Raw genomic sequence first — 64,245 nt, 5'->3', positions numbered from 1 at the left:
AAAGGGAAACAAAAAAATCGAGAACAAGTAAACAAGAAATTCAATGACGCCCAACTCTTATTATACCCTATTTGTCTTCCCTCACAATCTTTTCTAATTCTTCCAGTAACACATTTGAACTCATTTCCTCATAGCCCGGATCTGATTTCAGTTTAGAAAGGTAATCGGCCGCTTGATTTATTTTGCGATACACGTGTATAATTGTGCAATCATCCATACTATTCCATATGGTCCGTATCTCTCTAACTAATCTTGTAATCATAGACATATACTATGATTAGAAACTAATTACAACAACAATATAGTAACCCTAGACCATTATAGTTATATTAATGGAGTATATACATACCCGGACAACAACCTAGGTTATTTAGGTTATATAAATATAGTATAAATACACCTGGACAGCAACCTAGATGCTAAGGATTATTTGTGTTTATGTGTTTGATGTTGATAATTGATGTTTGTGATCAGTTAGATGTAGTATTTTGCATCTCTAGACATATGTATAAAAGTAAACTCATCGTAATAGGTTATAGTGATATTATAACCAATACTTATCATGTTTGACTCGTTTGATTGTATGAGATTATATGTATAATATTGGAGCATAAGTGTTATCTATAGTTGTGCGTGATATATTGCTTTAGGTTGTTAACCTAGAAAGCATAGGCTAGTCGGAACCAAGAATGGTTGGCTCGACATGCGGGTCGATTGCAAACACTAGTTACTGATGTGATATCAGATAACTTGGTGGACCATGATCTTGAGTTCTGTTAATGGATTGAACTAAGACTGGTTGGCTCGACATGTGGGTCGATGCAAACACAGGTTTGTCAATGTAATATTAGACAACCTAGTGGACCAGGGGCTTGAGTTCTAACATGGATTGACGGTTGTAATCCATAAGTAATCGGTGGTTGGCTCGACAGGTGAAGTGCTTGTGTTGCACTGTGCTCGTGTTGCACGGATCCCCTTTTTGGGAGGTGTCCATGGTTTATTGAGAGGTTTTGATGAGCCTAGAAAGTTTCCTAAATAGGTCTACACCCGCAAGTGCACGGGTGTCAAGTTGTAAAATTCCGGTAAGACCGGTTCGTTCCTCAGAGACTAAGTCAAATTTCAATTCTAATCTTAAAACTATTAGGTCTTCAAAAAGTGGTTTGATTGATAATATTTTTTTTTCAAATAATAAAAAGATAAATAGCAATTCAAAATTAAATAATACTAAAGCTGATATTCAGATAAAGGGAACCTAGGGTTTTCGAATCCGTCCTTCTAATAATTCTAACGATGATTCATTATGATTTAATAGCAAATTCTTTATATAAGTCAGATTTTTGGTCCATGAATGGTCTAAAAATCCGGAAGATTTTATCATGAAAAACAAGAAAAAATTATTAACAAATCATATCGATAAAATTATTTATGAAGGAGTTCATCTAAGACCCTAGATAAAAGATTAGTTAATTATGATGAAAGATTTAAAGGTTAACTATATAAATATGGGAGAAAAATAGAAAAAATTTAATTTCTTACTGATTTTCCAGCCAAACAGAGCCTTAGGAAAGTGATTTCCTTCTGATTTTCCACTGTTCTGCCAAACGCACCCTCTGGGAAAACAATTTTCTCGTCTTCCCGGAAATATTTTCCCTAGGAGAAAATTATTTTCTCTCCTATTTTCTCATCTTCTTCAACCTTCTTTCTTTCTGTTTCTTTCTCACTCTTTCTGTAATCTCTCTCTCTCTCCTTCTCTGTAATCTCCCTCTCTCTCACTAAGAAGTAGAAAACAACAAGAGAAATCAAAAATCAAGAAAAATCAAATTAATCTCTTGAAACCGAATTTCTGTTTCTCTCTTTCTCTACAATAACTCTCTTCTTAATCTCTCTGTCTCTCTCTCTAATTCTTTCTCTTCCTTTGTAATCTCTCTCTCTTTCTCACTAAGAAACTAAGATTATAAACAAAAGAAACAAAAATCAGAAAAATAAGCTCTCGGTTCTCTCTCTCTCTTTACTGTTCTCCCTCTCTGTTTTCTCTTTCCCTCACTACAAATCTCTCTTTCTCTCACTGTTAATCTTTTCTTTCTCTCACAAAAAGGATAAATTACAGGAGAAGAAGAAGAAGAAGAAGGATAGATGATGATGATGAATGATGTTTTCTGTTTCTGTTTTCGTTTCAACTGTGTGGAGATGTCTTTGATGGCTCTCTTGGTTTTCTTTTTGTATTGTCTAACCCCTCTCTCTCTCTACAGTTCTTCCAGCCGAGAAGATGCAAGTTTCCCGTAATCCAAGATATCTCCAGCTCACTTTGTTTCCACTTCTCTTTCTTTCCTTCACTCTGTATTATTTTCTTTCCTAATCTCCATCTCGGTTTCTCTCTTTCCTTCTCTGTCTCTTATCTCCTTCCATGTTTCGGTTATAAGAGGACTGTTGAGAGAGTGAGAAGAAAGGAAAGATTCTTCCCAAGATTTTGGGTAACTCACGGGTAGAAACCTGGATTGGTGATGGTCGGCAAGAGAGGCAGATCTGGTGCATCGCGGACGAGCTCAAAAAGTTTCGGCGCCATCTCAGATGATTCCACGCGTTGCTTCATCAGCAGAGACCGTTGGATACGTTAGGGATTCTGTGACAGTATGGGATCGGGTGTACTGAAATGGTGATCCCATTGAATTCCCCAGACACACCCCTGATGACCGAACATAGCCCACTTAACGTCTTCACCGTCTGATCTGGTACCATCTCGTGGGCCATGTGTCATTGAAATCCCTAGGTTGACCTGATTTTGACCACAACTTTGACTAGCTCTATTTCGTACATCCGGACTCCGATTTGACTTCCGTCTTCACCGTTGGACTCGTCTTGAACTCTCCCGAGCATCAAAATTGGCCTAATCACCAGACTACAATAATCTCTAAATTACCAAAATACCCCTAGGCGTGTTTTCCTTCCGTTTTTATCTGTTTTTCACACTGAACTCCGTAAAAGACACCTGAGAAAGAAAATCAAACAAATCATCAGAGTAACAGCTCGAACTGGACTAACTAACCAGAGTTAAGAGATTCAAATGAGACATTTTCACGTCTCATCAAACATCCCCAAACTTAGATTTTGCTAGTCCTCGAGCAAAACAGAAAAATAAAACCAAGCCCAGTTCACCACTTTCATAGAGAATCACGGTTGCACTTAGCTCGTGCAACAAGCCGTTAAACCTCTAGGTTACCCAAGAGGACGAGTTTTGTCTCGTGAGGGTTTGCAGTGAATATACCCACAAAATTCAAAAATTTCAAAAATGCAGAAGGGTCTAAATATGGTATGGACTAAAAATGTTTATCCGGTAAACTTTCGAAAGTTAATAGAAATGAAATCCAAGCCGACCAAACCATACAAAAGCTAAAATTCCTTTCACTAGTAATCAAGACCCAAAGTGCACATGACCAGCCAATATGAGTATCATTTCGGTTCAGAACAGACAAGACCTTGATTACCTTCTCAATATATTTCGCCTCGACTGTTGCCTCACGGTCATACACTCAAAAATTTAAGTCACTCAGAAATGTTTCACTCAATGTGCGAGTATGAGCATGAAGAAAAACTCAACACATTACAAAAGACAGACTAAATTTTTGGTAAACGATTGATCTCATAGAAAGGAAACAACCACTAATACGGAATGGGGAAGTTAACCAACTCTTCTCACCTGATCAACTATCTAACAATGCTTCCTAGAGGTCAATAGACTATAATGATGATGTGACTAGAACTCCTGAGAACTCGACGTCTTCAAATCTTCAAGAATTACTTCAAGGGATAAATACTTAAACAAAACTACACAAACATTTTGTTTCTTTTTCTATTTCTTTTTTTTTTTTTTTTTTTTTTTTTTTTTTTTTTTTTTTTTTTTTTTTTTAGGTAATACAACTCAAAATACACATCTTACTTTCTCAACAATTTCCTTGGGTATAATTTTCTCCTCTTTGCTTCATGTCTTATTCTCAGGGTTCTAAATGATGGATGAGATCTATTTTCCTCTAGTTGACATTGCTTTCAAGTTTCTCAGACTACAAGAGAAGGGTTTACTTCCTGATGACATCCCTAGTGGTTGTAAAATTTGAACTCAGGAGATCAAATGAGTTCTAATGAATATTGCGAGGCTGAGTAGCTCTTCACTCTACTCGGAATTAGCTCAGAAGAGATCACTCAAAACAACAAGAAAGGCTCAGAATCTCACATAGGTTAAGTCTCCACTAATGATTAATCAGGTTTTCTCAGAAGTGTCTACTCTTCACCTATCTAACACTCACATGGCTAGTGCACAACAACTCCAAGACTCGAAATTCGTGGAAGAACTTTCAGCAAAAGCATAGTACGACCAACTAGACTCTATAACTATTAACAAGCAAAAACAACTAGACTCACATTTTCAATCCAAAAATTAAAAATTTTGAACCCTTTTGAATTTTTGAAATAAGGACTTAGCAAAAAATTCATTCCCCTATCCCCAAACTTAAACCGAACATTGTCCTCAATGTTCTGAAGACTATGCAAAAATAATAGGATGTAAGGAAAGATGTTACCAGATTTGGAAGTCCTATGCATGGGTTGCCTCCCAGAAAGCGCTAAGTTTAACGTCTTCAGCCAGACGAAACAGATGATTCAAAAAATGAGAAAAAATTATACTTACTGGATTACAGAAGTGTAACTAACTGTAAACCAATATTCGATACATCTGTGGGTCCACCCAAAACACAAAGTTTTCAGTGAACGATAGTCTCACATTTTTGTGAATTGGTGATAGTGTAAGTGAGACTATCAAGTAAGAAGGGCAATCCCCAAACTTAGACGACAATAAGGTCGTTAAGTTTGGCACCGCACTAGACAGAGTACAGACCGGATAGAATGGGTCTTCATATGAATGATCGACAGAGGGAGTGAGTGCTTCAAAATCTACACATGGTTTTGAGGGACAAAATACAAAGCAATCTAGAGGACTATCAATGACACCCGGACTAAAACTAGGGTTCTCTAAAACAGGTACTTCGGGTTCCTTCAATGGAGAAACCCTACTATCAGACTCACAATCCCTAGAAGTCGAGTTAGATAGTCCTTCTATAATTTCTTTTATCATGTTATCATCGGTGTCCCTAAAGAATTCTAAATCTTCACCTAAATCAGGCGAGTCAATCCTCTCATTTAGCAAATTGGTCAACCATGATTCATCATCCTCAGTTGAGTCAAACGACTTCAAATCATCTTCAACTCTAGTGAACTCTTCATTTTGGTCTGAATGGATTTCAAGTTCGATACAATGAGAGGATATGTCAATATTGGGCTCCATCGTTTCTGAGACTTTAGTCTCAATAACGATGTTGTCGGGAGAACTGTACTCCTCTAAAATTGTATCCTCGTCATCATAGTACACAGGACATTGTGGACCGTACTCTACATTCTCATGGTGATCTTCTTCTATAATACTAGTTGTTATTTCTTGTAGAGTTCTATAGGTATTGTCATTCTTTTCTTCTAAAGTCTGACAAAACTCGAAAGTACTCTTTTGAAGATCACTAACAGTTTGGGTCAATGAAGATGATCCTAAAGATGGAGAGTCAACCTTTTCACCGTTATCCCATTGAGGTTGAGACACGTGTGGAGCAGAAGACTCTCCATTAATCCTCCTTAGCGCACTCATAGACTCTTCATGAACCTTCTTTAACATACTCATAGTTTCGGCCAACGAAGATGATGCTAAAGATGGAGATTCAACCTTTTCACCGTTATCCCATTGAGGTTGAGACACGTGTGGAGCAGAAGATTCTCCATTAATCCTCCTTAGCGCACTCATAGACTCTTCATGAACCTTCTTTAACATACTCATAGTTTCGGCCAACGAAGGTGATGCTAAAGATGAAGGATCAATAGTTTCACCGTTATCCCATTGAGGTTGAGATACGTGTGAAGCATAAAATTCTCCGTTATAATGCATGTAAGAGTCATTAGTTTCAATGTTTTCCCATTGAGGTTGGGACACATTTGGAGCATAAGACTCTCTATTATAATGCATGTAAGATGATCTGTCAGGATATCTATAATATGGTTCATAACCTTCTTGAGGTTGGTAATAATCCCTACGACCATCATTATGCACATTGTCTCTAGAATGACTACTACTATTCTGCCCATTTGCTAAATACCACCATGGTAGATTTGAAGAACTCTCGTCCCTTCTGCCATTATGTTGGGACCACGATCTATCCATTTCTCATCAATTTTTTTTTTTTTTTTTTTTAACACGAAAACAGAGGAAGCACTACTAAGATCTTATAAAAAGTACCCACTAACAGGGGATTCGTGGGTGATTAGAGAAAGTTACCTCCCGTTCGAGACGGGCGTCGACCTTTGCAGACGACTCGGGCCACTCTTCCCTTAAGTTCCGAACCCGAGGCTTCGTTTGATTTTCGGTTACAATTTATAAGCCCTCTAATTTAGGGTCAAAACTTTAATCCAAAAAAATAAAATTAAGAAAGTCTAAAGTCTCTCTCTCACAAAAAATAAAATAAAAAAAATAAAACTGTAAATTTCTTCTTTTCGACTCCTCCTCCTTGTTTGCGCCTTCTCTTTCGCTCCTTAATGCCCTACACACCAAAAATAGAGAAGCAAGTCAAAGTGGCCAAAAATCAAAGCTTATCAAAAATAAAAACTTTCCAAGATTAGAACAAATTTTGAACTTAGTCCCCGGCAGCGGCGCCAAAAACTTGATGAGCCTAGAAGGTTTCCTAAATAGGTCTACACCCGCAAGTGCACGGGTGTCAAGTTGTAAAATTCCGGTAAGACCGGTTCGTTCCTCAGAGACTAAGTCAAATTTCAATTCTAATCTTAAAACTATTAGGTCTTCAAAAAGTGGTTTGATTGATAATATTTTTTTTCAAATAATAAAAAGATAACTAGCAATTCAAAATTAAATAATACTAAAGCTGATATTCAGATAAAGGGAACCTAGGGTTTTCGAATCCGTCCTTATAATAATTCTAACGATGATTCATTATGATTTAATAGCAAATTCTTTATATAACTCAGATTTTTGGTCCATGAATGGTCTAAAAATCCGGAAGATTTTATCATGAAAAACAAGAAAAAATTATTAACAAATCATATCGATAAAATTATTTATGAAGGAGTTCATCTAAGACCCTAGATAAAAGTTTAGTTAATCATGATGAAAGATTTAAAGGTTAACTATATAAATATGGGAGAAAAATAGAAAAAATTGAATTTCTTACTGATTTTCCAGCCAAACAGAGCCTTAGGGAAGTGATTTCCTTCTGATTTTCCACTGTTCTGCCAAACGCACCTTCTGGGAAAATGATTTTCTCGTCTTCCCGGAAATATTTTCCCTGGGAGAAAATTATTTTCTCTTATATTTTCTCATCTTCTTCAACCTTCTTTCTTTCTGTTTCTTTCTCACTCTTTCTGTAATCTCTCTCTCTCCTTCTCTGTAATCTCCCTCTCTCTCACTAAGAAGTAGAAAACAACAAGAGAAATAAAAAATCAAGAAAAATCAAATTAATCTCTTGAAACCGAATTTTTGTTTCTCTCTTTCTCTACAATAACTCTCTTCTTAATCTCTCTGTCTCTCTCTCTAATTCTTTCTCTTCCTCTGTAATCTCTCTCTCTTTCTCACTAAGAAACTAAGATTATAAACAAAAGAAACAAAAATCAGAAAAATAAGCTCTCTGTTCTCTCTCTCTCTTTACTGTTCTCCCTCTCTGTTTTCTCTTTCCCTCACTACAAATCTCTCTTTCTCTCACTGTTAATCTTTTCTTTCTCTCACAAAAAGGATAAATTACAGGAGAAGAAGAAGAAGAAGGATAGATGATGATGATGAATGATGTTTTCTGTTTCTGTTTTCGTTTCAACTGTGTGGAGATGTCTTTGATGGCTCTCTTGGTTTTCTTTTTGTATTGTCTAACCCCTCTCTCTCTCTACAATTCTTCCAGCCGAGAAGATGCAAGTTTCCCGTAATCCAAGATATCTCCAGCTCACTTTGTTTCCACTTCTCTTTCTTTCCTTCACTCTGTATTATTTTCTTTCCTAATCTTCATCTCGGTTTCTCTCTTTCCTTCTCTGTCTCTTATCTCCTTCCATGTTTCGGTTATAAGAGGACTGTTGAGAGAGTGAGAAGAAAGGAAAGATTCTTCCCAAGATTTTGGGTAACTCACGGGTAGAAACCTGGATTGGTGATGGTCGGCAAGAGAGGCAGATCTGGTGCATCGCGGACGAGCTCAAAAAGTTTCGGCGCCATCTCAGATGATTCCACGCGTTGCTTCATCAGCAGAGACCGTTGGATACGCTAGGGATTCTGTGACAGTATGGGATCGGGTGTACTGAAATGGTGATCCCATTGAATTCCCCAGACACCACCCTGATGACCGAACATAGCCCACTTAACGTCTTCACCGTCTGATCTGGTACCATCTCGTGCGCCATGTGTCATTGAAATCCCTAGGTTGACCTGATTTTGACCACAACTTTGACTAGCTCTATTTCGTACATCCGGACTCCGATTTGACTTCCGTCTTCGCCGTTGGACTCGTCTTGAACTCTCCCGAGCATCAAAATTGGCCTAATCACCAGACTACAATAATCTCCAAATTACCAAAATACCCTAGGCGTGTTTTCCTTCTGTTTTTATCTGTTTTTCACACTGAACTCCGTAAAAGACACCTGAGAAAGAAAATCAAACAAATCATCAGAGTAACAGCTCGAACTGGACTAACTAACCGGAGTTAAGAGATTCAAATGAGACATTTTCACGTCTCATCAGGTTTAAGTCGATGCAAACACGGATGCTAAGTGAAGCTATCTCGTGGACCTCAAAATTGGTTATGCCCCTCCAAAAGGGAAGTTGTATTGTATGAATCTTTTCAACTGTGTAACAGGTTGACTTCAGTTGTGTTGGGACGAAAAGTGTAACTCAATAGACTATGTTATTGTTTTTCTTCTGTTTGATACTTGGTTTTGCTGTTGAATTGGTCTATTTAGACCTTTGGCAATTGGAAATCTACTAGCTGGGTTCTGACCCAGCATACTATTTTTCAGGTGATAGAGATCGGGGAGCGCCACCAGTTTGATCTCAGTTCGCCAGCTCCGAGTTTCTTTCTTAGTTTTCGCTTTCGAGATTAGGTAGTTATTTGGAGTTTCGCCTCCTAGACAGTTATTTCTTTCATTCGTTATTGTCTTACCTACGTGTCGATGATTTAGAAACATTGTTTGAGTTAAGAAAGTTTAATGGATTTCTTTTAGATGATTTATTGATTCTTTTGAGCTTCACATTTGATATTATTTGTCTCTTTTGATGGATATATCGACTATGTTTACTGTTCTGCGGAGAAATGCTGTGGGTTTAGGTTTTCATGGCGGCTGACGTGGAAATCTAGATTTGGGGTGTTACAAAATGTCAGATGAAACTTTTATCTAACGTCCTGTAACATTGAAGGTGGACTAAATGAACACCCAAAATTCCCAAAGGAAGAGAGGATGTCTGAAGGGAGGAACCAAAAATTGATTCCAATTTATTCCACCAGTATTCTCTAAACAAAGACAGGCACAAGACATCAAGAAATCAATCGATTACCAGTAATTTATATTCGTTAGTTGTTGATTTCGACCCAATAATTATATGAGGATAGATGTGTAATTTTGTGCCCAAACCAATTCTAAGAGTAGTTGATTTAGGGATTTTTTTTAATTAGGAAATTCACATGGGGGATTAGAAAAAGAATCAGGTTTGTAGGGACTTCATAGAAAGATGACTTTTAGTGGGTGCATTCACTCTTGTGCTGATTTGTTGTTTTTAAAGATAACTGCATTAAACTAAAAAGCAGCAACAGTACAAAATAAATAAGTTAAAATTACAGAACTGAAGCATTGCATAAAATAACTTCGATTCGTAAAAAAAAATCTTCATTTTGTGGCTTATAAATCTGACAACTCGTCTTGCAAATGATATAGAATCCTGCAAAGTTAAATGGAAGATAAAACTTTTATCCAACACCCTGTAACATTGAAGGTGGACTAAACGGACACCCAAAATTCCCAAGGTAAGAGAAGATGTCTGAAGGGAGGAACCAAAAATTGTTCCAATTGATCCCGCCAGTATTCTCTAAATAAAGAGACCATGACCACTCGATTCTTAAATAAAAGAAACGAGTTGGAAACTTGGTAATTGGCATCGCTGTCAAAGTATTGGTATAAATACCCGAACTAAGCCAACAAATGATCGCAAATGAATTGCGAAAAGGCAGAAGTGAAAATGTTAAGGGGTTATAATAAATAGTTAGATCTAACCAATAACCAAAGACTAAATTGTGCGACAAAAATGGAGTTGAGAAATGAGATATAAACCAAGGGAGAGAAGGAGGAATGTTCGCATCTAGTATATAGTATCCTCTGGGATCGAAGGGGAAATGAGATTGATATTGTAAATTTTTTAAGAAAATTAACAGCCGGTGGGCTGAAATCCTTCCCATACCCATAAATGGTCGTCATGTACTATTTACGCAAAAGAATAAGTGAGGCATCCACGGAAAGAAATGATGTCTTTGTGCCACCATCTCTTTTACATTTTTACTCTCAACTAGTCCTCTATATAGTTGTTTTTTATGAGATCTTTTTTTTTTTTTTTTTTTTTTTTTTTTAAAGGTTTTTTATGAGATCTCTATATAGTTGTTAGGGGATAAAAAGCTATAATTTTACCCTCCCCACACCCATCCTTTTATCTATAAATACTTTAGCTGTCTACTTTATTTTCACCAAAAATCTTCGTCTTCTACCACTTTATGTTTTATCCTCTACCACTCTATTTTTCATCTTCAACCTCTCTAACCTTCATCTTCTTCCTCTCAAGTGTTTAATCTTCACCAAGTAAAATCAAGTATTGGTTTTTATTAATTTGTTTATGATTGAAAGTAAGGTGGGAATTTTCCCCGGGAGCCCGAAATCCGGCTCAGAACATCAAGGTCCGATGGGAAAATGGGCTGCACAAAACCCGTGACGGGCAGTGCACGCCCGACCCGCTTATAGATAATGGGCGGGCTTGGGCTCCATCCAAAAATGTTTGTCGGTTCATAAAACCCGAACAATAGGCCCGAGATAGAAGCCCGACTTTAAGGACCATTACTATAGGCACCTCTAAGTGCTTTCAAGTTATACAAGCCCTAAATCCAATGGCTATGACCCTTCATTCTTTTATGTCTGCTGGATTTTAGGGATTGAGGATACAAGGCTTATAAATGCCCATAACCAACGTCTCTCTACCCAATTCACTTCTCTTCTCTGGGATCCAACTGACTAACTCTATGTTTCTTCTCCATTAATCGGCCAAAGAATTTTTGAATTTGGCAAACCTCCATTTTTTTCTTATCGCAAATGACGGGACTATTTGTTTTGTGTTCGGTATTTGAGTCAGTTTTCATATCTTAGTTTCTCATATATCAAACTCTTACTTTATAGAAGCTTTATGCTGCAATCTGGATTTATCTTGATTCGTGCATTACTATGCGTTATTATGTTATGAAGAAACATAAATTATTTTATATTTTATTGTGTGGTTGCTTTTTGATATTTGATTCTTAATCATCTACGAATCTTCCTCTCTGGATTTATCTTGATTAATGGATTACTATGTGTTATTATGTTATGAAGAAACATAAATCATATATTTTCTTGTGTGGTTGCTTTTTGATAGTTGATGCTTAATCATCTATGAATCTTCCTCTGGTCCGATTTGAGAATGTTCGTCTCTGAAGGTAAATCATAATTTATTATGTTCAACTCCAGAGTATGAACATTACTATGGATTACGAATTTGTTATTGGTGTCTTATAGCCGAAAAAGTCACACGATTAAAGATCAAACTTATGATACATTTTCCAATGACAATTATTTTATTGCTATTGATTTATGTTTATTGGTTTGTGTTTTCATATTTTTGTATATTTTGTAATTTCTAATCTTTTCTTAGATCTGATTTTTGGTATGTCATTTTACAAAATTAATTATTATTTCAATATAAGCTCTGTTCTTGGTTTATGTGTTCAGTTTTTTGTACATATCATTTTTTATATTCTTTTTATTTTTCTAGATCTGATTTTGGTTTTGTTTACTTGGACCACAAGAAGACTGAAGAATGTAATGCTAAAAATTTATAGAAATTTTTAGTTGGATATGTATTTTTAATTGTACAATGTAATAATATATGGACTATAGTAATTAAGAGATAAACTCAGGGAATAAAGTAAAAATATATTGTACATTAGTGTGATTCAATAAACTAGGGAAGATATAAAGGGACAGAGAGTAAAGCAATATAACTCTTGGATCAAATAAACTAACTCTTTTACTCACTGTAATATTTGGATTAATTTATCCGTACAAATCAAATGGGTGAGATTGCTATTTATAGCATTAACTGCATGGAGGGAATCACAAAGCATGGGTCACGTCATGCATGGGGTTTGAAGGTTTGAGTTATGTTAGGTCTAAACTAATTTCACATTCTTCTTAATTTACGCGTATAAATATGCTAATGTTGGACCCCACATGATCTAAAAGGAATTATCTCACTTTGAATTGCGCTAAGAGCACTCAGTCTATAGGCACCCAAAATATCCACAAAGGTGGGCAGCCACAATATAGTTATAACACTCCCCCTTGGAGGACCACCATTTGAAATAATATAAAATGCTAGAGATTCCGAGTGGCGCTAGATATGCAAAAAACTGGCTCATTAAAACCTTACGAGAAAAAGTCAAACGGACAAAAACTGACGAAGGGAAAAGAGTACATTGCCTAGATGAACCATATAGCCAAGAAAAACCTTAAACCATAATAGAAGAGCTTGCCCCACCCATGAGTAAATATTTCGCAGTAGCCTCATTAGACCGTACGTCTCTCTTAGTATACCTAGATAATACGTAGGAGCATAAACTGAAATATTTAGGAGCTACAAAGATAGTTATTCAATCGTCATCACCACATAAAAACATTCCTTCTAGAGTAGTTGTTAATGTGAATAACAGAAACTTAGATATCTAATGCTAGTTATGTGAAAATATTAACATGATAATATTCTCCCCTGATGGATATCACATCTTGAAATGATGTTTCAATCATCATATTGTCAACGGGTCGCGTTCCAATGTCGGGTATTAGTTTTCTTAACGTTATTGTAGGCAAAGACTTAGTGAATAAGTCTATACAATTATCGCATGATTGAATCTTCTGAATGCCAATTTCACCATTTTGTTGTAGATTGTGCGAGAAAAATAACTTAGGTGAAATGTGTTTTATTCTGTCGCCTTTAATACATATCTTTCCTTTATTTGAGCAATGCAAGCCGCATTGTCTTCATATATTTAAGTGGGTAATTTTATAATTGGGGGAAGATCACATGAACTTCTAATGTGACTAATAATGGACCGTAACCAAACACTTTCTGTAGTAGTTTCATGGAAGCAATAATTTCTGAATGACTAGAAGATGTAGCTTGCATATTCTGCTTACTTGATCGCCATTAGAAAGTTGTGCCACCACTGCTAAAAACGTAACCATTTTGTGAAATACCTTTATGTGGAGCAGAGAGATATCTAACATCTGTGTCTTACACTAGTGAGTCATTAGATTGAGTCTTTGCGTAAAGTAACCCATGTCTGTTGTTCCTCGAAGATATCGAAGAATTTGTTTCACAACAATCTAATGTCTTTTTGTTGGTGTTGAACCAAACCTGGTCAACAAATTGACTGAAAAAGCAATATCAGGTGTACTACATTGAGCTAGATATAATAAAGCACCAATTGCACTTAAATATGGTACTTTTGGACCAAGTAGTGTTTCATCCTCTTTCTGAAGACGAAATGATCCTCTATAGTATCAAGGGCCGGATCTCACAATGATTGGAGTACTAAGCGGATATGCATTGTCCATGTTAAATCATTTATAAAATTTCTCAATATATAACTTTTGGTGGACAAGGGGAGCGGGCAGGGCGTCCGCTCTGACCCCTACCTCAGAGAGGCTTACTTCTTATGAATATTAGGCTCCAGTAATATATATAACTTACATTGTATATCTTAGCGTGAATAGTCAACTAGCTCTACTGGTAGAGTTTGTGTGTTTTCAATCCCTCATTTTCATCGTTTTTTTCCTTCTTTTTTACAGTTTTGTGGGGACAGATGGTGAGAGGATTATTGTTAAATCAAATCCTTATTTATGCTTTGTTACGCATTCTCTTTTAACCATTTTGTTGTTTAGGTGCATCTCTTCATTTTGAAGTTAATTATACTCCTTAAAAGTCTTTGATCAACCTGTGATCATGTTTTGATAAGTTGCAAATTGATTATTTAATATAACTTTATATTAGATCCAAACATTCCATGAAAATATGTTATTTGTAGTTATAAACTTATAATCTAAGATAGAATAAACAAAAACCTCTTATTCACAAGTGATTTTTGTTTCCTAATGTCTATATCTTACAAAAATGAAATTTTAAAATGGAAAAATTATCCTATGACTATCTTTTTCAAAATACATTTAGAATCATCAACTGTAACTACTGATAAATATTCTTGCATTTGGTTCAATTTTTCGCTTGTAATTTCTTTTTTTGCGCAAGGCCCATAATCAAATTTCGTCCAGGTCCCTCAAATTCTCAACCACGACTTTGAGACACACACACATTAAACAAAATTTCTTCACCATTAAATCAATAATCCAAAATTTTCCAAATCGCAACGATCTGGTTCTTCCTCGTAATAAAAAATCACTAATGTAACTTTTCACCGTTAAACCAAAAAACACCCGATCAGACACTTCACCGTACTTCCATGTCTAAATGGATCTGGATTAATGTTCCTTATTCTAGATACGTTTGTATAGTGGTCCAGAAATAGTGTAATATGAGAAGTTATAAAGTCTTTAAGAGAGAGAGAGATGTAGATTTGATATAAGGAAAATAAAGATAAGAACCTAAGAAGGGTATTAGGAGTATTAAGATAGTTAGGCACATTTCCTGTTGTTCCTTTTATCTGGGGCCCACCAAAAACTGACGAGTTGGACTTGCAACTTGTTTCCAAATTAGCATGGATCTTACTCACAGTAGCATCCTCGTTTTTTGTTTATTCACTAATTTTGGCTAATTACTATGTTCATTCACATTCATCTAAAATATAAAAAAGAAAATATGTAACCAAAGTGAAAATTTTTGTTTACTATGAAAAAAAAAATCGTCTTATGTTATCGAAGGGCCCCAAATAAAACTTCACATCGATCTTCGTTTTTTCTCTATCACGCCACTGCACTCAGTTTTCCACCCACTAGAGAATAACCATTGGAACGAACTCGTAATCAGTCCACAAATGAAAGTAAATCGGTTGATTATTAACAATCATAATATCACCAAATCAATGTAACTTACGGTCCAGATCTTCCAAATCAGACTGATACAAAATCTGTATAATGTTATTCGGCTGCCTCAACCCTCTAAGGTACTATTTGTTTTTTAGATTCATGTGTGAATCTGAATCGGCTTAACTGAATTGACTGACTCTGAATCGGCTGAATTATTTTAAATATTTGATATTTGTTTTTCAGATCTGAATCACAATCTTTGAATTACACTTTTGACATTTATAACCTTTATTAATATTATTTACAAAAAAACTTTTTGGTCACGACTTTGGGGAATAAAGAAACTCTCAAGGAAATAAAATTTTCTACAAAATTGGTCAACTGAGATTGACTTCTTACTTTATTTGTTGCTATAGGACTTCCACTTTTAGAGTTAAAAAAAACTGAACTTTTAGAACATTCCATGAAAGAATTTATAAATGAATTTATAAAAGAATTTAGAAGGAACTTTCATGAACTTAAACAAAATGTTTCGATGGATCTAAACTCTAAACTCCTTCCTTGTGTTTCTTCTTCTCCAAAGCTTGTTTTCTTCTAATCACTAAACCCTAAAATATGGAGAACAAACCTAATATGTTTTAAAGTGATGAAAAATATGTTTTAGCGCTCAAAATTAATTGATTTCTAGGGTTTACAATGTGTTTACCTCTCTTAGGGAGGATTAATGGATGAAGAAACTTGCTTTGTAAGTCTCATGAAGGATGTATTAAGACCTTCAAGAAATTTTGTTTGATGATTTCAAGGGCTCAAAATTAACTGATTTTCAGGGTTTAGAATGTATTTACCCCTCTTAGGGAGGATTAATGGATGAAGAAACTTGCTTTGGACGTCCCACAAAAGACGTATTAAGAGCTTCAAGAGGTTTTGTTTGATGATTTCTGAGGTTTGAAACATTTTTCCCTCTTTATTTCTCTAACTTTGTTTCTGATTTTAGAAAAATAAGGGTAGTAGGGGTTGGGGATTTGGGGAAGATAAGTAAGAGAAGTGATGTAGAACAATAAATTTGGCTAAAAGTTGTGGAGGAGATGAGATGGATAAGTTTTTCTCCAGAGAAGAAGCAAGCTAGATCCGGCAAGGGTTTCAAAGTGGATGAGTAGATGACCCTCGCCATCTCTCCTTCTCTCACTAACCGAAGGTCAGCATAGGTAAAGCATCGCCAAATCCGGCGAGGGTTTCAGATTGATCATCATCTAATAGCTAATGATCTGAGATCACACCCTAAATCTTAGGTTTTGGTTTTGTTTTGTTTTTAGGGTTGTTGTGTTAATCATCTGAGATCAAACCCTAAACCTTAGATTTTAGTTTGCTAGCTTGTTTTATGAAATAAAGGATGTTACTGAGTTTCTTTAATTAGGTTTTAATTTGTGAGTATTTCATGCATATTATTAAATTGGCTTGAACTTTTATGTCTGATTAGTATTATATGATTTGATCGGGTTGATTTCTAGATTGGAGGTATTGTTGATGCTCATGGAGAGTAAAGAGCAGGAGAGAGGCGGTGGTGGGTGGTGGCGGTGGGGGTGAAGATGAAGAAGAAGCTGGAAATATTTTTGCAGGTGCATAATCGTCCTTTTAAGCATTTCAGAAGTTGGGCCTTCTTTTTAGACTTGTTTTAAAGTCTGAAATTAGTGAGACTTTGTTCAGCCACTTCAGATGTCTAACCCATTCAGCCAATATTTCAGATTATCCTAGATAAGAAAAACAAACATCTGAAATCTGAATCGCGATCAATTCGGATTTCATGTCTGAAAAATAAAAAAACAAACAACACCTGACTCGACCAATTTATATGAGTCGACATATGGGTGTTACATACCTCTTGCATAATAACCATGAATTCTCAAAATTGTATGTTGTTACTAGGATTTCTATGCTTTTTAATTCCACAATGGTTATGACTCCAAGTACACACCTTGTTTAATTTGGCCAGAGAATCATCTACCCGAGTTCATTTTACCCATTAACTATTGGGGTGCACCATATGTATGTGAATGGTAAATGGATAGCAGTTGACCCGACCCATAGTTAATACATAGTATCTATCAACTCCATAGAGAAGTACGAAACTAACAACAACTTGGCAAGTTGTAGTTTAGTATCTTATACTCATAAAACAACTTCTTAAATATCTACACTAATAAAAACAAAATAGAGAGAAAAAGTCAGAAAACAATTCATTTTAATCTTCCCAAAAAACAGATATTGATGACTTCCTCTCTAGTTTACACACGTGAAACACCAATAATTCTCATGAACCCCCACAAGTGGTTTGTATAAAAAACTCCTACCCTTTGTTCATATAGCCAACCCATATGAATCTCTTCAACCACTCTCTCTTTATATCTCTTCAGTGAAACCCCATCCCTTTTTTCTCCTCTTTCTGTACTTGTTATATCTTAAAAATGGTAGAGCCAAAACCTCTTTTACCATTAATGTTCTTTCTTCTTTTAATCTTCAATATTGGTATTGTAGAGGTTCAATGTTTTCGAGAGACAAGCGTATTCTTTTTGCAGAATCTTCAGTGGAGAAAGCTCAGTCCTGTCTCAACATGTCATCCACAAAAATCAAGTGAGTTCCAGTTATGGTGCCTTTAAAGGCACCCCGTCTTTTTGGTCTTAGACCTCCCTTCTCCTGGCACTTCCTGTGGGGTTCGGACTGATCAGTCCAAGGCCCACAGATTGGGGCAATCCGGGGGCACTTAGACTGCCACGAGTCCATGTTGTTCTAGCCCAACAACAATTACACCCCGTCCGAGTATCCTCGGACTTCCCAACCCATAGGGTCGCTAAGAATGAGGGAGGACTAAGAGTAAAAAGGAGGGGCGCTTGCCCTTCCATTTAATAAAAACAATGGCGTCTTTCATATATCTTAGATTCTCCATTATTGTCCTTTAATCATATCTAATCCTGTAACTATCATGATGTAATTAAGGTTTAGAGAATTCAATACTTCATTATGTTGTCCACCACTATCCGGCTTAGTGGCTGGACACACATTCCACTACGGGAGGTGCTCGATCCCATGGAAGTTAAAATCCATGATTTATTGAAGATTTGAGGTTTGGTCTGACTAAGATAGAGGCAGCAATAAATGGGCTCTAATGTCCCATAAGGTGGCTTTAGAGGTAGTTATATGGCCCTTACGGCCCAAAATGTCTTTTAGATGGTAGTTATGGAGCTTATTTAATTCATGATGGACTATGCTCACGGTGTATCCATACCATGTAATGGTATAATGACTCTTGAGTCCATACCAAACAAAAAAACTTCCTCATGTTCTCATTACATTCAAGATTGAACTAAAATAGAAGAACATATACCATTAAACTGAAAACAAATACTTTGAGACAACAAATTCGTCTTTTATTTTCTCTTTGAATAAAGAAAGATGCTTGTTAACATTCTTCTATAAGATTTTCTGAATGACAATGTAATATGTTCTTATTTTGAATCTAGGAAGAGAAAATGGTGCATATATACTAGAAATGAAGCACCATAATTACTGCTCTAAACAGATAGATAACTGGGACGAGGAGCTTCAAAATCGCTTGACATCTGACAATCTTAGAGTGGAATTCATACAATCAAAGATAAATAAACGGGTTACGGGCGATAACTTATACAAGTCAAGCACTCAAATTCCACTGAGTTCAGGAATTAAACTTCTGACTCTTAACTACATTGTAACAGTTCAATTAGGTAAGAGAAATATGACTGTAATTGTCGATACAGGAAGTGATCTTACATGGGTTCAATGTGAGCCTTGTGTATCATGTTATGACCAGGATGAAACACTCTTAAATCCAAGCAAGTCTCGTTCTTACAAATCGGTTCTATGCAAGTCATCAACTTGTGAAACTCTCCAAGGTGCTACCGGATTTTCCGGTGTTTGCAGTTCCAATCAAACCTGCAACTACATAATTAACTACGGAGATGGATCATATTCTCGGGGAGAATTAGGCCTTGAACGACTTTCTCTTGGAAAAACTAATATTAAAGATTTCATATTCGGGTGCGGAAAGAATAACAAAGGACTATTTGGAGGAGCTTCTGGTTTAATGGGTCTAGGAAGAACTAATCTTTCACTTCTTGCTCAAGCTTATAAAAAATTTGATGGTGTTTTCTCCTACTGTTTGCCAACTACTGAATCTGATTCTTCAGGTTCTTTAACTTTCGGCAGGGATTCTTCGACATTCAAGAATTCTACACCTATTTCATATACCAAGATGATTCAAAATACAGTTACTTCAACTTTTTATTTTCTAAATTTTACTGGTATTAGTATTGGAGGTTTGGCTATAAATGCCTCTGGGTTTACTAATGCTAGAACCCTAATTGACTCTGGAACTGTGATTACTAGGCTTGTTCCTTCAGTTTATAATGCTGTTAAAACAGAGTTCCTAAAACAGTTTTCTGGTTACCCATTAGCTCCGCCTTTTTCGATCTTGGATACTTGCTTTAATCTAACAGCTTATGATGAAGTTAACGTCCCAACGTTGAAGATGAAGTTCGAAGGTAGTGTCGAAGTGAATGTGGATGTAAAAGGTATGCTTTATTTTGCTAAGAGTGATGCTTCTCAAGTTTGTTTAGCTCTTGCTAGTCTTTCATCTGAAGATGATGTTGGGATTATTGGTAATTTTCAACAGAGGAATTTAAGGATTGTTTATGATATTAAGAAATCTAAGTTAGGGTTTGCAGAAGAGACTTGCAGTTACACTTAAAAGAGAGAAAGCTCTAAAGAGTTATGGAAGCTACTGTGCAAAGTTCTGCATTTTGACTTGTAAAAGAGAGGAGAGGTGTATAGCCAAATTTAATGGATTTGGTGATTTTTCTTTCAAATGTTTTCATTTTTTCTGTTATTCTTCTTTATAAGCAAGGAAGAAGTAGAGGATTGAAGTATGTTTTTACATTATAATTCTGCTTTACAGTATTTTCTGCTGAATTATATTATCTATAAATATATTGCGTTACTTCGATCATTTTGGTGGAAGAGAGACGATAGAGAGAAAAGAAAGTGAAGAGAAAAGAAGAAGATAGAAGAGAGAGAGGAAGGAAAAAGAAATCAAGTTGGAAGGTCGGCGGACAAAGTGGATGGCCGGTCACCTTCGTCGGAGAAGACGGTGAGGTGGAGAGATGAAATGGAGGAGAGAAGGAGAGATGAGGACCATTTAAATGTTCGAAGAATGTTTTGGAATTAAATCCATTTTGCCCCCTTAGGGTATATTCGGAAAAATTTGAAATAGTTTTCATTTTGGTGGAATTAAAGCCATTTAAACGATAGGACACTTACGGGGATAAAACGGCCAGTTGTTCACAAATTGGGGACCAAAACAGAATTTTTATTTGCGAGGTTTCCATGTGTCAGTGGGGTGTGAGCACCACTTTTAAGTAGTTGTGGTTCTTCTCATGTAAGCTCTTTTATTTAAGAGGCTAAGAGCAACAGTATGAAAATGAGAGATCTAATTCAGGACAACTGATATAATAAAAGATTAATTCAACAATATCAAGTTTTACTCGCTTTGTGTTTCCATAAATATGCAAATCTTATACTACTAAAGAGGTACCGGCTGAGAGATCACAGTACACTTTGATGAAGAAAATATGTTCTTTGCGTACATTCAAGAAGCATTTCAAATGAGCAGGAACAATGTCCATTATGTCTGATCTTAATTCGGGTAGGGAAAAATTTGCATCTATTTTAATTGTTTTCTGGTCTATAACAATCAATGAATATCCAAAAAAATTGAAAGATAGGTCTTTGAGATAAAAGGGAAAAAAAAACGAGACCATCAGTTGTACCTGCGAAATATTTGTTTTGCTAACTTGCTTGTTGATGATAGATTGATCCTCCCCCACATTCCAGAGGTGATATTTATGCGACTATGAAAGAGACGAAAAAAAGTAAGGTGAATATGAGTTTTATTTCGTCGGAGCTGTTGAATGATTTTGACATGAAAACCTTTTCAACTCTCACTTTCAACGGACGTTCCCAACCAGAGAAACAAGTTCAATGTTCTCATCTTCGTGAACTTCTACACCCTCTTTTGCATTCAAAATTTCAGTCGGAAGGATAGTCGAGGAAGGATCACTTTTAGGCACTAAAAATAGAACAGCCAGAGGAAATATTCGTATAATGTTTCGAATCAATAGAACAAGCCATAGGTTATCAAACTGTGTCCGAGTTACATTTAGGACATGCAGTAGGAGACCTCCTCCCCATGACGAAGTGAGCGATCCGAAGTTGTCAATTGACATCAATAATGCAAAAAAAGTGCCTTCTATGCCACAAGGGCAAAGCTTGGAGCTGATTACTAGAAGAGGCATTCGTTTAAGACGTCCGACAATGCTAGAGACACCTTCATCCATAACGACGAAGAATTTATCGGGCACGCCAAATTTCAAGTTCAACCTTAGTACCAATATCAAATCCAACATTCCTAATATACCATAAAGCAACTGACTCCAGAAAAGTACACCACGAAATGAATAGTCTTTAAGAACATTTTGGTAGAGTAAAACACCAAGAAGTGAACCTACAGAGCCGAATGCGGATATAAACCCGATGCTCTCCTGCATCAAGTACAAGGGTGATGATTAACATAAATAACATAGAGCTTACATTTATAAATTTGTCTGAGGGTAGTTCACATGGTACGGCGCCCAATCTCCTACCATAAAAGTGTCTTAAGACTGGAAAAGAACATCGAAAGAGTAACAACTAACACGTACCTCAGATAGAGCTGGACCCACGTTTGGGTCTGTATACCAATAGAACATTCCTTCATGGATGTTCAAGCTTAATGCAAATGACAGGAACATATACAAACACGGCCTCCACACATCTCGACATCTTAATGTCGTCAGAGTAGTCCTACTGGCATCGAGGAATTTCTGGGATACCTGATATAACGAATAAAATTAAGCTTTGTTTGAAGGTTTTGCTACTCATTCTTTATGAGATTACCTGTCTGTAAGAAAAGTTCGGAATTTGAGGTTCATTCAGCAGCGTTCCGACCAAAAAGACCAGGAAAAATGGGATACTCAACAAACCAAACACCCCCTACCAGAAAAGTAGAACAAACTTATCAGTCATATACTCATTCTGAAGTTGTAGAGGCAACACCTTGAAATAAATTGAGAAGTGGAGATAATCGACAAGAAGTTAACCTTGGGGCCAATTAGATGAACAAGAAACCCACTGATGAAGAATCCCACAAGCGCTCCAATGGAAGAGCAAAATGCACATAAGGTTTGTATATCAGCAGCAAGAGCAGGGTGGATTATACTGTTTTCCGCTGCACATGCATCAATTGTGACATCTGCTATTGCTACCCCAGCACTTGATGCCGTTAGAGACAGCAAGGCAAACACTACACTCAAGTTTTTGTTAAGAGAAATAAGAAGTGTGAATGTTACACCTATTACACCTGAAAGTTCATGAAAAGTATTGAAATAATTAATATTCCATATAAAGAGCTCCATATTAGTCTTGCTCTTTTGTTGCCACAAGATTATGCCACTAAAAGAGCACATTTTGGATCAAATTTATTATTAAGACCCAACCATTGTTTTGCAGCTTCAGACATGATCCTCACACCATATGGATTTCGGGAACTAAAGTTACAAACGTGAAACTTATAGTATCGAATTAGATATAATGTCAACTAATATGCACAGGAAATTTTCCGTAACTACCTTATTCTGCACCCCACAGGGTCCCACTTTTTTACCTAGAAGTTGAAAGCACGTAATGTTTGGGATCATGCAAAACAGGAAGAGCCGAATTACAATCAAGCAAGAACGGAAAGACCAACATTAGCACTCCTTTGAGGTCTTCCCTAATTTTGCCGCCATAATTGTTTGATTCATTCATTACAAAGAGTCATGTGCATAATTTGTAAAAACTTTCCATGAGACCATTAGCACTCAGTTGAGTTGATTAAGGCTTAGGAAGGTTCCGTAGCAAATCCCTACTTGTACCCTTTAGGGAAGGTTAGTGTAATTCTATTGTTAAACTGTTTTACCTTAACTTCCAATTAAAATTACATCAACCAAGTAATTACCCCACTTTACTTTACTTTATCGTAATCGTCCCTAAATTCTTGCAAAAATATGAAATAGTAAAATTTACTATGAAAAGCATAAGCATTACTTTCATATACAACTTTCTATATTTAACTAAGTAGATTCACACATCAATAACTAGTTGCATTTATTTTCACTTCTGCCAGACTATTTTATGTACCTAACAACAGACAAATCGAGTTTGCAAGTTCTGTAAACCTAGAATGCGATCTTCAAATCGAGGTTAGTATCATTTACCAGCTAAAATGAAATATGGGCGTCTTCGATATCCAGCAACAGGGAGAACATCAGTAAGAAGACCCCAAAGAGGCTTAACAATCCAAGGTATAGAAGTCACTCCTGAATAGATTTGTGCTTCAGATGGTTGCACTTTTTGAATATCCTTCCAATAATAATCTGTACCAACTCTACCAAGAGATCCACCTAATCCTTGACTGATTCCATAAACAGCAATAACTCCTAAAACAAATCTCCAATGTGTTTCCTTAGCAAGCATTCTGAACCAGTCCAGAGGTTCCATGATGAAACCACATAACCCCTTTTTTGTTTCTCCCTCTTCTTCCTCCTCCTCCTCCTTAACCTTACCATCAAGTGGTGAGCTCTCTTCATCTTCACCCATTATTTGAAGTTTTTTTCAGAAAACAAAGGATACCCAAATCACAAATCAATGTCTTCTAAAATGGGTATCTGCTAAAAATTACTCAATACTCATTTGCAATCACCCTCAAACTTTGTGCTTAAAGTCAATACCTTGTGCTTCTAAAAAAACAGAGTTCTCATTTACCCATTTCAAAAAATCATATATTTTAAGATGGGTACCTCAAATTTGAATAAATTTTCTTCAAACAAAATCAAGAATTAGTAACTCTGTTTCTGATTTGAAACATGTATGAAATCAATGGGAAATACAAAAAGGGGGACCAAATTTTCATCAGATGTGAAGATACTTATTACTTCAAATCTGAGGCAGAAAGCATGGAAAAGGCAGAATAACAATAATCAAATTTAAATAGGAAACTCATATAAGATCAACTTGTTCCAAGATTCAACGATAAAACAAGGACCCACGTTCAACAACTTCAATGAAACGTGTAATACTTACATTGGCTCCTTGCATGTTGGGTTTATAGGAATTAGGGCATCTACTTAAGAGAGACTTCAGGTTGACTATGAGGGAAACGGGGGAGCAGTCTGTGACATAAGACAAAGCAGCTTGAGCTGTGCTTGTTGTACAATTTTCCTATACCACTTTACTTTACCAAAATTGATGATTAATTTTCCAGACGCTCAATTGCTATACCGAAAATAGATATAATCTATACAACAAAACAAGACTTTATTGTAGGATTTTTGAGCTAACGGTCCAAAAACTGGGGGGTAAACCAAAAAAAAATCCTAACTTGTCAAAAAATTTGGTGCAGGTCCTAATGTCAGGGAAAATATTTTGTTTCCTTTTTTTTTTCTTCCATTCTTGCCCCTCGACTTGACCCAGCTCCTTCTCTCTCCCACGAGTTTTGAGGGATCATTAAATACCCGTCCATTCCGTTGCACCCAATCACATCATTCCCTCCCATTTCGCGCCAACCTTCTTCTTCCTTCTTTCCTTTTCTTTCTCTCTCTAAATTCTCTTTCATTTTCCCTGAGTTTCCGCCCATTTTGCCCAAATTTTTGGCGAAATTTTTGGGATCCCGCTCTTTCTGTATTTACTTTCAAAATCTTTCAGAAAGTTTTAAATTTTATCTTCCAACCTATTTATACCACCGACTGTCTTAATATCTTCCAACCAGAATCTGCTCTATCTTCCAACTTTTTCAGGTAATGGCTCTTAAATGAACAAATTCCATTTGTCTTCAATGATAGAATTTAAGGAACCTGAATATTCTATTTGTTCTTTTAAGGAAGATGATAATGCCATTTGTAAATGAACAACTACTCATCTAAATCTATGTTGAAACTTGGACATTCCAAAATGACAGACAAAGTGAAAGGATTTTTTTTCTTTTCTGTACATTATCGTTTCATACCTTCTTTATTTTTCTTTTCCCTACAGTATACAATGGATATTGAAGAAATGCTTTCTGGGGACATTGTTGCACGACGCCCTCTCTGGTGAAACAAACTTCAACTTAGTTGTAACAGTATACAATGGATATTGAAAGGACTTTTTTTCTTTTCTGTACATTATCGTTTCATACCTTCTTTATTTTCCCTCTCTATCCAGGTTGGAGCGTGATTTTTTCGGCTATACTTCATCTACTTCAGCTGCAACATCATCTGAAATGATGAACCACAATCAAATATCTAATAAGTAAGTTTGGAACTAATTTGAACTTTACTGTTTCAGTATTGTTTTACTTAAAATTATAATTTGGTGAGTACACATTTTAGTTAACCGCAATCCAAACTCTGGTGAGTACATATTTTTCTTTACCAAGAACAAAATTGTTTCCTTACCTAAATATAATTTACCCGTGCCAATGATATGAACAAGTAACAAATGTCTAATAAGTATGTGTGGAATTCATTACATATTGTTGTTTGTTGTGTATTGATAACCATTCCTTATTTTACGGTAAATAAAAAAGTTTTCTGGTTCAGTATACATAAATACTTAAAATTTTGATGAGTACATATTTCTGTTTACCGTGAACAAAAATATGGTGAGTAAATAGTTTTGTTTACCGAAAACAAAACTGTTTCCTTACCTAAATTAAATTTTCTCGTGCCAATGATATGTTTTTCTTGTATTGATATTTAGTTTATTGTTCTGATTTATCCGAAAATAAAAATATGGTGAGTAAATAGTTTTGTTTTGTGCAGTGTCCCACGGGATTTTTCAAGAAATTCCTCTCTCACGGTTGAGGATGCATCTACTGCCATTGTCAGGGCTGAACCTCTAAGGTCTGCTAGCTGGCCTGAGGTGTTTACACATTTGGGGCAGGAATTCCCTGCAGGCGCCAACGCCTTTCGAAATGCACTTGGACGATATTCCATAAAGCACGGGTACAATTTTAATTATTTGAAGAATGATCTTGGTCGTATTACTTGCGTATGCAAATTCCCAAAATGTTCTTGGACGATTCACGTTGTGGCTCCTCTGAAGTCAAGGTCAATGTTTTTCTAAAAGCTTACAACCCTGTGCACCCTTGTCAAGACTTTATAATGTCAGAGAATAAGCCAAGATTATCAACCGAAACTGTTAGCTTATTAATAGTTGATGACATTAGGGAGAATCCGACCAAAAGTACTAAAGACATTGTCACATCTTTCAAGAAAGACTATGGAACTAAACTCAGCTACTACTATTCATATAAGGCTCGAAACAGGAGTATTTCTTTGGCCTATGGGGAGGAAGCTGATTCTTATGCCAAACTCAACTGGTATGTTGATGCCCTATCACGTTTTAACCCTAATAGTGTAATAATTCTTCAAGTTGATAAACATTCCCACCGTTTTGTTCGAATATTTATTGCTCTTGGAGCATGCATCCAAGGTTTCAAGCACTGCCGCCCATTGATATTTGTTGATGGTACTTTTGCGAAAACGAAATACAATGGATGCATTCTTGCAGCTGTAGCGAAGAATGACAATGATGGTAAGTATTTTACCAATATTTTCTGTCCGGTACACATTTTTATTTACTGGCTTTTTTGTTGTATCTTAACCTAAATATTTAGGCTGAAATCTGAATTAATTTCCTGTTCTTCCTACTGCGAATTAATTCGAATAACATGTACTTTGCAGGTTTTTTGTTCTCGCTTATGCTGTCGTTGATGTAGAAAATGATCAAAACTGGACCTGGTTTTTTTGCAATTTGGCGAAAATGGTTGATATTAGTGAGTCTTTGACTTTTATGTCGGACAGGCACAATGGTATTATAAATGCAGTTGCGAACATTTTCCCAACCGCGCACCATTCATTCTGCGTTTGGCATCTACGAAACAATTTGAATGTACGTGTAAAGAATGGTGCCAAGAAGTCGGACTATTTCCAATCCCTCATGTTTAAGGCGGCTAGAGCCCTTACTATATCGGATTTTCAGAAGTACACTTCTGAACTCGTAGTCATGGGTGGCAATGCCGTGGATGCATTTTTGCACTCTGTAAATCCGGAACATTGGGCTGATGTTTTCTTTCTAGGAAAAAGGTACGGTTTAATATGTTCTTCGCTCTCGGAATCCTTCAATTCGTGGATAAGGGATGAGAGAGTTCTTCCAATAACCATAATGCTAGATATGTTGAGGATTAAAATTATGAACATGATGAATGCAAGAAGAACTGAGTCGGCAACTTGGGACTCTTTCTTGTGTCCTAAGGTCAACGAAAAAATGCAGTCTAGATTCAACGTTGCCTGTAGCTGGAAGTGCATACAATCAGGTAAATTTGTATATGAAGTAATGTCCATGCCGAGTCACTCTGTGGACCTTGGGGCTCTTACATGCACATGTCGTAAGTGGCAAGTCCAAGGTATCCCCTGTGAGCATGTTATATTGTGTATTAAAGTGCATGGAGGTGATTCATCATCCTTTTTTGATCCCGCTGTTACAACGGATGCATACTATAAGACTTATAGTCATTCCATAAACCCTGTCCCATCTTTCGATCAACCAAAAACGTTTGAGGAAGCCAGCAAGATACTTTCTCCTTTAACCAAGAAACGTCCGGGTAGACCACGTTCTGTAAGAATTGAAAGTTCTGGAAACTTTAAAAAGAGACAGCGGATATGCGGTAGGTGTAAAAAGCTCTCTTATCACAACCGTGCTTCGTGCAACGAAGCGATTTAGTGATTGAAATTGTTTTTATATCAGCAGCAAAAACTAGGGGCACTCTACAACTTTGAAAAACATTTACAGTGTTGGAGCTTCTCAAATTTTTCAAGAGAGTCATATTTTAGCCTTGTGCTGCTTTGATTTTTTTGTATCTTTTGTCGAACTTAATGTATTTGTTTGAAGTTAATGTATTAAATTATATTTTGTTAATGTGTATTGTGCTTGAACATAATGCATTACATGAAACTTTTAGTTTTGTCCAGTACATTATTTTATTTACCAGAAAATTTAAGTTTCCCAGGATTTATAATATTTATTTCTAAGTTTTGTCTAGTAAATGTTTTTATTTACCGGAAAGTTTAAGTTTTCTCATGATTTTAGAATACTTTTTTCCAAGTTTTTGTCCAGTAAATTATTTTATTTACAGGAAATTATTTGTTTTCCTGGTATTTTTTTCCTTTGTTTCTAAGTTTTTTCCAGTACAATTTTTTCTAAGTTTTGTCTAGTACATTATTTTTTTTACCGGAAATTGTTTTTTTTCCCGGGATTTTTTGGAAAAAATTTCTAAGTTTTGTCCACTACATATTTTTATTTACCGGAAAGTTTAATTTTTCCCGGATTTTAGAATACTTTTTTCTAAGTTTTGTCAAGTAAATTATTTTATTTACCGGTAATTATTTGTTTTCCCGGTATTTTTTATGGAAAATTAACAAGTTTTTTCAAGTGCAAACATATTTTTGACTAACAAAAGTTTCACATAAACACAACCATAAGTTTTTTCCAGTACTTCGTAAAACTTAAAAAATTTCACAATAACAAAATTTTCAAGTTTTTTCCAGTACTTAGTAAAAGTTAAAAAACACAACCATAAGTTTCACATAAACAACTATTTATGACCCTTCATTTATCATCCTTCTCCATACCTCCTTTGATTCATCCAAAATTTTGAATGTTACTTCTACCCTCTTTCTTCTTGCTTTGTCTGCATAAGTTTCCAGCTGCGAGCAGCACCCCGGCAAATTGGACTGGTTGCTTATGTTGAAGATATCTTCCAACTGGAGCATTACGTAGAGGCCACAGTCTAGACTGTTTGATTCAAAAATAAATAGTGAGTTTAACGAAACTTAATAACTACTAAAGTAAGGAAGCAAATTTTAGACTCACCTATCCCCTTGCTGAGGGCAATCAACCTCCTTTACATAGGTTATCTTTTTTGTCATCCTTTCTTTAGCGTAAGGCCCACTTCGTTTGCGTTTGCACTTCATCTTTATCAATGTTTCTGCCAGCTGCGATGCAAATTTCTTTCCATTATTGTTGCATTGGTTAGCCAGGTTAGTGTCACGCTGCAAAGAGTTGAAGTGCTTCCATTCATTCTTTTCGAATTCATAGACAAGCAGAGTCTAGTGATGACCCTCGAATGAGTCATCTGTGTACGGAGTATTCAGTGGCGCGCACAACGTTGTTGTATGATCTTTGATGTATTGCGCTTCCAGACGCTGATTTAAATTGGCCTCAATACTTGTCTGACTCCGCTCTTGCTTGATCAAGGTCTGCAAATCGTTATATAAATTAGGCTACTATTTACTCAACACCATTTAAAAATTAATTATATGTTTGACAAGGAAACTTACAAAAAGCAACGAAGATAGGAAAATAACTTCTTTGTTCACGTCTCTGGCGTCCATTGCCAGGTGGTCCTCAAACCAGTCTATGATTTGCGAGTCACATCCCCGATTCATCATAAGTTCATCCAAATCTTTCGCTTTCAAGCAATGTTCTTTGTCCTTGTTCCACACTTCGAGGCCTTACAAAGTAACATACATTTCACCAGCCACACAATTATTTTCCAGAAAGATATACATTTACTACACAAATTGTTTACCAGACATTTTTTTGTTTACCAGACATTTAATTATTTACCAGTTACTGAGTTATTTACCTTGTCCACCCGTATGTCATGAATTCTAGCAGTAGTGATTTTTCTTTCTCTTGGACGTAGGGCCATAACCCTCCCTTTTTCCAGTTACTTATTGGTTCTTTCACTTGTTTCTTCATTGTTATCGACTCTATATCAATCACAGGGAATTTAATGGCAGCTGCTTTGGATGTTTGTTTTCGTGTTCTGGGATTATCCTTTACCCTTTTGATAAGAGATGTTGGCTTAGTCATTGACCCTTTGTGTTTCTTCGATACTACTCGTTTTGGGGGGCTGACGTGCGGTGATTTAATTTTTGTACTTGTTCCAACACGATCCAAGTTTTTGGATACTTGTTCCACCGATGTTCTCCCCATTTCTGCAATATCGGAGAAATTCTCTTCAGCTGTTTTACAAACCTCATCTTCCTTCTTCTTCATGTCCGGCTGTGGTGGTGGAGTCCATACAATAATTTGCGTCCCAAAGTTAAGATCAAAACTTGGGAAATCATTGGTATCATCCTTCATACTCTCTGTCAAATAATGTATATTCAGAAAAATAATGTTTTAACAAACTCGGAAACTTTAATTATTTCACCACATAATTTTCCAACATTACCTCTCTTGTAAGGCATCTCCTTTTCAATAGTATCATCCACCCACCCTGGCTCCTCACTTGACAAATTGATTCGAACCTCATCCTCATCATCCATCTCAGCATCGCCTTCATCATTCAGCTTGCCTTTCTTTGCTCCCTCTCCCTCATCGCCTTCATCATTTAGCATACTTATTATACTTTCTCAGAATAAAAAATAAAACTGAAAAAGAATAATATTTCCTGTAGAATATAAAATAAAAAAGAAACTATTTCATTACCATCTTCTTTGCCATCGCTATCATCTTCCTCACTGTCACTGTCTTTAAGTTGATACTTATTAGTCTGATCATTTTTCTTTTCCTCCCTTTCATCTTTCTCCTCTTTCTCCTTCTCCTCTTTCCAACTTCCATCCTCGCTTCCATCTTTCTCGTTCTCATCTTCGTCACTGTCATCATCTTGTTCCTCATCATCATCTTCCTCATTGTCTTTTTCTATACCCTCATCCTCACTTTCTTCTCCCTCATCATCATCTTTTTCTATACCCTTTCCCCCCTCATCTTTCTCGTCTTTCTCTTTCTCCCCTTTCTCTTCTTTCTCCTCTGTCTTCCCTTTCTCCTCTTTCTTCTGTTTCTCTTCTTTCTCTTTTCCCCATCTTTTGGATCTTCCATCTTACTCTTTCCCTTATGCCTCTGTGCGTTTAGCTCCTTCACGTTATCCGCAACCTTGATCAGGCCATCTTCTCCTCTAACCTGTTCTTCTACAGGAACTAACAAGCTTTGAAGGAGTGCTGAATACGCTTTGTAAGAATCATCCCTATCCTTGCACGCTTCCAACAGTTTTGCTTGAAGTTCGGCATTTTCTTTTTGTAGCTGTTCAATCTTGAGAAGCAATTCCTTTACCACTTATGTGTTCTTTGGGGTTGACAGCAACTCTGTTTCTTGATCATTTGGTGGGTACACAAATGATTCACTAACCTGATTTAATGTACAATAAACGAATTTATTTACCAGGAACCAAACATTTTCTAGGAAATATTTTTATTTACCAAGAACAAAACAATTTAAAGGTTCATTTTTTATTTACCAGAACAAAACAATTTCCCATTAACATTGATCAAATGTATGCCTGTTCCGCAGTAAGATTTGCAAGCTTCTGGTCAAATGTATCATCTATATTCGTCAAAGACCACCTCACGATCCTAGGCACCTCATCCCTAAACCTCTCTTCTCGATCAAAACATAGAGTATGCTCGCAAAACCACAGCTATAAAAAACATAGAGTATGAGACACGTGAAGTTAAGTTTGAATTTAAATGATAAAAAACATACTCACAGGAAGTAATACAAGGCACCCTGAAGCTTTTAGTGGGTCGTTGGGGGTACTTATTGATTCGATCGATTAGGTATGAGTGCACTGCTGTTGGCCAACACAAAGTTTGAATTGATTCCATTGATTGCAAGTTGAATAGAATACGCACTGGAACTGCGTAATCTGATAGCGGAGCAAATAAAACATTTGCAGAAATAGACATGATGATCAGCCTGATCACATCCATGTCATCTACCTCTCCGTTGACGACAATTCTCAGGGCATTGGATATTTGTATGCATGATACCGAACCCGGGATCTCACTGAAGTACTTCATACAGAAATCTATTTCTGGCTGCTTTAGTGCTCTATTTTTAGGGAAAATTTCTCTCACCTCTCTTGACAATGGCATACCTAGAATTAGGGCCACATCTTCAGGTTTCACTTGCATTTCTTTCCCCGCCAATGTAAACCTTTCTGTCGAACTAGAATAAAGGCAGAGAATTTGAAAGATAGCCTTGTTGGGTTTGTTTATGTTATCCCAATCTATTTTGTCTTCAACAAAAGCCATCACCAAATTTTTGAATGGAGTAACGGCTAACAACTCTTTTTGTCTAGTCGACATCTTTGGATAAGTGGTCTTCAATTGTCTCCATGTGTTTCGAAGGGCATACTTATAAGCCTTCGGCAATAGTGTTGCAAGGTTGGGTGGTCTATTTTTCCGTTCAGCTGTTGAGCTTCCAACTTCAGTTTTTGATTTCTTTCCCTTCTTTTTTTACTGCTTTCTTCTCTTTCTGGTGCAGCTTTTCTCTTGCCTTTTACATTCTCTTTTACTTCAATGGTCTCAGTAGTTTCGACCTGTAAAAAATTTACCAACCAGGAATTTAGTTGTGTCACACATTACAACAAACACTTCAAATGCATGGTCATCTTTACCAGGAATAAAAAACTTCCAGAGGAAAAATTTATATTTACCATGAACAAAACATTTGACAGTATACAAAATTATTTACCAGGAACAAAACATTTTACTGTACAAAACATTATTTCCCATTACTACTAGACAAATCCTTATCACTTGGAACAAAATAATTTCAGTACAATAAAATATTTTCAAGGAACAAAACATTTTACAGTAAACAAAATTATTTACCAGGAACAAAACAATTTTACAATAAAATATTATTCCCATTAATACTAGACAAATCCAAATCACAGTACAATAAAACATTTTCAAGAATAAAAAACATTTACCAGAAATTTTTTTATTTACCAGGAACAAAACAAATTATTTTTTTTCAGTTACATACCTTCTTCTTTCTTGGGCTTGTTCTTCTAGCCAGAATTTCTTCTACAGGTTTCTTTTCCTTTTCTGATATAGCTCTGGTGGATGTTGGTTCTTTGATTGTCAAACTCTTAGATTTCTTCGTTGTATTGTTAGTTTTCACCATATCTGCGTCAAAAAATGAAAGATCATTCACAAATTTTAGGGTTTCTAAAAACCTGTATCAAACAAACAATAAGAGATTATTTCTATAAACTTTTAGCGTTTCTAAAAACTTGCGTCAAAAATGAAAGATCAATCACCACATCTGCGTCAGAAATTTTAGGTTTTCACAAATTTTAGGGTTTCTAAAAACTTTTATCAAACAAACTTGTATAAAAAATGCAAGATCATTCACAATATTTTTGTGAAGAAGGAAGTTTAGGGGGATGAGATAGAAGTAAAACCTACTTGAATCCCTTCAAACAAACTTGTAGATTTTTTCTTCAAACAAACTTGAATCCCTTCTTCAAATGTTGTAGATTTTTGCTTCAAAAAAGCTTGAATCCCTTCTTCAACTTAATAGCAGTAGTTGTTCTTAAGAAGTAAAAGTTGAAGGTTTTTGGCTTTTTCTTGAGAACTGTTCTTGAGAATTAAAAGTTGAAGGAGGAAGATGAAGGATGAAGGATTTTGGAGGTTGGAATTTCTTGAGAACTAGCAAAAAGACCTGGAAGAGGCGTGGGATGAACTCGGCGTGGGAATGAAGTTAATGCGAAAGTGACGTTTCCTGCAAATGGTCACTTTCGTCCCTTCATCCGTCAGAAATCGCGCAAAAAATTTCGCCAAATCCCGGTTAAATTTCGATGGCACGGGTCGTAAATTCGTAAAACTCGGAGGCTGTTTTCGTAATTTTAAGTCCCTGCCTGACACATTGGACCTCCCGTTTATTTATGGGCAACCGTGGACGTCCAGCCCATTTTGGGCCTCGTTTTGGACGTCCAACCCAATCCCCCTTTATTATATAACAAAGAGGGATTTGTTGTTGTGGACCTCCTTTCACATAATTGACTTTCTGTTTGTTTTTTCTAGTGGTGTAGTTTGAATTATCTTTTTGACAAAATCGCTAGAGAACATTCCGTCTCGAAAGTTATAATTTAAACAATTCCCACTTTACCCTTATATGATTAATATTGTACTTTGGACCCCTAGTTTATTTAACTCATCTTCGTCTTCTATCTTTGACTCATCTTCGTCTTCTATCTTTGACTCATCTTCGTCTTCTATCTTTGACTCATCTTCGTCTTCTATCTTTGACTCATCTTCTTCCTCACAAACCCTAATCACTTAATCACCCTCAATATATTTTTTGGAGGGGGCAAACATATTATTATTACAAGTATATCTTCTTGGAGAGAAAGGAAAACAAAGGGTACCCATCAAATTTACTTATTCACTAACCTTTTTTTCTCTCTCTCTCTACTTTTCAAAGACTGATTTTTTAATTTGACTGAATATGGAAGGAGGATCACTTTCATCCCTTAGAAGTGGAACACAAATAGATAATAAAGTTTTATAAACATTTGAGAAGATTTGTTCAATTTCAAAATATCTTTGACCAAAACAAATTATCATTAATGAGATTAACCAGAATTATGAATCTAAGATCCCTGATAATCTAAGTAGAAATGTGGGTTTGATTAAAGAACTTAATAACTGTTGGGGTCCCTCCTTATAATAAAAGGACTCCTAGTTGAAATAGGATTTTCTTTATTTCTTGTTGGGGTGAAATAGGTTTTCAAGCCTAAAAAGGAATCCTCTTTCCATGGGAATACCTCTATATTTATCATTATAAAAAGGGAATGAAAGGGAAGAAATTATTCATATTTTCAAGTTAGAGAGTATCTTCTCAAATAATCTTCTCTAACAGTATCCTTTTGGATTAGAGAGAGAGGAGAGAGATGAGACAGAGAGAGAATCTTCTCAGATCATATCCTCTCAAGTAAGATAGAGATCAGAGAGATGAGAAAAGAAGATAGAGAATCCTTTCATAGAGAGAGAGAGAGATCGGGAGATGAGACAGAGAGAGAAGGTGAGATTTCCGAAGTGATCCTTTCAAGAGAGGCTGAAAGAGAAAAACATTGGATTGAAAAAAAGAAGATTATTAATCTTGTGAAGCAATTTAGTTTGTGTTAAACTTCTTCAAGCTTTGTGTGATCTAGGATTTGTTCAAATCCTAAGGAGTAAGAGATTTCTATTTCCCTTTTGTTGTTCAGTTTTATCCACCACAGTTGGTGGTTATCCAGTAGTGTTTCTACACATCTTGAAAAGTTGGTTAATCCTCTATTTGTTTAAGGAATAGTTGTTATCCAAGAGTGTTTCCACACATCTTGAAGAGTTGGTTAATCCTCTATTTGTCTTGGGAAGAGTTGTTATCCAAGAGTGCTTCCACACATCTTGAAGAATTGGTTAATTCCCTATTGCTTTAGGGAAGAATTGTATAACCCATAATTTAATCATAGTGGAAGATTTCTAGAATAGGTCCCGTGGTTTTTTACCTTCTATCTTGGAGGGGTTTTTTACAAACGTTAAATTATCTTTGTGTCTCCGCTTTTACTCTCATATCTTTTATCTTCATATTCCTGAACACGTTAATTAGGTAATTTTTCCTAACAAGTGAACCAGAGCTCAGGCTAGATTTATCGTTCTGAAATATGGAAGGGAGTAGTAATCACATGATTAACTTAGATGGAGAAAACTATTTGATGTGGAATGCAAAAATGGAAGATTTGTTATACTGCGAAGATCTAGTTGCATCCATTGAAAATCACGGTACAAAACCGATAAAGATGGATGAAGAAGACTAGAAGGTATTAGATCGAAAGGTTGTTAGATTTATTCAACAATGTCTAGACTCTACTGTTTTTCATCATGTATCAACGGAGACTTCTGCTTTTAGTCTATGGAGGAAATTAGAAGAGTTATATGATCAGAAGAGGCAAAAAGGCTTATTTGTTCAGAAAGCTAGGAAAAATACAATATAAAGAAGGAACCTCAATTGCTCAACACTTGAATGAGATGAAAAGTCTAGTAAATCAGCTTTCTGCAATGAAGTTAGTTTTGGATGATGAGTTGCAGGCCTTACTTCTTCTAAATTCTTTACCAGATAGTTGGGAGACATTGGTGGTGTCTCTAGTAATTCTGCTCCTGACGGCATAATGCTATGAATCACGTAACCGGTAGTTTGTTGAATGAAGAAACAAGAAGGAAATCGTCTTTAGACGAGTCTCATTCAGAAGAACTTGTTACAGAAAGACGAGGGAGAGATAAAAGTAGAAAACCTCATAACCGTGATAAGTCAAGTGGAAGATCAAAACTAAAGAAAGAGGTTAAATGTTTTGGTTGTGGAAAAATGGGTCATTACAAGAGTGAATGCAGGAAATCAAAGAAGAAAAATAAAAATGATTGATGAAGAACAAGATAATGTTGTAGCAGTTGCATCAGATGAAGACATTATCTTACTCTCAGGGTGTGAAGACACTTGCTTAAGTATGACTGAGTCAGAACTAGAAACAACATGGTTGGTTGACTTAGGTGCTTCATATTATGCTACTCCATGTAAGGATTTCTTTAGATCTTACAGAACTGGTGACCTTGGCAAAGTCAGGATGGGAAACTTAGGTTTCTCAAAATCGTAGGAATTGGAGAAGTGTAAATTGAGACAAACACGGGGAGTACATCGATTCTTAAGAATGTGAGGCATATACTAAATCTCTGATATAACCTAATCTTCGACATAACGTAATCTTCAATATAACCTAATCTCTACCGGAGTATTAGATGATGAAGGGTATCATAGTCACTTTGGTGTGGAAAGTGGAAGCTCACAAAAGGGTTAATGGTGATAGCAAGAGGAAAGAAGTGTTGCATTTTATATAGGACTAAAGCAAAATTGTGTTTTTAAGAAAAGGTGTTGAAGATCGAGAAAATCCATACTGACGACAATGGTTCGGATATGATGTCAAAACCATCACCCAAAGGCAATCATGATCTATATAGCAGTGTTGCAGGTTTGGGGGTGGTAGGTCCCTCTTCATAAGTCGGGAGGGGGAGTTTGTTGGGGTCCCTCCTTATAATAAAAGAACTCTTAGTTGAAATAGGATTTCCCTTATTCCTTTTTAGGGTGAAATAGGTTTCCTATTTCAATCCTAAAAAGGAACCCTATTTCTATTGGAATACCTCCCCTATTTATTATTATAAAAAAGGAATGAAAGACAAGAAATTATTCATACTTTCAAGTCAGAGAGTATCCTCTCAAATAATCTACTCTGCCCGTATCCTCTTGGATTAGAGAGAAAGGCTAGAGGGACGAGACAAAGAGAGAGAATCCTCTCAGATAATATCCTCTCAGGTTAGAGAGAGATTAGAGAGATGAGACAAGAAGATAGAGAGTCCTCTCAGATCATATCATATCATATCATATTAGAGAGAGATAGAGACCAGAGAGATGAGACAGAGAGAGAAGATGAGATTTCCGAAGTGATCCTTTCAAGAGAGGTTGAAAGAGAAGAACATTGGTGTGAAGAAAAGAAGATTTTTAATCTTGTGAAGCAATTAGTTTGTGTCAAACTTCTTAAGCTTTGTGTGATCTAGGATTTGTTCAAATCCTAAGGAGTAAGAGATTTTTATTTCCCCTTTGTTGTTCAGTTTTATCCACCATAGTTTTGGAGAAGAATTGTTATCCAAGAGTGTTTCTACACATCTTGAAGATTTGGTTAATCATCTATTTGTTTAGGGAAGAGTTGTTATCCAAGAGTTTTTCCACACATGTTGAAGAGTTGGTTAATCCTCCATCTGTTTAGGGAAGAGTTGTTATCCTAGAGTGTTTCCACACATCTTGAAGAATTGGTTAATCCCCTATTGCTTTAGGGAAGAATTGTGTAACCTATTATTTAATCATAGTGGAAGTTTTTTCTGGACTAGGTCCCGTGGTTTTTTTACCTTCTATCTGGAGGGGGAGGGGGGGGGGGGAGCTGCCACGTTAAGTTATCTTGGTGTCTCTACTTTTATTTTCACATCTTTTATCTTCATATTCCAGAACAAGTTAGTTAGGTTATTTTTCCTAACAATAACAATATCAAGGAAGTTCTTGATTTTTATGTTGAATTCAACAAGTAACTAAGTTAGTTCTTTCTTCATTTTTGTGATTTTGAGTTATTGATCTCCACTTCAGTGATAATCTCTTTTAAGATAGTTCTTTCATCATTTTTGTGGTTCTTTTTAGTACTTCAGGCACATTGGATTCAACAACCAAGTGAGACTTTTAATTACAACAGTTTCTTGTTTGTTTTAAGTCTTGTTCAACAAGTAACCAAGATGTAATAAGAACCCACTGAAAGGTTCGATTCTGTTTCGAAGCTGCTCAGACCACCTAGTGGCATTTGCAGTTAGTTCTTTAGATATGAGTGATGTTGATGCTCCTTATTAGTTAATTTGTGGGTTACCTACTTAGGTTGGGTTAAGTTAAGTAGAGGGTAAAATAGTATTTTTCCTTCTTAAACTACTATATTTAACTTTTTTTTAACATAATGGAGTCCGAAGTGCAACACTGGAAAAAGGGAGTCCAAAGAACGAGTCAATTATAAGAAAGGGGGTCCATACAACAAATCTCCCTATAACAAAACAAAACTTGTATAGCTGATTGGGACAAAATAAATACAAGCTGACTGGGACAAAATCAATGCATCCTATTATAATCTCAACCTTTGAGTCTAATCCCTTGAATATGAACCCTTGGATCCCCTGTTGAATTGGTGTGACGCTACATTAAATTGTTGTCTTTTCTACTTTCCAACTCTTCCACTTCCTTCGTCCTCCTTTCTTGGTTTTATTTTCCTCTAAACAGTAGTAATACAATTCTCCGTTTGCCTTATTTTTCTTTCTCCATCTCTCTTTCTCTTTCAGTAACCTTATCATCGGCCGCTTGGGTTTCAATCTACTCTAAACTTTTCAGTTTTTGATCTAATTTCAACTTACTCTCTCTGTTTTTTTTATGATTAACATTTTTTTTTCAATGTGATAAGCTTCTGAGTGCCACTAACTTTCTCTATATTTTTGGTTTAAGGATTCAGAGGAACCATAACAGGTTTGTTTCTGATTTATAAATCTTATTTGTTCATAAGTTAATTTGGAGTTCGCTGATTTAGCCAAATCTTTCTCTCTCTATGCATTTCATTTCAGAGTTAGTAGGATTTGTGTTGAGTCAGTGGTTTTAAAATTGACAATCACCCTGATCGTTATAAATCACGTAAGAATTAACAAGTTGAAATGCAAGCACAAGATAATGCCCATAGGATCAGACAGAAAGAAGTTCAAGTCGGTCGTTTCTGATTCTTTTCTTTTTTGTATTTAACGCATATGGCACGTTGTTTTTTAAGTCTTTCTAATTTTTGGTAGAATCGATGACATTTTACTATACAATGAAGAAAAAAGTGAATGAAATGGCTTATAAGAAGCTTGATCTTGATGCTTTAGTGATTCAACAAGGTTGGTTAGTTGAACAAAAAAGTAAGCCGTACATTCTTTTACGAGTATTATAGTTGTTGAGTTTCAACTCTTGGATTCATTATTTCCATTAACAAACTCAAGTCGAACTAGACTTTGGATCGACATCAAGTTTCGTACGACTTCTGCTATGTTTTCTATTTTCAAATTTAATTTTAAGGTTCTAATTCAACTAACAATCTCTATCTCTATGCTTCTGATTTAAGGTACAGTTGAATCAAGGTGACGACATGTATTCTGGAGTGGAAGCTTATTTGATGTTTAAACATAAATCAATATTACATTACAATCTAAATATGGACTACCATTCTTTTATATTCGAATTTGGGTCAGAACATATTTTAGGGCCTACATTCCTCGGAGTCTAGAGCTAAAAGTAGATTACTTATACGGATACATTTTAAGTATTAGTTAAGTATTATAAATAATCCATTGACAGTGCGCCAAAATGGTCTAAATAGTAAAAAAAATTGAGGGGTTGGAGGTCTGTAAATTGATGGTCTCAAATGGTAGCAAGAAGTTCCCAGCCTTTATACGTACATAGTGGCACAAATCAAACTTCACTAAAGATCAAGTAGCGGAAACTACAAGTTGACAATAGTCTCTCTCTCTATCTCATTACTTGTATCCAATATTTTTAACACTTCAATGGCAGCTTCAAAACTCTTATACTCTGCCTTCTTGTGCAAAAGTTGGATTCAACTTTTAAAGTAACGCGTGAATCCAAGTACTTAGCTGTGATTAACTTCTAACACCTATGATACATTATCCTAATATTGTTTATGCAATGTGTGTGGTGAAATTATTTCTATCTTTAAATTTAAAAGAGGATGCATTAGATCAAGTGATTAGAATGAATTTGGTATCTAGGAGCTCAAGGTAGTTTTTATGTTTCACATAAACCATGTATTGTTTCCATCGGATTTCTAAATTTGTCATAATTATTGTTTTCTCCTTAAACCATTTAGTAGAGATATTATAAAAAAAAACTTCTGACTGATTGACATTGTTATATGATAAGAAACTTCAAGTCCTTCTCTAGGCCAGCCAAAGATAGACGTAATACGAATAAAAACTTCATTAATAACTTCAAGATTAATATCTTAACTACTATGGACTCAACCATATATATATATAGGCTACAAGAAGACAATTTAGACTCCAACTAGGACTCTTAAAATTAGCCTCCAACAAGGACTCAATATTTAGAAATATAGAAACTCCTAATGTTAAATAGAAATCCGAAAATATAGAAACTCCTACTATTAAATTGGGAGATGCTAGAGTACCAAACTCGGTGCCCACTAAAATGCCCAACTGACGTGGATTCACTAAAAGACAAGGTTTTGTCAAAGTTTGACTACGATGGGGACCACTTTTATTTCTAAATGAGGAAATTTTGGCATTTCAGTGGACATTCTAGCTGGGCACTCTATCATTTCCCTATTAAATTAGACTTCGAAGGAGTCAAAGTCTCTAAACCATGTAAATTGGATTTAAATCCTACTTATGAATGAAAGTTCTGGTTTATGTCGAAAAAAAAAACAATGACCCTAGTACTTCAAAAATATATAAACTTCTAATTTTAAATAACTACGGAATATCTTTCTCTATCATTCCTCCTCCCTTGACAACATCCTTTCCCTCAAGCATAGTCTCCATCATCGTTAACACTAGGTATCCCTCGTCTTTGACACTTGGTATTTCATCATCAATCGCAGTATTCGGGATAAGTGCACAGACACATGACAAACAGGATGAATTTTAGTTACCTCTGGCAATTTTAAACGACACGCTAGTGGACCGACTCTTTCTAGTATTTTATATGGATCATAGTACTTTAGAGATAACTTCTGCGACACCCTTCTTACTGTAGAACTTTGCCGATACAGTTGTAACATTAAATACACCTACTCTCCTAATTCAAATACTACATCCCTCCGCCCTTTGTCAGCATATTGTTTCATCTTGTTTTGGGTAGTATGAAGATGACTCTCACGGCTAGAAGAATTTGAAACAAAACCCCCAATGACCCTTACTTGAGGAGTTGTTGCATGGCATGGCTGCTAACAATCTTCACTTTCTTCCTCTTACACCTTCCAAACTAATTTTTTTTTACCATGTATAGTGAATTTCATTGTTAAGTACTTGAAACCTAAGTTATTGGCCCAAGTGTTTGTAGCCAAATTATTCCCAATACCATATCACAACCACAAAGTTTTAGTATATAAGAATCTCCCGTGAAGGCATACTGATTTATCTTATACTCTAGGTTAACTCATTGTCCTTTGATCCGTCTACTACAATAACTTCAAAAGAGTTGTCAAGTACAATTTTAATACCTAGCCTCTTAGGAATGGAAGCGTCAATAAAATTATGTGTACTTCCTGAATCAATTAAAATGATAACTTGAGCTCGTTTAATTTCTCCTTTGACCTTCATGGTTGTAATGCGGGGGAACCGCCTAATGCATGCACTGAAATATCCAATGTTCTTCTTCTTGTGTGTGCATGTCTTTTTCAACTCTTTCAGTTTTAGTCTGGTTTTGCATCGTCGTTCTCTTCTTTTTTCTCAATGAGGAATAAAGTTTGTGTCTTACATCGATGGCCACGATGCCACATCTCATCACAATTACAACATAATTGTTGTTTCCTTCTTTCTTCGGCCTCAGCTGATGTGAGTCGGTGATGAGACATGAAAATGTCCCATCTGAATCTCTTAACTAAGGCTAGTTAGTTCAATTCGAGCAGTTACTCTGATAAATTATGTGTTTCTCTTTCGCAAATGTCTTTTACGGAGTTCGGTGTGAAAAATAGCTAAAATCGGGAGAAATACACACTTGAGGGCATTTCGGTCATTTGGATATTAAGGTGATTTGGCAATGGTGATGTTCGGATGAAATATGACTCCGTGACGAGCCTGTAGGCGAAAGCGGAAGTCAAATCGAAGTTCGGATGCGAAAACTAGGACGGTCAAAGTTCGGTTTAAAACTGGTGGACTAAGTCAACTGGAGGACACGTGGCGCAAATGCAGAGAGGGAATTTGAATTTCGGTACTGTGTTGGGCTACTTCGGTACAGTTTCGGAATTGTTCAACAGGCAGCGATCCAGTAAATCCAAACGTAGGTTGCTATGATGGTTTTGGCAGTCGGTCCCTTCATCTCCGCGTTCTCTTTGATCCAACGGCGATGGTGCCACCAGCAGATTTAATGTGACTGTCTCACCTGCTTATGCTGCTCCGCGATACACCATAACGCCTCTTTTGACAACAAGGTGCACGTGAATTGGTTACCTTCCCAAATTTATGGGAATTCATAAGCTCTTTCTATTCATAACCTCTTTTCTATCTTTATTCACAGTAATAAAATTTGAAAACAAAGAGAGAAAGAAAGAGAAACATGGGCTAGATTTTATGTGGAAGTAAATTGAGAGATCACTTAGCTGTGATTTTATGGACATTTACATAAATCTAGAGAATAAAAGCTTGAAAGGAAAAAAGAGATACCATGAAATTAATTGAAAAGAGAAGGAGGTGATTTTATTTGATAAGAAGATTTAGAGAGATAATTCAGGAAGGAGATTTTCGTGATATTCTTGTGAGAGAAAGGGTATATTTCAGAAACTACATAGAGATGGAAAGAAAGGGGAGTTGTGATAAAGAGATTTTATCTCTATTGCTTACCATTCCTAGAGAGAGTAGGATTAAGAGGATTTTTATTGTACAACATAGAAAGAAAGATTGATAATTGAGAGAGATGGCATTGGCTGGAAATAATATTCTAGTGAGAGAAAGGTACTAGATATATTTGAGAAGATCCGATTGAATAGAGAGACAAAGAAGAGGTGTTCATAAGAGCTGGAAACAGAAATTCACAGAGGAGATTGGTAGAGGATATAACTCTTCGAGAGAGAGAGAAGTAGTTGTAGATTAATCAAAAACAGAAGGAAATATCTCTTGAGATTGAAGAAAGATTGCTACTGATTCGATTTTCTTCTTTATATAACAGTGGTAAACAGAGAGCAAGGATTATCTCATCTTTTGGGGAGTAAAAATCAGAGAACCTCTTTCTATTCTTCTCCTTCTCGGGGCTTCAATAAATTAATTTTGAGAGAAGGATAGAGAGAGTTAGAAACAGTGACCATTATCGTCTTCTTCTTCCTCTGTTTTATTTTGTTTTTGTGAGAGAAACAGAGTAAAGTGAGAGAGAATTTGTACAGAGAGAGAGAGATTATTTGTATTTTCAAGTTTTTAATATTATATAACATCTCTTCTTTCAATTAGTTGATGTTTTGAGTTGAAGTTGAATTGAAAAAGAGAGAGAAACAGTAGAGAGAGAGAGGGAGAGAGAAATCAGTGGGGAAGACGAGAAAAATCCGTAGAAAATTATTTTCCCATAGGGAAATATTTTCCGAGAAGACGAGAAAATTAATTTTCTTAAGGGTTTGTTTGTCTGGAAAACAGTAAAAACAGAAGGAAATCTGCTCCTTAGGGTGCGTTTGACTGCCAGACAGGAAATCTGCAAAAAAAAAGTTTAGTTATTCTTCCATCCTCTCTTATTATTCATACGTATTACTGTTAATCTCTTTGATCATGATTATCCAATCTCTCTAGTTTAGGATTTTGATCATGTTTAACGTATATCCCTTTTTCATCATAATATCGTTGATTAAACTCTTATCGTAGTTTTAGTGATCTTCTTTCATTGTTTATACTTCTAACTTGATGCATCATGATTAGATTAGGTTCTTTTATGATTGATGCTTGATAAGTTGATATGCAATAGTTAGAAATCCGTGATTTGATAAATGAGTTAACTTTTGTCGATGATATAATTTTCATTAGTTATGCCTCCGATTTGATCTATCATTATTAGGTTAAATTCTTTTATGGTTGATACTTACAGGTGTAACTCAATAGTTGATTTATCATCATTCGAGAAATTTGGTAACATAAAGTCATTGATGATTAGGTTGTTATTTGACAATGATTAAGCGGATTCGAGACCCTAGACTTCTCCCCCGTCGAGTTCACTTCCCATTTTTACTTGTCTAATTATTTGCTTTAATATTTTATCACCAAAACCAAAACCAATTTTGAAAAGAAAAACCGTGATACTTCCAAGTCTTAGAATAGGTTTCACTTAGTCCATGCGGATCGACCCGGTCTTACCGGATTTATTACTTGACGCCCGTATACTTGCGGGTGGTGACCTATTTAGGAAACTTTCTAGGCCCATCTGTCGGCGAAATACTGGTGCTTCATTATTAATCTGGTTTGGTATTCCTGGTGGTCTTGAGTTTAGTGGTTCTACATTGGTAAAGGGTTTTGGTCTTGTAATATTTATATAAGTTTGGCGTCTCAAAGAGACTTTTTCATCTTGTAATCTAACTATAGACATTGCATCATGTAAGTTTACTGGACTAAAGGATTTAGTTTCTAGTCTAACCTCATCTTGCAATCCACTCATGAAACAACTCATTAAAAACTGTATGGTAAATCATTAACCATGTTTAAAAGACGCTCAAACTCTTCTTGATATTCAAAGTAGGACCTTGTTTCTCGTTATTTTGCTAGTGCAGCCCCTGCATCTTTATACGTCTTCTCCCAAAGCGACCTACAACTGCTTCGACAAACTTTTTCCATGAACAAAAATAGTTACCTCTTTTAGCCCAACGATACCATTGTAATGCTTTTCCATCCAAGTAACCGATTGCAAACTGAATCTTCTGGTCTTGTGCAGTGTTATAAAACTCAAAATATTGTTCAGCTTGAAAATCCATCCTTCTAGATCTGATCCGTCAAACCGTGTAAAATATATCCTTTCACCTTTGAAACGATCACCTCTCTGAGACACAATCTCTCTATTTTCGACCAATCTTCTCAATCAACAATGTTTGATTTACAGTCATCTCAGTCATCTTCTCCGCCAATTCACCTAATTGCTTCTCCGTTCTTGCTTTTTCTTTTCTTTTCGAGTTTGTACCATAAACGAGGTTCTCTAACGAAGATGAAAGTAGTGCGCAAGCGAATGATAGGAGCGTCTGCTCTGATATCAATTGATAAGAACCATCAAGTACTTCTCTAGGCCATCCCAAGATAGACGTAATATGAATAGAAAACTTTTGTTAATAATTAACTTCAAGATTAATACCTTAACTACTAGAAACTCAGCAATATATATAGGCTACAACAAAAAATTTAGGCTCCAACTAGGACTCCTAATTAGACTCCAACTAGGACTCAATATTTAGAAATATAGAAACTCTTAATTTTAAATAGAAACTCAAAATATAGAAATTCCTAATATTAAATAACTATACAATATCTAATTAGACTTCAACAATGACCCTAATACTTCAAAATATGGAAACTCCTAATTTTAAATAACTATGAAATATCTTTCTCTATCATTATATGACCAATATAATTTCCTTCCATATTATCTCAATTCGACGAAAAACCTGTTACTACAACTGTTTTTTCTATTACAACAATGATAGCTTAAGCTCCTAAAAAGTACTTAAGCCGTAATCTACTCAATTCTTGTCCAGATTGGTGTTGGTCCCACTATCTTTTTACCGATCCATAAGAAGCGGTTAGTTACTTAATATGTTTGTGGATACCAAACAATACTTGTATAACTGAAAGAAAATAAAATGAATCATTATGCTACTAGTGAAGTTGGGGTTTTTTTTTTACTCTGTTTCGTTTTTAATTTGAAAAACAAAACTCAACTTCATTTTTGTTTGTTCTGATGTAGGTATGGTTGTATGAATAAGTCATGAAGATACTTCATCTTTATAAGGTACTAATTCCAATCTCTTATATTTGTTCTCTAATCTACTCTTTGTACTTGACAAGATTTGTTATATGATCGATGTTTTTGATCGATACGAAATGAACTGTAAGTATGGAGTTGTTTTGATGATTGATATCGAGGTTTTTAATGGGTCTCCATTTAGGTAGTTGTTAATTGGTTTTTACCTATGATTAGAGGAAGTGATTTCAATTTTCTTCAAAATGCTGGTAAAATTATGATCAATTTTGCATAATGAGGAAGACAAGGTGAACGCGGAAGAGTTAAACCCTTGCTAAGAGTATGTGGTTATTTCTGGAGACATTGTGGCTATTGGTGTTCTTTCAATTATGTTAGTTTTCAAAACATTGAGAAAATTATTTTTGCCAAAAACATTGACTCAATCTACAGTATAGTGTTGGGCAATTAACCAAACGACAATAAGTTAGATCAGTGGGTCGGGCAACTGCATTTGGTTGGGAGTCACTCTCATCATGGTCAACTAGATTCACCAAAGAGCATTTCAACGGTCCTTCAGGCGGTAGGTCACTGGAGAAATGGTGGCACGGATGCCGTCCAACTCTCCACCGGAAGATGAAATCGATAAAGTGTTGGAGAAGGAAAAGCAAAATAAGAGAATTAAAGAACTTGTAGCTGTTTGGAGAAATAAAATCAAAAAAGTAAATTTGTTGGTAAAGGAAATAATAGAACCTGCTGCGGAGGATCTTATTGAAGGGATTAATAAATGGTTGAAATGTATAAATTGCATACGAAGAATCCTGAATTCCATACAGTTGAGAAGTTGGCGAAAGATTATCGGATAATGCAACAGAGGGTTCATGTTATTTTGTGGTTGAAGGGGTTTGAAGAAGAACAAAAGAAGAAACTTTGTCACCCTTTGGATGATTATGTTGAGATTTTGCTTGATACTTGTCCAGAGTACGTTATAAAAATCTCACATTTTTTAATATTGTTGCTTTTCTGAAACCCTTTTACGTTTGATTACATTTTACTATATGGTCTCAATCCATTCATCATCTGTTGTTTCACTACATAGTATATTTGAAGTGATTTGGTACAATTAGTTTCCGAGTCTTGGGTTAAAAGATCATACATTCACATGAAAACAGTTTATCTAAATGATAATTACATGAAAAAAGTTTGGTGAAGAGTTACTAGGACACTCAAAATAAGTAACACTGGCCTTTCATTTAATTATAGATTCATGTTGGCGTTTAGTAGCCACTTCAAACATTGCCCATATACTTTAAACATTGCCCATGTAGATTAATAGGTCCAATTTACTCGACATACTAGTGTTCTCAGCAGAATCTCAGACATCTAATGTCTAACACTAGTATCCCCAGGATCTCTTGCATAAGCATAAGATGAACTAGGTAAATAGAGATTGTTACCTTAATCGCTATTTTGCCACAGACTTAAACGGTTGAATATAAGAAGAACAAGAGCTCCAATTGTAGCTCCTCTACTTGAGACACCGAGTAATCAACTTGATCTCATACCTCAAGTTTAGCTAGAACTTTAATGGTGGTTAGACGAAGAACACCCTCTTCTTTAGACTAGATAGATAGTTGGAAACTATTATCTCTTTCTTTCTCTACTTGATGTTGTAGAGACAGAAATCTCTTTGAGAATTTTCCACACCTTATTCTGATCTAATGAGGGCCTTATATAGATTACCAAAATTAGAGTCCAACCCTAATTAGGTTTCGTAAAAGCCAAAATAAAAGCAGAATAAGGATTTAATCAAAAATAGATACTACCTTCTATTTTTCCATCCTTACTCTGGCCCGCCACCCTATGCTCTAATGGGCTGGGTTTGGCTGACCCTATTAGCGTGGTCGGCCATGACTTGGCCGACTCACTAATGGGCTTTAAGTACACGACCAATTGGGTATGATTTGGACATCAATCAGGATTGGTTCATCCCATGACTGTTGGATCCAAACGGGACCTCTACAGACACACCCCTTTCAATCAATGGCTAGACCCAGACAGCTTGACCCTCCCAACACCCGACCCACTTTTTCCAGCCCGCGACTTTCCTTCCACTCAAGAGCTTCGTCTCTGTGATTCAACCTCTTGATCGACGTCGATCGGCCGTCGTCGAACGCCGCCCCTCCCATCCGTTGCTCCCTTAGTCCCTTGCAACACCCATCTCTTGATTGCTTCGACAACTCTCTTTCTCCACCTTTTTACAACCGACAGGCCTGAGACTTATCTCTACCACTCTGGTCGACTTTATGGCTTCAACAGTTGAATCTTCAACCCTTTCCGGACTGATTCCTTGACGCAACATGATTTGCCACTTTGTCCAATCCAACTATGACCTTATCTAGGTTGGAGCTCATGTTTTCTGGCTTCTCTACCCGACTTTCACCACACATTCGTGTCATATTCTATTACCTGTCACCGCTATTGTTTGCGACACTTAGTTGTTGTTGCAAACCACTTTACTGTGACAAAACCTTTTCCCTTTATTGTCACGGTTCTCGTCTTATAGAAATCGTTGGGTTTCTTTCTATTTTTTTCCTCTAAATAGTTTTTCTATTTGACATACTTTCGAAGTTCCCACCACGAAATCAATTTTGTGGGTTTTGTCTTTTCAAACATCACCCCTTCACTTTTTCTCCGACTTGTGTTTCAAATTTGAACCCTATTTTTTTGTTTATCATTACTTTCTTTTCAAACCTTACGAACTTTTCCTATCTCACTTTTATCTCGCCGATCGGCTGACTTTTTTCATTTCAAGACTTATTCCGCACATGCTCTTTTTGTCGATTTTAAACACAAAAACATCATTTTGTTATCCCTCATTCTGTCCATATTTGACATTCTTTCGACAAAGATTTTCTTGTCAACTCTACCGACAATCTTACTTGAGTTGTCACTTCTTCAACCTATTTTCCGTACTTACTCGTTCAATATGTTTTCGATGATGCATTTTCCATCAAACATAACTAACACATCACTATTTTTCTTCGATTTTGACTTTTCTATTTTTAGCACTCGTGATTTTTTTTTTCCAGATACACTGCTACATCCAGTGCAGTACATTAGACTTTGTTTAGTAAATTCTTAAAACTTATTCTCTTGAGTTTTTCAACTAATTTTTGCCGACCCATGATTTCTATTCCTTCTCCTTCATTGAGAACAATTCTTTTCCTCGGTACAAATGTTGGTGACCTTAATTCTACGGCTGCGACACTTCTCTCGGGAATGATTCTCTCTATCCAACCTCCTTCGTGGATTATCGATAGTGGGGCTTCAAACCATGTCTGTTTTTCTTTACACCATTTTAGTTCTTCTGAACTTAACTTTCTCCTCCATCGGTTTATGTTCAAATCCCTGATGGAAGCACATTTTTGGTTAAACATATTGGAAAAGTGATTTTTTCTAACTCTTTACATATCGAAAACGTTTATCATATTCCAACTTCAAATTTAATTTGATTTTTGTATGACAGTTATGTAAATCTTTACATTGTATTGCGACTTTCTCACCTTTTTAGTCAGTCTTTACAGACACCTTGACGACTCATTTGCTTGGACAGGCTGATGAGGTTGGTGATCTATACCTTTACGCCATAAATCTTCAACACTTACTCTCCATAAGTCGCTTGACCTTTGGCACAGACGAGTGGGACATCCTAGATTGGATCATCTCAAACACTTATCTCAGTGTTTTGATTTTATTCGCTTTGGCTAGGGTTGGGAAAACAGTCCGGAAACCCGAGACGCGGCCCTAACCGCCCGGACCGTTACGATCCGGCGCCCGAGTAAGCCCGGCTCGGGCTTATTCGACCCGTGCTATCAGGTTAAACAAGTCGAGACTCGGGCAAGGCCTCCTACCCGAGTCCCGACCCGTTATACCCCGCCCGCTACTGCCCGAAATCCGAACGTCAGTATCCTCCGCCCAATCACTCGTGTAAGTTTATGATCGAATGGCTAAGGGTATAAATTTTTGGCCTTCAAAGGGCCTTGTTTTGTGAAGCAAGGGAAGAGGTTAAATATATGACCTCTACCATTGCTCCTTTAAGTTTAACCCAACAATGTGGCACTAAATAGTTGGAGCTTACTTAGATTTTGTGCTTTGAAGCCCCTTGTTTTGGCTTCTGGAAGAGGTTAGATATATAACCTCTACCATTGCTCCTTTATCTTTAACCCAACGATGTGGCACTAAATAGTTGGAGCTTACTTAGATTTTGTGCTTTGAAGACCATTGGTTTGGCTTTAGAAAGAGGTTAGATATATAATTTGAGTCCTTTAACTTGGACGCTTTAGTCTGTTTCGAGGTGTTATTCTAATAAGTTGATCTATTTTTCTTGATTAGATACTTCCAAAGGAGTTATCCAAGAAAATGAACCAAGGAGACCCTAGAAGAGTCAAAAGCGCTTACAAGAATCCAATGAGAAGTCCCTAAAGCCTAAAGAACAAAGAAGAAGTAAGGAAAGAAAAACTCAACACGAGTATTTTGCACCTAAAAGGGTCAAAATATAGTTTACGAACGTCTATGAAGTCCTGGGAGCATGATGATCACTTTGGTGAAGACTAGAGATGAAAAGGATAAGAAATGAGCAAGTTATGAGACAAGGGCAAAATAGTCATTTTGCAACCTTGGGATCAAGTTAGGGAGTCCATGAGTCGAGCTAAAGCTAAATGGACTCAAAATAGCTTGAAGGAATCAAAATGAGTAGCTAACTACAAAGGAAAGGCAAAATGGTCTTTTGGTAAAAATAGAAATAAAATACCCTAACTAGTCTCTACACTTCATCTTTTAGCTTAGAAAGGATGGGGAGAGGAAAGATAGGAGAACTTAGGGTTTTGAGCTTAAAGGAACAAGAGAGAGAGAAGGACTTGGCCGGACCTAGGAGCCTTTACCCCGACAAAGAACTCCATTGGCCCGGCCAAGCAAGGGAAAGCAAAGGCCAACGAGTTTGGAAGAAGGAGCAGTAACTTGGGGTCGCTCGGGCATTTCATCGAACACGTATGGCACATCGGAAGTTTGGAAAGAAGCTTCTTGAGCACGACCAGGCATAGGCCAAACCTAGTTGAGGCCGAACTTGGCAGGGGACGAAGCACGTTGGAGGACGGAGTTCCCTCAAGCATTTCATCAAACACCTTGTGTGCGTAGGAAGTGCGGCGAGGAGCACGCTTGAGGCTGGGACGTAGCATGCTTGAGGCACGGGATGGAGCACGCTTTAAGCTGGAAACTCACTGACGCAGTTTGTTAAACACTTGGTGGGCGTTGGGAGCACGGGCAAGGAACACACTCAGCTCAGGACGGAGCGCGCCTCAACATGGAAAACGACGTGCTGGCCTGTGCCAGAAGTGTTTTGGCCGGGCCAAATTGAGTTTTTCTCACTTTTGCTCGAGCCATTTGTGTTTTTCTTGCTTTTAAGTTAAGTTATCTTGATTAATTCTAGGGTCAATTTAGCTACAATAGTCATTAATTTCTAGGGAGACAACATACCAAATAAGAGGAACTCACGTTTTCATGCACATTTTTGGTATATCTATGACTTAACCCTCTTATAAGTGATTGAAAATTGTCTAATAATCTCTCTAGTTCTTAATTGCAACGTGTTTTATTATTCCTATTAGTTGATATAAGTGAATTAAGTCAATTACTATGCCATGACCATGATTTTAGACTCGATCTCCCTTCCGAATAAATGTTTATGTAAGAATGATTCCATGAGTAGCTAAGTCTCTTGTCTATTGTTTTGTGATGAAGTCCTGATTACATAAAAGCATATGTTTGGTTGGTCCGGTTCTTAATTTCGATGCAACACTTATGTTTTGGTTTATCGTTTAAGATTGTTTCATGTGATCTTATGTCAAGCATATGTCATAGTTATTTATTAATCGATCTTTTAAGACTCTATATTATTAGCATATGATGACCCTTTGACTAGTTATGACCATTAGATATATCTAGCACTTAGAGCGTCTAACTTTGAGCCGAGTAGGTTAGAAATCTGGAATAAAACCCAAGCGAAGATATTTTTACGTGTTTCAAAATGGATTCACGAAACTTGACCTCTCTCTTATTTCGAAGTAAACCCTAGCCTCCCAACCACTAGTAAATAGGTTTAAGTTTAGTTATCTTTGTTTCTTGTTTCCTTTCGATTCATATTTGATTATAAAACCCCCTCGTTTATATTTTTCTTTCCGTTTTAGTCAAGGTTAGCTAGTAAACATTTAGACTGGTGGATAAAACCTTTCAATATCCGAGTTACCTTCATATCTTCGTGGATCAACCTTGGTTTTACCGAGTTACTACTTGATACCTCCACTAGGGTTTGCATCTTTTTGGGCGCATCAATAACCTCTACCATTGTTCCTTTATCTTTAACCAACAATGTGGCACTACATAGTTGGAGCTTACTTAGATTTTGTGCTTTGAAGACCCTCGTTTTGTGAATTAAAGGAAGAGAATATCTATATTATCTCTCATTGAACCTTTGTTTTCAACCCAATAGTGTGGGACTAAATTGTTAGAAGAGCCTTATTTTATAAATCAAAGAAAGAGGTTAGATATATAACCTCTACCCTTGCTTCTTTATCTTTAACCCAACAATCTGACACTAAATAGTTGGAGCTTACTTAGATTTTTTGCTTTGAAGACCCTTGTTTTGGCTTTTGGAAGATTTTGTGCTTTGAATATTCCCGCATCATTGGCGATGATGCATGAATTGTCCAGACGTTGACTGACGTCTGGAAGTCAAGAACTGACCTAAAGTCCAACGGGTCAACCCGACTTAAGGCAGCAGAACAGTTAAAGCCCTCAACGCTCCGCCACCTACACCCCTAATTGGGAGGTCGGCCGGGACAAGCTAAGAGGTAACGTCTTCGTTTCGTCCTCGACACAGACAGATCAGCCCTCGAATCTCTAAATAAATGAGGGGGGTCCACGTAAGCTAGGCCTCTGCCTCACACCCTAAACTGGGGAGGCAGGACAGAGTTGCAGACTTACCGACTCAATCCCGGAATCTCCCTTAAAAATCCCAGACGGTTACAGATCTTAAGTGTTTAAGCAAGTTTGGGCTGCAAGAGTCTCCAAAGAGAAAGTATTTCCTCAAAGATCTATCACCTCGGACGGATATCTACGAAGTATCCTTGAACATAGGACCTTCTTGTTATCTTAGATACGAGATAGACTCTAAGGGAAACCCTAGATACGACTAAAAGGTAACTTCCCTAAAGGGTTGGACGACAACCGCCTCACCTACGCCATTAATCACAGTTGGCCTAAAATCTCCTATAAAAGGGCTCCCCCGTCGTCTTCCACAAGACATCTGGAACTTCACCCTAAACTACCATTACCTCCATTGAGTAACACAAACTCTCCCACAAAAGGTTCAATCAATATTCAATCTTTTACTGCAAAGAACACCCTGACTCTCTTGAGCGTTGGAGCGGTTTTGGAACCTTTTGCAGGTTTTCCCCCCAGGAATTAGGAGCTAGGAGTAGGAGCTAAGATCAGGAGCAAGGAGTGGAAGAATGAATCTTAATCAACTCACAAAATATTCGATCATAACGGAGGTTGTCATGCATCAACTCCCTTTTTCATGCTAATATAACGGAAGGCCATTTTTTGACATCAGCATTTGGCGCTAGAAGGAAGGGTCTCTCCAGCAATACCATCAGTTCGGTAACCCGAACTCACTCTCTCTCTCTCAATCTCAAAACGAACCGCTTTCATTAGCCTCCCAGGCAATTATGTTCACTGGAAGACGCACCTCCCGGAGGTCTTAGGATGAGCCCCACACATCCAAGGAGTGGTTGGCCGAAATCGAACGACTCGAGATGGACCAGCTGAGAAAAAAACAAGAAATAAAGAGGTTGTGGGAGAACTTGTGCCAAGCAGAAGTTGCCCGAAAGAAGGCAAAACGGAGCAACAAATGGGGTCAATCAGAAGACAACACCTGGAATTCTTCCCGGCACCTGGGATCCCTTACTCGTCAGAGCCAAGGGACCAACAACCACCGACTCGTTACCCAAAACGTTTGGGCCAAACAACAGGTGACGCCGGAACGGTGAGCCCAAACACGACGGACACCCCAGAACACCAAGAAGCCGATGTGGGATGCATGAGCGAACCGCCCCTCAATGAGATAGTCATACACCAGCAGATGGAGTTAATCCACAAGTTTAACGAGGGACCGAAAACTCCAAGGGAGGAGCCCGACGAGAACCGGAAAGGAGAACATCGAAACGATGGAGACCGGCAACCCCGTCCCAAAGGAAAAATCTTTCACGACAACCCTACAGCAGATGCGGAGAAATAAGGTATGACTTGCCTAATTAGTACGGCAAACAGTCTTTCTTCAATTTATCTTACAATAAGGAAGTAGCCCATGATGTAGTAATAGTTATAGTATCTATTAATAAGTAATACTTCTTAAAACAATTATTATTCAAGGAGAAGTTCTAGTTAAACTTACTTTGCGAAAGCAAAACAGACATCCTTGGTAGAGGAAGCGACGACCAGGGGCCCTAAGGAGAATTCCTAGCTAAACATACTTTGCGAAAGCAAAACGGACATCCCTAGTAGCGGAAGCAATGACTAGGGGCTCAAAGGAGGAGTCCTAGTTAAACATACTTTGCGAAAGCAAAACGGACAACCCTGGTAGCGGAAGCAACGACCAGGGGCCCTAAGGAGGAGTCCTAGCTAAACTTACTTTGTGAAAGCAAACGGACAACCCTGGTAGCGGAAGCGACGACCGAGGGCCCTAAGGAGGATCCTAGTAAAACTCAACTTTACTCGAGCAAAACGGATAAACCCTGGTAGCTAAGGCTACGACCATGGGCCCTAAGGAGAACTCCTAGTTAAACTTACTTTGCTTCGACAAAACGGATAGCCCTGGTAGCGAAAGCAACAACCAGAGGTCCTAAGTAGGAGTCCTAGTTAAAACTTACTTTGCTCAAGTAAAACAGACGGCCCTGATAGCAACAACCAGGGGTCCTAAGGAGAAGTCTTAGTTAAACTAGTCGTGCTCAAGCCGACGAAACAATCCTGATAGCGAAAGCAACGACGAGGGGTCCCCAAGGAGAAGTCCTAGTTAAATTAGTCGAGCTCAAGCCGACGGAACAACCCTGATAGCGAAAACAACGACCAGGGGTCCAAGGAGAAGTCCTAGTTAAACTAGTCGTGCTCAAGCCGACGAAATAACCCCTGATAGCGAAAGCAACGACCAGGGGTCCAAGGAGAAGTCCTAGTTAAACTAGTCGTGCTCAAGCCGACGAAACAACCTTGATAGCGAAAGCTACGACCACGGGTCAAGGGAAAGCCTTAGCTAAACTCCGAAACTACTCAGAAAATATTTCACAGGGCTCACTTGGGTTCTATTTTGCAGATGGAATTAGTAAGTTAGGGCATGCATATCTTAGAATAGGTATGACTTTAACATTTCTTGTGCAGGAGAAGACATTCGGAGTCGAGCGTAGTGAGTTAGCAAATCGCATTAGTAAGTTAGGGTTGCACTAATGAGATAATCTATTATACGGGTCGAAATTCATATGTAATTGCAGGAACAAAAGAAAGATGGTCGACATTCTAAAAGAAACAATAACAAAGAGCAAACAGGGGCATGATAAGCAAAGAAATCTTCATCAAAGAGATAGAACCTAGTTAGTTGGAGTACATATCGGAACAGGAAAGAAGATAGTCTAGACAAAAATAAAAGTTCACCAATCGAAACAAAAGAAAGCCGAAGGACAAACAGAGAAGCCAGACACCCAAAATCATAGTCCTTCTTTGAGGGAGAAGGGTCAGGACCTATGCTTGAAAAATCAGAAATCGGGACTAGTCGGACGACCCGGGCCTAGCTACCAGTCGGGATGACAACGGGACCAGTCAGATTTAATCAGTTTAAGTTAAAATATAAACTTATAATTATACATATGTAATTACATATAAAATTCAATAAAAAGAGTATTTGTTTACCTTCATCGTAGTCTGACATTCACCCAAATTCTCTCCTCGTAGAAATGTTTGTTCCTGAAACACTCAAACATATACAACGTACAAACATAATTCGTAATTTATAATAGTCAAAATTTAAATCAAATAAGCCTAACAAAAGTAGTTCATAGTCACACAATCCATAGTTAGAATTCATCATAATGTCTAATGAAAATAAAAGCAAAAGAAAACGACGCTAAATAACTCAATCCAAAGCTGCAAAGTACGATCCCTTCACTTCAATATCATCATCATTATCCTCATCAACAAGTTCCATCGTAGGGCGTGATGTAGGAGTAGTTGAAGAACTCGAAGCCATTTGACTTCTTGTTCTTCGCCGCTTAATACTAGTAACTCCTTACGCCACTCGAACATCTTCCCATCTAAGATCATCGCCCATATTGACGAAGTCTTGTAGTTCTTCATCAGTTGGAATAATCCATTCATCATTTTCTTCTACCTCCCTCAAAATAATTGGATCAATTGAGTCATCTCTTGTCGGTCCTCATACATTATTTCTAGCTATATTTCGAATCTGCAACTTCATATTGTATTGTATGTAGACGACATCATTCAATTTAGCTTGAATCAAGCAATTCCTCTTCTTTGAATGTATCTTAAAAAAATAAGAGAAACAAGTATTAAAGACTATTTAACTTATTACTTAATCGGTAAAAATAAGACTAATTTAAGTGTAACTTACATGATCAAATGCACTTCAATTGCGCTCACATGGTGAAGCACTACATGTCTTACTTAAAACCCTTTTTGCAAATGATGAAACGTAAGGTAGTCCCTTCCCGTATTGTGTCCACCATTTATCTACATTTAGTCACAAAATAAAACAACCATAAAATCGCCACAAAAGTAAATCAAATGTAACATTAAAAAAAACTTACGCTGTAAATATTTGTGGACTCCTTTCTTCGCAAAATTATGTCCCAATGATCCAGTTGCACTCCTATAGTGGAACATCTCACTATTCATTTCATCCAAAGCATTCTCATCACACACCAATTTACTCATAGCGAGGAAAACTTGTTTGGTAACCTCATCAGTCTCAACCACTTCCCAACCCTTTCCATTGTAAATCGAGGGATTCAAGTAATAACTAGTGGCATGTAAAGGATGATGAAATTGATCCGTCCATTGGATATCAATAATTTCCCAAACTTTGGCTCGTGTCATTTGATCACTACCAAGGTTCTTCTTAATTTGGTCCTTTGCTATAACTATTGCTTCATATATGTATCCCATACTTGGCTTCTCTTCAATGACGACCAACCTTACCACATCAACTAGTGGTGCCAACACTTCACATGCAAACTGCACATTATCCCAAAAGCTATTCTTAGCCATTATTCTAGCACATCTCATACCATCAGCTTTTTTTAGCAAAATCAGACTGTATCCATTGATCTGACACAAACAACATTTGTAAATGACCCTTGTTCTTATGAATACTCTTGATTGTGTAGAAAGCAGTAGCAAATCTAGTCACACAAGATCGGTGCAACTCTTTTCCACTAGTAAACCTCCTCATCAAGTTTAAAACTCTACCATGGTTATAGATGATCCATGAAACGACTTTAGACTCACTCAAAGCACTCTTGATCTTCGGCAATTTATCACCCATATCTTGCAACATTAAGTTGACACAATGTGCCGCACAAGGAGTCCAAAACATATTAGGATGTTGTTCCATTAAGATCTTGCCTGCAGCCTTAAAATTTGAACCGTTGTCGATAATAAACTACAAAAAAAAAAAAAATAGATAGTTTAGTAATTGATGTAACGAGTAACGACCCATGCACAAATAAATGAAATTAACCGATATACCTGAATAACATTCTCCTCGCCTACATCTTCAATAACTTCATTAATCATGCCCACAATGAGATTTGCATCCTTAATGTATTCAGATGCATCGATAGACTTTAGGAAAACTGTTCCTTCCGCACAATTAACTAAGAAGTTAATCAAACATCTTCCTTTTCCATCCGTCCAAAAATCAGACATAATGGAACAACCATAAGCCTTCCAATGTTGTCGATAAGACTCGACGAAGTCATCTGTTTCCTTCAAAATCTCCTTAAATAAGGTTGTTCTCACATGGTAAGGAGTTGGTGCTGGTAATCCTTTTCCATACTCTCTAACAGAATATAAAAATCTTTGGAAAAGTTCACCTTCACAAGCGCTGAAAGGTAATCCCTTTGAGATTGACCAACGAGCATAATCCTTCCAAGATCGGTGCTTTAACGCAATTTTAATCGGATTGTTCTGATCTAGTGTAGTTTGCTTCATCTTTTTATAATCAGGACTAAAGACAGTATTTAGAGGACCTCTAACATTGCTCGATTGCTTCAGACTTCTTCCATGAGAACCACTGGCAACTACCTCAGGTTGCTTAGCATTAGTTCTTTCATCTTCAATCTCTTGACACTCAATGTCTTCTTCTTCAATATCGCCACTTACCAAACGATCATGATTTTGAATAATACTACTGATTATAGCCTTCTCCAATCTTTTCTTTGTTGCCTCAGCCATAGCCTTTTGAACTGTTTTCATTATCTCTTCAGTAACTTTGTCACATCCCTTCACATTTCCTTTTTTATCAGCAAGATGCTCTTTCAATCTATGTATGCCTCCGGACATCTTCTTGTTACATAATTTGCACCAAACTACATCCAAATCATTAGGATCCCGACATTCCCCCCATTCCCATGCTATATCTCCAGAATTTCTTTTCAGAGCAGGAGTACTCGAAGCACCGACACCAGTAGAAGCCATAGGTGGAAACTAATAAAAGTACCTAAATAACAAAAAGATACAGTCATAAGTATAGAACAAAGAGAGCAAATAAGTCCATAAACCTATATTATATCATGTTTATACATTAGAACTAAAAAATATAAAGAAAATCAACTAATTATATAAATTAGAGAGCAAACAATCATAATTATAGAACAATAAGAGCAAAATCAGTCCATAAACCTATATCATATCAGTTATAAACATGGTGATGGGTCATGAAAATGTCCCATCTAAGTCGTTTAATTTAGTCGAGTTAGTTCGTTTCGAGTCTTTATTATAATAAACTGGTTGGTTTTCTTGATTAGGTGTCTTTTGCAGAGTTAGGTGTGAAAACGGTTAAAAACGAGGAAAAGATGCATGAAGGGTATTTTGGTCATTTAGAGTCAAAGACATTCTGGTAATTTTGCCAAGGTCAGTGAATGGGTGAAAAGTAGAGGTCGAGACGAGTCCGTAGAAAAAACGGAAGTCAAATCGGAGTCTGGATGAGTGAAATATGCTAAGTCAAAGTTGGAGTCAAAGGAAGTGGACCAGTGGGACACTGTTGGGCACCATTCTGGCTGGTGGGACACAACAAGGTGACGTGGCACGTCCTGAATGCACAAAACGGACAGTACCTTGGTCCCCTCTTTTCTCCTTTTAAGCCCTCCGGAAATTACTTTTATGCCCCTCCTTTTTGTCTCACTTTATGTTCAACCAATAAGAAATCATTTCTTGAGTAGAAAGCAACCCTAACTTCCTATTTTAACCCTCTTTCTCCCATTTTCTCCCAATTAACTCCTAAAACCCTAGTCATCAACCCATCTATAAAAAAATCTCTACCTCTTTCATTTCTCTCTAGACTTGAAAACCCTCTCAATCCCCTCTTACCTATTTCTTTCTCTCTTCTCTACCACTAAATCCATTTTCTCCATTATTTTTCCATCTTTCTCTACTACTACTTCTTCTCTACCACTATTCTTTCTTCCATTAATAGTCTTCTCCTTCTTTCTTCCATATTCTTCTATCATTGTTATCCCCCTTCATCTCTTCTTTCTAACTTCTTTCTACATCTAATTTCCTCCTTTTCCTTCTTTTTCTTATTTGGGTGCAATAAAATAGCTATTACTTGGAATTCTTGGAGTAAAATTCTTGAGCACAAATGGAGCAATGTCAATGAATGTTACTCTAGATTCCATGTATAGTTAACTTAGCAATCTAAGGTTGTAAATGAAACCCATTTTGGATCTTTGTAATACTTGTTCTTGACTAATTAAATCCCTTGATGTGCTTTAATGTTTATTGATTGTTTATCTATATGGATTGGATTTTCTTTCCATTACTCATGCCTCATAATTAGATATTTCATACTTTCATTAAGTTGTTAGATGGAGTATGCTTTATAGATGATGAATAATAGTTAAGCAATCCGAATCTCTATAAGGAAGACAATTAGAATTAGTAATTATAAAATTGTTTTGTCTAGAACATCATCCGGAATCCAAATAGTTCATTATATTGGATCCCGAGTATATACAAAAGAGATTTAAGTAATTAAGTGCTTGTTTTATAGAGTGAAATTATGCGGGGGATTTTATAACCTTAGATATTCTCTCACCTCTCACTTAGATAGTTTATTTAGTTTTATTTGTTTTCTTATTTCTTACAAATCAATCATCAAATTCATGAAGTGGGGTGTGTGCGTGTTTTAGTCTAAGTTAGATATTGACATCTTGATTATTGGGTTAAACCCGCATTCAATATTACCTACCTATTCCTTGGGACGATTCACGAATTTACTAACTTACTATAACTTGACCCCGTATACTTGCGGGAATAGACCGTTTCTAGGCTTATCAAGTTTTTGGCGCCGCTGCCGGGGATAGGTACATTAGTTTGGATATCGTTTGTTTGTTTGTTCATTAGTTTAGTGTTAATTTCTTACTTAGACATTTTTGCTTTATTTTTTTTTTATTTTCTTAAGTTTATTTTTTTTAGGTACCATTTCAAGGAAATAGCCAGAAGAGACATAGGAGCGAAGGAAAGGAAGGAATCGAGAAGTAAAGCGAAAAGTCGATAGTATCGCATTTTATCTCTTCCTTCTTACTTTTGTGCGATTGTTTAGTTCTATAATTGTTAGTTCCCATTTTGTGATTATGTGTTACCATCTTTGAATATTGTTAGATCATGGCCCGTTCTTATAGCGGTTGGCCATTCGATGTTGATGATGACGAGCTTGTTTCGAGGATTCCCCGCACTAACCGACCTGATATGACCTTAGGTGAATACCAACGGATGTGTAGGGATGTTTCGATTAGAGAGGGAAATAGACCATTTGAGCATGATCGATCTCGTATGACACTAGCTGAATACCGACATATGTATAGAGATGGTCAAATTAGTGATGGATATGGTCCAACACTAAAAATGTATGAGAGACCTTATAGTCCACACTATTCTGGGACCAATGATTTTAGAGGCAGGTATGATCCTAGTAAGTACGGTGGGAGTTATTATCAAGAGTCTTCATTTAATTACACTTGTGAGCCTTGTCATGAAGAGGCTCTTGAAGATGAATCTCAATTAGAGTATGTGAGTCGTCTGACTGAAATGATGTTACAACTTGAAGAGACACAAGATCGATTTGAACAGACGCAGATTCAAATGCAACAAGAGTTACATCAGAGGTTTGAGTCTCTAAATCATCAATTAGAGTCTCTAAATCATCTATTAGAGATGATTGCTTGACAGTTATTTGCCGACGAGGAAGGGGTTTTACCACCCCAAACTCAAGAGGGTACTAGGTCGATGGCGAGGGTAATACGTCTAACCCTAGTACTAAGTTAAATGTCGACAAATCAACTGAGAGGACCCAAGAACTTGAACAAACTGATAACCTTGTTGTCTCGTTTCCTCACCATGTGTCGTCTCATCATGATAGGACTACATTAGACTTTGAGATTCAGGATGATGGCTCTATGAACAAGTTTGGGGATGCCACTATTTTGAACTTTTCGATTTTCGACACTTGTAGGGAGTCAGTCTTAGATGCCAGACATGATGTTATAACTGACTGCAAGGCTCCAGATGCCTTTGAGGATATTGATGACGTAGTAGTTAGAGACACGTTGGATAGTTTGTCAGCCTATTTACCTAAGGAAACCATGGACCTTAACTTGGTCCCCGAGCCTATTGCCTTACCCTTTGAGTCTAGTTCGACTTTCCACATGATCTCAAACTCGGTTGTTGATCTCTTTTGGGACATTTCAGACGTCTTCCCGAAGACGTCTATGGACATAGTGGACATTCTATCCACTAAGCTTCCAGATGACTTTTTTCCTTTGACTGACCTCTTAGCCCTTCACTTATATGTCGATCCTTTTGACGACTTCTTAATCGTCGCCCCTAACGTTTATGCTTACTCAGTGGATCGTGCATCCACTAAGTTTGGGGATGGCTTATTTCCTTCAATCGTCTTACTTGCGCTTTATAGTTTGTACATAGTTGTGAGACGATTACCATTTGTATATAACTTTCTTTGGGCTGACCCCCAAATTTTTCGTCTTTTGCTTTATGATCGTTAGGCCGATTGAGATGGGTCTTGATGTTTGTGGGTATCATCTTTGGAAACCCTCCACGAGACATAACTCGTGTTCTTGTGTGAAATCAAGAAAATCAAAGGCTAATTGCATAGCTCAATGCAATCGTGTATACCCACGATAGTGATAGATTTGTATGTGGTCATGTCTTTTTTGTGATTCATTTTCATGATATTTGTTGATATTTTAGGAGCAATTCTTATATGTTTTACTTCTAAGGCGTGGTTTGTTCCAAGTTTGGGGATGGCGCGAGCTTGGCATCAACTTTGAACCTCTTTATACATGAGCCTTGATAGTATCATCTTTTATCTCTTTCGGTTATGGTAATATCTCTCGACTCTTCTCTTTAGATTGATGTGTCTCTTTATCTTTTGGTGAGTGTATGTTTAGAACATTGAGGACAATGTTAGTTTTAAGTTTCGGGATGCGGGATATGACCATAACCAATGCATGACCATGGGTTTCAAAGACAAAAGGGTTCAAATTAGCCAAAATTTGAAAATTTTGAGTAGATTTGCATGTGATTCTAGTGATAGTTTTAAGAATTTTGATGCATATGTGTCGAGTTGATGAGTTTTGTGATTGCTAATGGCCTTTGCATGAAAGTCGAGTGTTTTAGTGTTTGTGTTTTGCCATTTGAGTGACATCTTAGTGAAGAAGAAACATTTCTAAGAGACCTAGAGTAGTCATTAGTGGAGACTTGACCCATAGCCTAAATTGCCATTCGAGTGTACTCTTCCGCGCTAACTCCGAGTAGAATGAAGAGCTACTCAACCTCGTAACCTATGAAAAAGCTCATTTGATCTCGTGTGCTCAATTTCCTTAGCCATAGGAGTGACATTAGGATAACAAATTAACCTTACCCTTGTAGTCCATGAAACCCAATGAGAATGCCAACCAGAGGAAAGCGGATTCTCCATCACCATCCATCATCTTATATCCCGAGAATGAAGACATGAGATAAAAGAATGAAGAATGTCAAAAGCAAGTATGAAATGAAAAGTTGATTGCAAGAATAGAGTTGTGTGTGTAGTATTTTATTTTGGTTGATTGAATTTATGTTATGAAAAAAAAAAGAGAAAAAGAATGAAAAAAAAAGTGATATGAAAAAAAA

At 36.7% G+C, this 64,245-nt stretch overlaps 6 protein-coding genes across 9 annotated transcripts; 3 read left to right on the top strand and 3 right to left on the bottom strand.

The window, feature by feature from the left end:
- The first annotated feature begins 15,902 nt into the window (after positions 1 to 15,902).
- Positions 15,903 to 20,437, top strand: LOC147531539 (aspartyl protease family protein At5g10770-like). Of its 3 annotated transcripts, none has more exons than XM_086649029.1 (4): positions 15,903 to 16,604; positions 16,908 to 17,015; positions 17,932 to 18,027; positions 18,915 to 20,437. In XM_086649029.1, the coding sequence occupies exon 4, from the start codon at positions 18,944 to 18,946 to the stop codon at positions 20,177 to 20,179; it is 1,236 nt and encodes a 411-aa protein (XP_086505155.1). In that variant the 5' UTR covers positions 15,903 to 16,604; positions 16,908 to 17,015; positions 17,932 to 18,027; positions 18,915 to 18,943; the 3' UTR covers positions 20,180 to 20,437. The 3 variants fall into 3 exon arrangements, with proteins under 3 accessions (XP_086505155.1, XP_086505156.1, XP_086505154.1); XM_086649030.1 differs by having other exon boundaries at positions 16,373 to 16,594; XM_086649028.1 differs by lacking the exons at positions 15,903 to 16,604; positions 16,908 to 17,015 and having other exon boundaries at positions 17,587 to 18,027.
- Positions 20,438 to 21,093: 656 nt separating this feature from the next.
- Positions 21,094 to 24,856, bottom strand: LOC147531538 (putative folate-biopterin transporter 2). 2 transcript variants are annotated; one of them, XM_086649026.1, is made up of 5 exons: positions 23,781 to 24,856; positions 22,626 to 22,885; positions 22,423 to 22,518; positions 22,188 to 22,358; positions 21,094 to 22,028 (listed from the first exon to the last, which is right to left on the bottom strand). In XM_086649026.1, exons 1-5 carry the CDS (start codon positions 24,160 to 24,162, stop codon positions 21,435 to 21,437), a joined length of 1,503 nt encoding a protein of 500 aa, XP_086505152.1. In that variant the 5' UTR covers positions 24,163 to 24,856; the 3' UTR covers positions 21,094 to 21,434. The 2 variants fall into 2 exon arrangements, with proteins under 2 accessions (XP_086505152.1, XP_086505153.1); XM_086649027.1 differs by having other exon boundaries at positions 22,626 to 22,828.
- Positions 24,857 to 25,597: 741 nt separating this feature from the next.
- Positions 25,598 to 28,618, top strand: LOC147531536 (uncharacterized). The gene is made up of 4 exons (XM_086649271.1): positions 25,598 to 25,851; positions 26,364 to 26,546; positions 26,870 to 27,138; positions 27,288 to 28,618. The coding sequence occupies exons 1-4, from the start codon at positions 25,823 to 25,825 to the stop codon at positions 27,320 to 27,322; spliced, it is 516 nt and encodes a 171-aa protein (XP_086505397.1). The 5' UTR covers positions 25,598 to 25,822; the 3' UTR covers positions 27,323 to 28,618.
- Positions 27,367 to 28,326, top strand: LOC147531537 (uncharacterized). The gene has a single exon (XM_086649739.1). The coding sequence runs from the start codon at positions 27,367 to 27,369 to the stop codon at positions 28,324 to 28,326; it is 960 nt and encodes a 319-aa protein (XP_086505865.1).
- Positions 28,619 to 29,075: 457 nt separating the features above from the next.
- On the bottom strand, positions 29,076 to 57,061 carry LOC147531535 (uncharacterized). Its single transcript, XM_086649738.1, has 13 exons — positions 56,970 to 57,061; positions 33,442 to 33,634; positions 32,947 to 32,989; positions 32,301 to 32,608; positions 31,949 to 32,086; positions 31,497 to 31,692; positions 31,102 to 31,359; positions 30,845 to 30,994; positions 30,251 to 30,758; positions 29,943 to 30,115; positions 29,476 to 29,861; positions 29,154 to 29,397; positions 29,076 to 29,097 (listed from the first exon to the last, which is right to left on the bottom strand). Exons 1-10 carry the CDS (start codon positions 57,059 to 57,061, stop codon positions 30,058 to 30,060), a joined length of 1,944 nt encoding a protein of 647 aa, XP_086505864.1. The 3' UTR covers positions 29,076 to 29,097; positions 29,154 to 29,397; positions 29,476 to 29,861; positions 29,943 to 30,057.
- A 259-nt stretch (positions 57,062 to 57,320) lies between these two features.
- Positions 57,321 to 58,101, bottom strand: LOC147531534 (uncharacterized). Its single transcript, XM_086649737.1, has 3 exons — positions 57,642 to 58,101; positions 57,475 to 57,564; positions 57,321 to 57,358 (listed from the first exon to the last, which is right to left on the bottom strand). The coding sequence occupies exons 1-3, from the start codon at positions 58,099 to 58,101 to the stop codon at positions 57,321 to 57,323; spliced, it is 588 nt and encodes a 195-aa protein (XP_086505863.1).
- Between the last annotated feature and the right edge of the window lie 6,144 nt (positions 58,102 to 64,245).

This window comes from Eschscholzia californica, unplaced genomic scaffold, assembly GCF_041429995.1.
Source record: "Eschscholzia californica isolate CP2 unplaced genomic scaffold, dmEscCali1.0.p SCAF_6, whole genome shotgun sequence".
NCBI lineage: Eukaryota > Viridiplantae > Streptophyta > Magnoliopsida > Ranunculales > Papaveraceae > Eschscholzia > Eschscholzia californica.
Note: the sequence above shows the minus strand (reverse complement) of the source record. Positions and strands in the feature narration are given on the sequence as shown.

Bases quoted from the DNA above. Each gene is read 5' to 3' on its own strand.
- LOC147531536 (XM_086649271.1), top strand. From the start codon at position 25,823: ATGATGAACCACAATCAAATATCTAATAA. The intron at 25,852-26,363 runs GTAAGTTTGGAA...TGTTTTGTGCAG, and splicing joins CACAATCAAATATCTAATAA to TGTCCCACGGGATTTTTCAA. The intron at 26,547-26,869 runs GTACAATTTTAA...GGCTCGAAACAG, and splicing joins CGATATTCCATAAAGCACGG to GAGTATTTCTTTGGCCTATG.
- LOC147531539 (XM_086649028.1), top strand. From the start codon at position 17,862: ATGGTAGAGCCAAAACCTCTTTTACCATTAATGTTCTTTCTTCTTTTA. The intron at 18,028-18,914 runs GTGAGTTCCAGT...TTTTGAATCTAG, and splicing joins ATGTCATCCACAAAAATCAA to GAAGAGAAAATGGTGCATAT.
- LOC147531538 (XM_086649026.1), bottom strand. From the start codon at position 24,162: ATGGGTGAAGATGAAGAGAGCTCACCACTTGATGGTAAGGTTAAGGAG. The intron at 22,519-22,625 runs GTTAACTTCTTG...CTTTTCTGGTAG, and splicing joins TTCATCTAATTGGCCCCAAG to GGGGTGTTTGGTTTGTTGAG. The intron at 22,029-22,187 runs GTACGTGTTAGT...TACTTGATGCAG, and splicing joins TGGGTCCAGCTCTATCTGAG to GAGAGCATCGGGTTTATATC.
- LOC147531534 (XM_086649737.1), bottom strand. From the start codon at position 58,101: ATGGCTAAGAATAGCTTTTGGGATAATGTGCAGTTTGCATGTGAAGTG. The intron at 57,565-57,641 runs GTAAGTTTTTTT...GACTAAATGTAG, and splicing joins AGTCCACAAATATTTACAGC to ATAAATGGTGGACACAATAC. The intron at 57,359-57,474 runs GTGAGCGCAATT...TATTTTTTTAAG, and splicing joins GACATGTAGTGCTTCACCAT to ATACATTCAAAGAAGAGGAA.
- LOC147531537 (XM_086649739.1), top strand. From the start codon at position 27,367: ATGGTTGATATTAGTGAGTCTTTGACTTTTATGTCGGACAGGCACAAT.
- LOC147531535 (XM_086649738.1), bottom strand. From the start codon at position 57,061: ATGGCTTCGAGTTCTTCAACTACTCCTACATCACGCCCTACGATGGAA. The intron at 32,990-33,441 runs GTATGTAACTGA...AATTTTTTACAG, and splicing joins CAAGCCCAAGAAAGAAGAAG to GTCGAAACTACTGAGACCAT. The intron at 31,360-31,496 runs GTAAGATGGAAG...GAAAGGGTATAG, and splicing joins ACAGAGGCATAAGGGAAAGA to AAAAAGATGATGATGAGGGA.